The sequence below is a fragment of the Manacus candei genome, unplaced genomic scaffold (genome assembly GCF_025592945.1).
Source record: "Manacus candei isolate 608988 ecotype Guabito, Panama unplaced genomic scaffold, ASM2559294v1 h1tg000028l, whole genome shotgun sequence".
Taxonomy (NCBI): domain Eukaryota; kingdom Metazoa; phylum Chordata; class Aves; order Passeriformes; family Pipridae; genus Manacus; species Manacus candei.
The window spans coordinates 25,988,862-26,060,950 of NW_026138076.1; the positions used below are offsets into that span (position 1 = coordinate 25,988,862).

Here is a 72,089-nt window from a genome sequence, read left to right on the forward strand (position 1 = left end):
ACACTTACCAGATGCAAAGAGATCAAGGAAATACTCTCTGAGGCTATTGTTGTGGCCAAGTCTAATTTCCCAAGAGACTGCTTGAGAATTCAAATACTTATGTTTATAAAGGAAATGAGCTTGTGTGAACCTATTCCTAGTGGCTGCAGAATGTAACTGCTGTGCAACTCTCAACCACTCATACTACAAAAAAACTGTTTACTGTGTGGCCCTAATTTTCACCCTTAAAATAATATCTCAATTTTCCTGTGCCTATTTAAGTAAAAAAGAACATAATTTGGTTTATTTATGATGTATTAATTAAGAATAAAATGACTAGCGTTTTCTGAATGCTTACTTTACATATTTCAGAAGTCAAACAGGCTTTTCTTTGTAGTGAGATAAAAAACCAAGATGACAACAACAAAATCCCCATCACCCTCCAATTTTCAACCCTCCACTGGTGAGTTCCACACCAGTTCCATACACCAGCATTGACTCACAAACAACTGTTTAGCAAAATCTCATGCTCCAGCTTGGCTTAGGGCCAGTAGAGAATGATGTGCTAGTATCAGCACTGAAACGTGTCCTGTCCGAATAAAAAATAAGAAATAACCGAAGTTCTTGAGCTTTTGTAAGCCCCAAGCCATGGAAACAAGGAGATCAATGCATTAGCAACCTGACACCTGTCATGCTGTAATATGAACTAAAGAGACCAATTCTTCCCCTTTCAATTCAATCCACATTTTATTTCTTAGCTACACTGCTGTGGTTATTCTATCCAGATACCTTCAAACTGTTCTATTTCAGTACAGAATTATTTTACACTGGATAATAAAGCAGATTTCCTAACTTTCATCGAACAGAGAAAATTATACACTACAATGATTATCCAGGACTCCCACCACAGAGGACTAGCCACTGAATAACAAACCAGCACTTTCCTACTGTAGCCTTTCAGCTTCTCAGCATGCTTGTTTATAATAGCAATTGGCAGACAAAGAGTTTTATTCTGTGCAGATTTGATAATGGAAATTTCATTTTAGGTTTGTACCAGTGGATAAAATGCAGCAGTCTGGATTTATGGGAGAAAATAGTGACAGCACACCTAGTTGTAAAATTACTGAGGGGTTTTGTGCCCACTGCACACAGAGAATATTTTCCTAGAGAGTAAAGAGTGATGATGAATACTGATATACTCGTATACTGAATGACCATTAAAAAGGAGTAAGCAGTGGCCTAAAGATAAGAACCTGATTTTTCCAGGAAAAAAAATACGGCTTTCACTTGTCCTACATGATGTGGCTTACATAACGAATATGCACACAATTAGATCAAGTGTTATTCGTGGATACCCGCATTGTCCTGACCTGTACAAAGACTTTACTGATCAAATATTTTGAGGAAATTTTTCATTTGAAGGAATAAATAATGAACATTAATTGCTTACTTTTGAATTGCATTTTTGCCTTCTCAGCAAACCAGGAGAAGAATGAAAATATACTAATCCACAGACAGATCAGAATAAAATCACACTTTACCATTGAAACAAAGATGCCTTTCGCAACTATTCAAAAATCTCAGAGCCTGGGTTCAACAAAGCAAAGGTAAGCAAAAGGAAAAAACCATTCTGAAAGGCACAAACATTTCTGCATGAACAGCTAGGTAAGAGTTTAAAGGAACAGAAATAATACAGAGACCCTAAAGAGTCCAAAATCTCATAACTTCTGAGTAAATTGAGGAGATTCTGCAATAAATACAGACATGACATATAAGCGATACATTAAACCTACTCAACCTGCAGATTCTGTAAAAGAGTTAGGATGTTTGAACTCCAGAACTCCAAACACTGTAACAAATGGAAATGTTCCCTGCAATCACATCCACCTGCAAGCATACCAAAGGAAATCGGGCACTGTGGATGATTTCTAGAATAATGGTACTAATGGTAACATTACTCTGTGTAAGACAATGCCCAGCATAATAATAGACTGTCCCTATTCTAGTAAATTTATTGTAAGAAGAAGGATACACAGATTAGAAGTAATTTAGTAAGGTACGAAGCAGCATCATAAGTTATATCCTTTTTTCTCTTTAACTTTGCTTCCCAAGGAATGGCAATCTATCCCACATTTCAGTATAAATTTGAGTCTCTCTAGTCACAGAAAATTTTTTACATTTACTTGGAAAAAGAAGTCAAGCAATCAGCAAATACAGTTCTGACAGAACTGCAGAAGCATCCGAGACTCCAGCTACACTAGCCCAGCAGTCAACCTTTATTCATCAAGATAATGCTATCTCCACAGGTCAGTCCTTCAGGAGACCACCTCTTTCTCATACAGTTCAAACCTAGACATCAGAAGCTTTGCAAGCAGCTCATTGGGCATTTCTTGTTCTCATGCCTGTATCTTCAGGAAGGCAGTTGTTGCACTATATTCTTGAGGTTTGGCCTAAGAACTTCCCTTTATGGATCAAAAACCATTGATCCAGCTTGCTAGTTTTTCATTCCAGTGTTGATCCTTCCTTACCTGTTATTTTGCAAACAACTGTTGCCAGAAGTTATTCCTAAACCAACAACCCCCCACCCCTTTCTCTGGCAAGTAGAATTTTATTTACAGGTGCCAAGACAGTCATGCTTTGTGGCACCAAATGCTCTAAAGCCTCAGATCTCAACTTATCTCCCTGTCCAGGTTTCTTTTCTTTCTTCCCAAAGAAAAAGTATGCCTACCAGTATTGGTTGCACCTCCCCCCCCCCCCCATTTTATTCCCTTTTCCTCCAAACACACTTTTAGATTTGAGATACCCACTGCAACACTTAAAAAGCTTCCACCACTGCTTCCAACTTTGTTATCTTGCCTAATACTTGAGACACAACTATCACTTTTCTAAAGGTCACTCTTAGAAGAAATACACATTGCATTGTAATCATATCTAGCTTATGTAGGAAAGTACAAAAATACTGCCCATAAAAATTTTATAGGAAAGTATAAAGATACTGTTACAGAAAGAATTTTTTTCTATATCACAAAACAGCTCTAGGCAGAAATAATTTCCAGTGACTGTATAGAAGTGACCACAGAAAAGTAGTTCATATAAAAAAAAATACGAGTCCTCATATTTTTAGACCATTCTTCCTGCAATTTAAAAATGGTGGCTAGAGATTTGTTTTATTTTTTCCTTTTAAGTCAGATAAATTCTTTCAGCAGAGCAATAACAAACCAATTACTTCTGAAAAGTGAATTAGACTGCACATTGCATTGGCATGAAGCTCTAAACCCGAGTAAGACAAGTTTAGGTGGCCTAAAGTTAGGGAGGGATTAGATGGAAGTTCAGCCTCTGGAACACAATCTCTGAGCTCCATCAAGAGAATTTACTGCCATCTTTGAAGATAAGCAGGCTGTAAACTGAAGTCTAAGGCTAAGTGAATAGGACAAGTTTCTGGCTGGAGGAGCAAACACACTCCACCACAAGGGCAGGAGCTGTTGCATAAGTGGTTGATAAACAGCACATTGCCACAAGTATGAATTCTGAGGAATTATCACTGTGTGCCCTGACATAGCTAATCATCACACTGTCCTATGGCAGCCCCCTGCAATCACAGAGGCAGAGTATGACAAACCTATTTCTCTTCACTTCTACGCTTCCAAGAGTGTTCTTAGACTCATAATTAAATCACACAGCTTCCATCTCCAACAAATAGCACCAGAACAAGCCTTTCCACATGAGATGCTCAAGTACCTGCAAAGATCATTGCGTGACATGAAAGAAACAGTGAAGAGTTTGAAAAGAATCTCACCCAACAAACAAAAAGTATTCAATTCTAAGATATGACTGTAACACTGGGTAATTACCAACAAAGGTGGGGTAACATAATAATTAGCCAAAACCATTACTTAATAACCAAGTCCAATCATAATCAGCAGTCTGTACACAAGGCAAAGCCTCAGCTACAGCCAAGGTGTACAGTGTAAAGTTCCAGACAAGGACTCCAGACACAGCCGCCACGAGGGAACTGTCCCTAGGAGAGGCATCCCTAGGGAAGGTGAGTTGTAGTTATCCTACAGGTTTCCCATAGGTCTAAAAGTTAATTGAATAGAAATTACCATCCAATTGTAATAGTATTACTTTTATCACAAAAAAGGCTAGGTTTAAAAAGTAGTATTAAATTATCTTAGAAAGTACTCATTGACCATTTGACTTGACACCACACCTGTTCTGCTTTTGGGATCTCATTACTTGGGTACATAACAAAACATACTCCAGCCTAGCACACACCTGCAAACCTAAAACAAACATGGTAAACAAACATGGTGAACATACGTCAATGACAGATCTATCAACGCAACTTAATAAAATTGACACAACACATACCAGGGATAATAAAATTAAAAAACAATCTACAGCTCTAAATTCCTGCACAGAATATCTTCAGCCATTGTTAACTGGAGAGAAGATGAAGTGTCAACACCTGCAAGATCTTCATTTATAATGCACTAGTGTTCACAGCTTTGCATGAAGGAGCTGTTTTCTCTTCCAGACAAGTGTCTCTTCTGTATCCTCCTTTGGTCTGGAGTATTAGAGTGGTACATTCTTTTTATCAGAAGCTTTTACGAAGTGATGCTAGTAACCCTGTCTGTAAACACCATTTAATTGCACAGGGGCTATACGTTTTAAATTTACACTGAATTCCAGGAATCTATGACTGGCTATGTACAGCCCTTTTCTAACCCTACCTTGAAGTATAAGTTCAAAGTCGCAAAAGGAAGAGAGTAATAATAAAAAAAAAAAAATTACAATTTACATCTATGAACTGTTAGTTTACATGTAGATTTTAAAATGTTTCACTTAAGACTCTTACACAAAAATTCCAATTAAGAGTTATGCTTCTGAAATACAATTAGAATCTGAAATGTTACCACAAAGATTTTTTTTTTCCTTTTTGGATGATAACTCCCTAAGAGATAAAATAAATATTTCATACTTGTGGGCTGCTTTGCAATGGAAAAATAAGATATGTTTACAGTCATGTGAATATCTTCTCACTTGCCCGGCAGCATCTTTGTGAGATTTCATATGGGAACTCTTTTTTATACTTAGTGCCTTTAATTTTGGGTAAGAGAAGTAAATTTTTTCTAAAATTCATCAAAGCAGAAGCTTCAGTTCTAAAGTATGCTGTGCAAGTGGAGGTAGGGGAAGGGAGATAATTTGAAAACTTCTGTTTTGTACCTGTACCTCCTCCTAAGACAGTAGAGTATTATTATACTTTTTATTTTCTTCAAGCAGAGAGAAAAATACAGTTGTTTTGCTTACAAGTGAGAAAGAAAAAAGGGCAAACACAAAAAGTCATACACTTTTGCATATAAGCAGAAGCCTTGATCCTGAAAATGTAAACAGTACCCTAGCCCCAATTAAAGAAGGTTGAGATATAGGCAGTGTAGAACCAGTGATCACTAATAACCCATTACAGGACACTCACATCAATCTTTTGTGTGCTATAGCTGTGACTCACTGTATTTCTTTATCAACCCTCTACATGATCAAACTTGAATGACAAAAAGGATTTCAAACAGCAGGGCATAAAAATGATACCAATATCCCAGTCTCTTTTTTTATATCATCTAACAGACAGTTTTCTGTAACCATTTCTATTTCTAGATTTCATTTCTTACAGTGCTTCACATCTCTGAACTTCAAGTCTCCTGCTCCATAGTCTATGGAAAACCAGGTCCTTGCACTGCTGAGCTCTGTTGTCAGGCAGCACAAAGTTCATATGCAGCAGGTGACTTCTCCCACCAAAAACACAACATGGAGGCCACAACTGTGGGTACATTCAGTGCTCTGTACAGGTACTGTGGAGTATGTGCACACTTAGCCAGGCTGTGTATAATGTGGGCACCAGAGCAAAGATAATGGGTGCAACAAAGGCCTTTGGAAAGCTCCAGGGGCCTGAAGCTCCAAGCATTCACTGACACCTCTGAAGATGCAGAAGTGAGCATTTTGAATTAATTCAACTACTCCCCCAGTACTTGAGTTATGAAAAAGTAAAATATTTAAAAATTTATTAATATTAAAAAATTTATCTCAGAGCTTGAAAGGTTAGGTGAAATAAGCAAAATGGAGCAGAGACGATGAATAGCAAAGGATATACAAGATATCAGCGATATTACTTTTTAATAATAAATAGGTTTAACAACCTCTTTTATAATAGCCTCTCTCCTAGATCAAATTTAGACAAAGGAATGCAAATCAAAGAATATTCTTAATCAGTGCTTTAACTACAAGATTAATGATTTATTTTAAAAAAAAGTCTACTCTAATGAAAGAAAATCTCATTACTTTAAAAAGCTGCCTTATTCTAATTGATTACTCCATCTAAAAAGAAAGTAAATTAAATTTAAAAAATATAAAACCCATTTTTACATTAAAAATTGTTTTATAAGTTGTTGTTGAGTAAACTTCTAGTAATGAAACAGCTACACAGTTAAAAAATCAGTTAAAAATCAGCAGCAAGTTGTTTCACAACATAAAAGATAACAAAAACATAGCTTGCATATCAAATGCATCTTTTCAGTAAAATACACAAGTATTAAAATACTGGCCAGGGTTACAATGCTGGATTAAAACCTCACTAGTCATAAGAGAGGCCATTTCATTTTATCACTGCCTCATGTCTAATGAATACCCTAGTGCAACAAGAAACATCAGTGTTTTCCCTTGAACAGTGACTTTTTGCACATATGAATATGCTTTTGCCAATGCAGATAATATTTCAGAGGGAAAGGAAATTGCATGCTTAATGGTGTTACCATCACAAAACTTTCAGTTAAGTACAAAGCAAGCTGGGGAGTCAATTGAAGGTCAAGCCAGTTAGAGGTCAAGTTCCTTGAAAGAACAGAGTTCTGAAATTTAATCATTTTCAGGGAGAAGTCTGCTAATAGTTCAATAGCTTGAGCTTTATAGTAGACAATATTCATGGAGAGAAATAACTTTGAAGGTTGAAATAACTATGGACCACTGAACAAGAAGACTGAAAATAAAAAGCAACTATACAAGTCATGACATATTTAAGCTCACCACTTAGAACCTTTTTTAAAAATGCGACTTGCATGACTGATAAGTAAAGCAGTCGAATGCACCTCAGTCTCAAAAACTGTTGAAATACAAACCAAAAATGCAATGTTTTACAAGAGAATATAGAAATGTTTGAAGAAATATTGACAGTAACAGTAATCTAAATATTCAACTTCATCCCACTGGTAGAATGACTACAGATTCCTCTGCCCCTTCAAATCAACATTGTAATGGGCCGGACAAGGTATCTGGATTATAAAATATTCACTGATCCGTGCTTTTCTCACACAAACTGCTGTTGGGTCTCATCTCCATTGTACTTAAATCTCCCTTCTTACTAACTCCAAAGCCTATAATACTTCACAGACTTTCAAAGATGCCTAACTATAGGGAATAAAGAAATACCAATTTTCCCCAAATACAAAAAATATGTTACAGTGCATAAAAACATAGAACTTGGCCTTTCTTCCACCGTAAAAGTTGACTGAGTTCTTTATATGGTTCTAAAACTTGTTCTTAAGATCATATAAAATTGCTTGGATATTTTAATAGATAATAGAATGGCTTGGGTTCAAAGGGACTTTAAAGACCACCTAATTCCCAAAACCCTTTGGCATGGGAAGGGACACCTTTTACTAGATCAGATTGCTCGGAGTCCCATTCAACCTGGTCTTGATATTTCTATAGATATTCCTGTCTCTATAATTCAGGACTCAAGGAATTTTAGTTTGGACATTTTAATCAGAGCTGAACTCTCCAGTGGTAAGCAAAGGGTAATCAAGGTGTTGCTAATAACTTACATTACAAGGAATCAGTACATTTTCCAAGAATCTTACTCTTTTGGACCTGTGTACCTTACATAACAGCTGCTCTACATACTTAAATATGGAAATAGAAAGAGCTTTCAGGATACTTGTTATGTTAAAAGATTGAACATGTACAGCACAACGAAGTACCCTTTGGAAAAGGTGGCTTGCTGTTCAGCTGCAATTTACCAGTTCAACTATTAACACAGAATTAAAAATGAGGAGAAAGACAGGAAAACAGCAACTGGAATCAGTAGTTTTGTTTGAAGATGGATTTCAGACTCACCCATACAGGTTCTTTAACTGCTAACAAAACTGACAGCAATTAGGAAGCAAGAATCAATTACGGTGTTATAATCTCAATGATCTATGGAATATGCAAGACCATGTGGGCACTTTCACATTGTGTCTACACAAACTTTTCCTTTCCCCAGGAAAAGTGAAAGACTGAGAAATGGGAAATGCACTTTGAAAGTACTCTGAAAGTACTGAAAGTACTTATTCCATTCACTTGTTCCTCAGTAAGTGATAAGACTTATATCACTCTTGTAGTTAAAGTTTAAAAAAAAAAATTGGGATACAGAGTTGGAGTCAGTCCACAGTCAATTTTTACTTTCTCAAGAATATATCTTCCACATGTGAATAAATTAGCAAGTGCTAATGAAAAAAACCTTGCTTCCTCCACTTTCATAATCACAGGATTATTAATAACTTTTCACTCCAACTCAAGCTCCCAATCTGCAGCTTCACAGCCCTTGATTGAATTCACAAGGTACTATTTGTGTATTCAGATCAGAAATCTGATCATCATCTGTATGCACTGATTAGTTAGTGATCAAATAAGGTGCAAAATAGATTCAAGTATGCAAATCAACTCTTTGCCTAAACACTGAAGGCTTAATTAAGCATGGCCACCTGAAATGTGCTCTTTACACTCTACAGTTCAGATGGCTTTTGCATTAGTTTTCATCATCATCTCAGGGAATTGCTTGACTTACTATTGCAATGTTACTACACTGATGTTGGACAAACACTGCACTAGTTTTGATGGAACCTAACAAGGACTGTTATTAGGACAATGAGACATTTTACCTGGCTTAGATTTCTTATATGTTGGTTTGCATGCAACAGTCTGGAGAGACAGAGGATAGTCTTAAATTACATCCTTTTCACAGAGACAGAAAACTGCAGCAGAGAGAAATTCAGCAAATAAGTAAACCCAGGAAAGAAATTAACGCTGAAGTCAAGAAAAATGGACTGCATGTACCCTCTACTTGACTTCTAGACCTGATGCTACAAAAATCAGGCAAACCTCACTGCTGAAACCACACAACGGTTTGGTTATGTGAGAAAATGTATTTGTGAGAACTGAGAGGGACTTAAAACAGGCAAAGAGTCTATTCTCTGCATTATGGACTTTACAACACCAAGATGACTTTTTTCTCAGGGATTTCTAGAAAGATCTGACTTAGCCCCCTCTGTTTGAAAACACAAAGTATCTACAAGCATGAAATGTGACTGTGTATCAACAGAAGTCATGCAAGGCAGCCTCCTGCCAGGACTTCTGTGCAGTTAGCGGAGAAAGCATTAAAAGTCGTACCTATATACATCCTTGACCTTTCCTACTCCTTTAAACTAAGCAAAATTTTTTTCTACCACAAAGTGGATATACAAATAAAAACAAAACTTTATGCATAGAAGCACAGCATTTGATCCATTATTTTCTCCCTTTTCCTCCTTTGGTGCCAGTACTAACAGAGAGTCAGAAATTCTTCAGTGGGTTAGTTTTAGGAAAACATTTATTAATCGATCATTTCATTTTTTTTTAACCTTCATCTGTTGTTTTGAGAAATTCCATACAAATCTATGTAATATTATATATAATCCCAAATGAAATTAACTGAAAGCAATTCACAATGTGAAATGTCAATTTTTAATTATTGTCGTTTGTAAGCATACAACTAATACTGATTTTGGTGTAAAATAAGTAAAAACCAGCAAGGCTGAAAATGGTCTAAGTTTCTTAATTGTGGTACAGTCACAGAGCTCAAGACAATTCATCAAGGTATTATTTTTTTAGTAAGTGCATACATGTTTGTACAGTTCCCTCCTTTTAGTCTAATATATCTTCAGCAAGAAAGAGGCAGAGCTTTAAGGAGATATCATATATATAATGTATATATATCTTCATATTTTTTCTTGTTAATTACTTCATCACAGGGAGAAAGCGAACTATTCCTCTGAACAAATATTTCCTCCCCTTGTGTGCTGGCTCTGGCTGGGATGGAGTTAACCCTGTACAGCTCATATCGTGCTGTATTTTGGATTTGAGATTAAATCAGTGCTATTAGTACACCAGTGTTGTGGCTTTTACAGCATCGTGGTTTTCTTTTTATTAGTCTGCCCACCTTGGCAAGTAGGCCAGAGGTGTGCCAGAGTTGAAAAGGGACACAGTTGGGACAGTGGACCCAAACTGACCAAAGGGACATTCCCTACAATATGGCATTGTGCTCTGTAATAAAAGTTCATGGAAAAGAGGAGGATGGGGCTTGTGGTTATGGCTCTCATGTTCCCAAGTAACCATTATGCATGTCGAGGCCTTCCTTTTCATGAATTGGATGGATATTTGCCTGCCAACAGAGTGGTTAAATTTCTGGTTTTACTGTCTGCTCACACACGCAGCTTTGCTGCTTCATCTAAATCCATGAGTTCTCAGCTTTTGCTCTTCTAATTCTCTTCTCTGTCCCACTGGGAGGGGGAGAGAATTAGTGGTTGGGTGGGTGCTTAGTTGCTGGCTAAAGTCAACCCATTACACCTAGGCACACCCAAATACACTGTTTTCACAATTACACTAATTTCTTTTTACATTTGGGAACTTTGAATAAAAAGACAGATTGTGACATTTTATTTTCTTTTTATCTAACATACTCATTGCAGTTTAAAGGGCATGGATGAAGATACAATTTAGAATCAGAAAAAACAGATAAATATCTCAAGAAACCATGAAACATTCATAACGCCTCCTCTCAGCTACTTTAAAAAGTCAACACTGTAAAGTCATCATGCCCAACAACTGACTAAGATAGCTGATGAAAATTATCTAGTGCAGATAGTATGAATAGCTCTGAAGTATATAGTGCTTCATACACTATGAAACCTTTAGAATTTAACTGAATTATTAATAAACCACTGAGAAAAAATAAATGTAGATACATGAAAAGTTACAAAACTGGGCCTAAGACTGTGAAGCTGTGATCTAAAGCCTCCTACTTGTGTTTGATGAATACTGGAGAAAATACTAAAATAAAAGTAATTACTGTTATGTGAAAAATATTATGAGATCTATATTTATTGGCCAGAAGTGATCTACGTTTTTATACTCCTTTCACATAAGTTAATCTTGAAAGCCAAAATCTTCTTTAGTGTCCCTGTATTTGCACAAATTGTAGCACAACATGAATTTGGTTCATAACCGTTCTACAACATTATGAACTAAATGCAAGCATACTTTGAACAATGTTACATTTCTAAATAAATCAATATAGCCAGGGGCATGATTTGGTAAAAAGACCTCTTTTGCAATTTTGTTTGCAACAGAAGAGACTGAAGTTCTGGGAAACAACACATTCTTAGTTTAATAACCACAAAAATAGATATTTATAATATGCAAGCGAATTAAAATGTTTAGAAACAAAGGCACCAAGAATTTTAAGAGCATTTCAGTCAAAAATATATAAACAAACTGTTTGCCATCCCTTGTTAAACTAAGAGTAATCTGTTAGCTACCAAGTACAAAAATAACTCTTTGTGAAAATATGCAAGCAAACAAACAAATGAAATGGGGGCTGGAATCACCAGAATGACATACACTTCACATACAACAACACTAAAGCTCTCCAAACAGCTCAAACTAAGAAGTTCCCCCTTAATTACAGTTACCTTCTCTTTTCTGCTTAAAACAAATAAGGACAGACAGAATATAGTATTAGTATTCACCTTGGTTACATGACAAATTGTTCATTACATCAGATGATACTGTGATAACCTGTTCACTAACACAGTAAGTTATTCTGCTAAGGTAGGCTAATGAATTTTGTCCCTTTTCACATTTAGTTTTTCTCATCTTTATTAGATCTCCCACGTACAAATGATGTGGACATGACTGTCATCTCTGACATGAACACCACTACCTTCAACTCTCTTTAGAAAAATGTGTTAGCAAATAGTTAGGAAAACCAAAAGCCCATACCAGAAAACAGGTATCTTTCTTTTAGCTATTCCCTGCCCTGATTTTAACTGTTGTGAAAAATAGTAACTGAAATCTCAGATGTGCCTATGAATGGTAAATAAACAATTCAGAAGGTTTAACCTTTGTAGCCTTAAACAACAAATTAAATAATCCTGTTATTGTCCAAATGTACAAAGATTATTATTAGGTGAACATTAAAAAGTATTATGTTGACTTTGTATGCAAGAAATTAATTACTTTGTAAGATAGAAACCTGGTAATCTTTTCATTGAGACTGAAGTCTTCACAAAAGAGGTACCAGCACAAAAGCTCTCCTTTCCTGTGAGAAGAAGCAGTAAACAAGAGGAGAAGCTTCTGATGGGCTGAAGCACAGTATCAAGTTGCATAACAGTTTTTGCCATCAGCCTATGGGTATTATGTACCTATTGGAGCATAACTACTGAATAATGTTATGGGATTTTCTTCTGTCCTTGCCAGTCTGAAAAGGACAAATAACCCACATATTCCAATTCAAACCCCATGTTTTAATCCATAACATGGAAAAAGGTTTAAAGAACTCTACAGATTTAAGTGCTTGTTACATTGTTACAAAAACAAACAGACAAACAAACAAACAAAACCACAAAACAAAACAAAAACACTAGCAACAGAGTATCTTGTTTGATAGAAGAGACCATCACAAATTTTAAGGGAAAACATAGTAATAAAGTCCAACTGGTCTGTTGTACTACCAGGTCGACTTCAACACAAGAGTAAGTGAACTCACCTACTTTCTGGGGAAAGCCAAAGAAGTTTGAAGGGATACACTGAGACATGTAGCAGACCTCCTGAATTTATCTAGTGTTAGAAGGTCATTTTCCCTCTCATGGCTATCTGGAAAGAAATGGAGCTATTGGCTCAAACAACAGTGACTGAACATTTTTTTCACTCTAGTGTGCTCTGATAAATAAAGGATACATTTTATTGAGGTAGGAATGAGCTTCCACAATCAGTACCTCAGATTGCCTTGAAATATCTCAAGGCAAACCTTTTGCAGAATAGTATCTATGAGTAAAATTTTCTACCACATCTGGTAGACTACAAAATAAGAATCAGAGGTTAATACAGATCGAAAAGCACTCAGGAGATCAAGTTTGACTAGCTGAGGTGGTCTCCTCAAGTTCAGAATATCTCTGAAGATGGAGATTACAAAACTGCTCTCAGATTTAATGTCTAATCACCCTCAAGGTAAAACAGTTTTTTTACTATTTAATTGGATTTACCTCATTCTGACTTCTCTCTGATGCCTCTTGTTCTGTCACCATTCACCTACTAGAAAAGTCTGGCTTCATCTTCTCTGTAACTACCCATCAGACAATTGAGGACAGCAACAGGATCTTCCCTTCTTGAGGCTAAACAAATCCAGCTCTCTCAGCCTCTGTTTGTATGTAGTTTGTTCCAATGACCTTTCTCAGGACTCACTCCAATATAACTCTGCATCCCTTGTACTGGGGAGCCCAAAACTGAACACTTTTTTCAGATGCTGCCTCACAAGCACCAAACAGAGGGAAATAATAATAAACTTCCCTCCACTTGCTCTCTATCCCCTTGCTATTAGTCTAGTATGCAGCTGGCCTTCTTTACCGAGAGGATACATCATTTTCACGTGTTCAGCTTGTCTACAGGGGCACCTAAATTATTTTGTGCAGTTCCAGGTCTCCAGACTGCACAGTTGTAGTTTGATTCTTGTAGACAGTAAACTCATCTTCATTGTATATGTTTTTAAGAGCATCTGGGCTACAGTATCTCATACTTGAGCACTTCACACTGTCATAACTCTTCACAGTGAACCAGGCGAGATCTGTTTATTGCTCTACTCTAGCATAAAATAGAAGCACAAAAGGCCAACCAAACCTTTTCATTAGCCAAGGAACAACTTTGATTTTCAAGCAAGGCCAAGATAGTTCTGGCAGAAAACAAGGTTACTGTGTATCACCTCATAAATCCTAGACTCTTGTTCACGCTGGTAGGAAGCTAGGAAAAGATTGCTATGAGTCACCTCTCAAATGCTCTAAGGTTACACTAACCTGAACAATATTGTAACATCACCTTTCAGCCACAAAATAAGCATTTGAGACTTTTTTTTGAACACACTATAATTTACTTCCTCTTTTGATTTTTCTGGTCCTTTGATATGTGCTGTACAGAAAGTAATATTTTTTTAATCTTCATTTGGCTCAGAAAAACAATTTCTTCCATGCCCTTGAGTGTCTGACCACTAAATTAAGTCGCATTATTCTGTGGAAGAAAGAGTTAGAAGTACTGCTTTATTATGAGCAGACACCAAATCTTCATCTCATTTGCTTTGCACTGTTCACCTCAATATAAATATCAATGTATCTGTAAGCAACAGTTGGAATGATATACAACATAATACACTGGAAAATTTGTTTTGGAAAAATAATGTAAGCTGCAAAGCATTTGATACTGTAATTTCCTGAGATAGCTAAACAGGAGTAGAATGATGTTACCAGCCCAGTATCAGAACCTAATGCCTAATTCTTTGCTCCTTTACAGCCTATGTTGCTATACATCTGTAAACAATGGGAGAGAAACACTATCATTTTAGCAAGATATGTTTCCTGGTTTTATCAAAGACAGAAATCTATCAGTTATCCCAGGAAGAGTCTCCCAAGATCTTGACTCAATTTGTTGCAAACACTAGTCTTGAAACTGTTTTTTAGTGCTAAAACACAACTTTTTGTGACCACAGTTGAGCTTCTACGAGCTTCTATGAGCTTAGTAAAACAATTCTAAGGCAGCACTGGGGAATAATTGCAACAATAAACTATGGACACATGAACTATCAAAAGACAACAGAATGGTCACACAATGCTGACTTCTACTTCTTTTTACCTCCTCTTAAAAAGGAAAAAAACATATCACTCTCTTGCCATCTTATATGTAACTGTGTGATTCAATATAAGTTCTGCATTAACTATGATTTGTTACAGAGGCACAAACAAGACAACATAAAATCTCTGCACTGAGTACTCTGAAATGTATTACAGACTGGTGATAATATATAAGGATTTGAGAAGATAAAAGTTCCAGGAGAAAATTCACAGAACTATAGAATATCCATAGAATGTATGCGAATGGGACCCACAAGGATCGTCAAGTCTAACTCCTGAATCCACACAGGACAACCTGAAAGTTAAACCTTATATCCAAGAGCATTATCCAAACACTTTTTTAACAGCAACAGACTTGGGGCCATGATCATTGCCCAGGGGATCTTATTTCAATGCTTGACCAACCCCTCAGTAAAGAACTTTTTCCTAATACCCAGTCTGAATTTACCCTATCACAGCTTTAAGTCATTTCCTCGCCTACAACTTTTATCACACACACTATTTTATATATTATGTAACACCTACCTAATGTCTGTTGTTTCTGTTTCAATATCTGCTCTAGCTAACAAGGTTCTACAGACAATCACGTTTCAAGGAAGTAGAATAGTAATAAACTCCATAGTTTTCTTGTTACTTTCATCTTCTGTTAATTGCTTATCTATTTCAGAACACTCTAAATTTTCATAACACTCTATATTTCTATTCCAACACCAAGAAAAGTTAATGAGATTGTGGCAGTGGTTAAGGCACTTATAATTATGGTGCTGACTTAATAAAACAAATCCATTTTAAGAACTGCAGCACTGTAAAGAACATGCAAAACATCTTTTTTCTGGCAGACACTGCAGTACTGCCAGCCTGAGACAGTTGCTTTTGTGAGTAGGAACCCTACTCACAGCCTCATTAGAACAACAGCAGAACAACACTGAGTGAAACAGGGGAATATGGAAAGGGATAACAGGGCAGCATCTGAGATGTGGTACTACAGGCTGTTGAACCAGGAGAGTCTTCAGAGTCCTAACCCACACAGAACTCTGTGCATCAGCAGGCAGCACAGGTAATAACAAAAGTGGAAGTCACAGTTGATAGCTCTTGGGACATGGCATTTTAAGAGCTACATAGTCAGATAAATCTCTCCAGTAGTCATACTAATCTGTGAGACTGAAGAAGTACAACTAGAAATAGTGCCTTCTGGCCATTCTTAGTCTGTACATATTTGTAGATGCATCAGTCTCTTTGAAATCTATACCTATTTCACCGGGAGGAAACTGAAGATGGAAATTTGAGTTGCCACCCTTAAGGTTTTTCTTCTTGAAGCAGGTACAATATAGATCTAGGATAGAAAAAAACAAGTCAATTTTAGTTAAATCTGAAGTTCCGATATGAAGCTTGACACAATATAAGAAACACTGCCACAAAGCTCACTTGCTGATCACAGAAACTGGGTATAATCAACTTTTGGAGGACTTCAAGGGCAAAAAGAGCTAACTGCACAAGATCAGAATCAAAAATAAAAAAAACTTGAGGGTTTAGTGTGCTTGGGGTTTTTTGTTGCTTTTTCTTTTTTCTGCTTGATCAAGCAAGGCTTTTAAAGCAGAGACATTCTCAGTACATATAGGGGGCCTGCGAGAGAGCTGGAGAGGTAGTGGTTACAAGGGCATGTAGGGATAGGAAAAGGAAGAATGGTTTCAAACTGAAAGAGGGTTGGTTTTGACTGAAAATAAGGCACACAAATCCCCTGACAGCTTTAGCTCTCCAGTTAGGTAGCTGTTTTCAGGAAAGTTAACATGTAACAGCACAAGAATAATAAAACCTTTTTGCTGTTGTTTTTTCAGTTACCCATTGAAACGCCCCCTTAAACAGTTACATTCTTACATGGTACAGCAGATTTTGACTGAAGAAAAATTACTGGAAGATAAGATTAGGATATCCTACCATTATTCCTTGATATTAAGTTACATTTGAATGCAACTAATTCACTGGCAGAACAGTTACACAGAAATCTATTTGAAGGAGCACCTCTATGTATATACAGTATTCTACAACACCTCAGTGTCTCCATAAAACCCAAGATACTATACTGTTAGCTAGGGTACTTCAGTTTTCCTTTAGATAATGGTTCATGAGAATTAGCTGACAGTTGATGAAATTATATACTATTCCAGTACTTTTGTAAAACCTTACTTTTGATCCTCATGGGCTTATAGTTAATTTATAGTACATTAACTCCATAGTAAACCATTTGGTAAGTTTTGTGTTTAGAAGAGATGCAAGAGGCCTCAGGACTAGAATTTGGTGAGACAGAGGTTCTCCACAGGCTTTAAATCATGATTTTCAAAAGTTCCACTCAAACAACTAAGTCTGAAGACTCTTTAAGGTCAAATTTTGTCATTCAGTCCCAATCTTTATGTTCCACTCAAAAGAACAATTTTTTAATTTCTTATGTAATTTAACTCTTTAACACAATGAAGCTATTACAGTGCTTTAAATTCCTCTGTGGGAATGACTATTGCTAGGTATGTGCAGTGCAGAAAAGTAAAACTGCTTATAGTATTTTCAAAGGTAGTAATAGAAATACTACATACAGTTCATTAAATATCTTTTAATCAGATTAAAGCTATTCAGCAAAGGAATGTCTTTTGTCCATAATTCATTGACTCATATGCATTAATTGTTTGTCTGCCTGAAATAATATTAGGTAAAAGTTGAACTTAATTCTTGAACAAAGCACTCAAAGAGTGAGATGAAGATAAATAATTTACAAACAGCATTTATAAAACCAGTCCCAGTGAGGCTTCTTTGTTTATTGAAAGACTGTTAGAAAATGCATTACTAACTTTAAATTTGATAAAATGTACTTATCCAAAATAAATTAAAATCATTTCTAGAGCATCACAATTCTAGAGTATCACTCATTACATGTGAAGAAATTCTTCATTGCCCCTACAGTAATTTATTTAAAATGAAAGTGAAAAGAATTCAAAAATTAATCATCCTTTTCAGTTATTTCTTTCCTAAAGTCGTGGGACCACTAATCTTCAAGATTTTTTTCTTACTAGTAGAACATGAGATTGCTCAGTGAAACTCATTGAGTACCCTATTTAGTACTGCATTTTGGTTAGTGATACAGCTTCTGTCCTGATATTTTCAGTCTTCAGAATGGTTACAAAATCAAAGAGAATCGGGCAAGGACTAAATTGTGAAGTCAAAACTTGAGTCATCTCTGATGACTAATCAGTATTCAAGTGTTAAGATTGTATTCAAACCGTTTCATCTTCTTTACAATTATTGAAAACAACTTCAACAATCTGTCATTTGTTGCTCAATGAACCAAGTAGGGATATTTCACTTGGCAAGCCATGGAAAAATTTTTAGATTTTTATCATGTTTTTAGACTCTCTTCCTAGACCCCAGAGGTGGTAATTCAATAACTGTAGGATTAGTCCTGAAAAAAAAGCAGTCAGAGGCTAAAACCCACTTGAGAGCTTTCCAATGAATTTAAGGAAGGCTAATCAGGCATGCCAGAGAGGTGTGCAACTTATCAATGACTTATCAAATTTTCACATGCAGTATATCCTGCAATTCTAGTTAGGCTTTATATCCACACTTTAGAAGAGAGCTATGCTTGGATTTATAGCAAACAGAGAAGATGTTTTCTTTCTTATTGTGACTTGCAAGAGGCTGGAAAACAAAATCATCCCTTTCCAAGATGACTAGAATAAAAAGGTGATCAAAACACTAGTCTTATGTAATATTCTTCTAATTAACAAGGAAAACAGCACAGTGCATACTTGGCTTTCAAATGAGATGTCATTAAGCTTAACTTTGTGGTCCTTAAAATGTCAACACCTTTATCAAAAGGAAAATCTATTACAGAAATGAGAAAAGTATGAGCCTTTTGTCCCAACAACCAAATAAAACAACTAATATCTCCATTTTTGTCTGCATGTCACCTGATATCTCTTGAGCACAGTATGGCTGCACCAGCTGCTCAACAGGGACATGGGTGGCTGCCAAGTCCACTGTCAGCCCTAGTTGCTGCAGCATGTAACTAGGAATCTTGAAGGGGAGATCCTTTCTGGAAAGGCAGAAATCACTCCCTCTCCAATGTATTTGACTCCATGAAGAATGTATTTTTTTTAACGCTATAAAGGTATAAAGTCACCCCACTCTGGTGGGTTCACTTCCTTTTGTGCAATGCACTGGAAATACAGCCAGGACACGTCTACATGGAAATCATGGCTTTCTGGCCATTTCCCTGGCTATGCTTTCCTGCATTGTCTCCCTGTCTGTCCCTGCCCAGCTGGCTACCTCTTCTGCTCCCCATCTGCTGCAGGACCCAAAGGACACCTTTGACTACGCAGAATCACACTCAGCAAAACAGAAGAATAAGAATTACTAAATTCCCTTTAATAAAGTTCAAACAAAGGAGCAGAATTAACCCAAACCCATGCAGATTCAAAATTAAGGATCTCTGAATAAAGTTCTCCCACAGCTGTAAGACCAGTCTTAAGGAAAATTGCACTCAACATTTGCTTTGCTGATAAGCACACTATTTCTGCTTCATAGGCTGCCTATCACATGGCAAAGACAAGTTCACAGGGTACAACTAGAGCAGTGTGGTTGCAGATTCCAAACTAATATACTCTTTATAAAGTGGTAATTCAAACTCAGCTCTGAACCCTACCCAGTACTATTTAAGGCAGACTGACTGTATAATGAGCAGAGTGCAAAATGGCAAGGGGAAAATGAGTTCTTGAAAGCTCTTGAAGCTGGGCTTAGGTAAGCACCTCTTGCCACAGCAGTTAGCTTCTATTTTAATTGCACACAGTTCACCATAACATTGACTCCAAATCACAAGAAATTGTTAAGGCAAGTAACATCTCAACCATTTAATTTCTAGGGCCAGTCTGCACTTTAAACAGATGACATTTCAGGTAGTGTGTATTCTTCCAAAAACTAGACCAAAAAGGTATATAATAAAAAACTTTTAAGTGCTCATCAGTGTTCATTTCCTTCTGCAGCCTACGGGTGTGAAATAAAATTCAGGAGGACTTAATACTCTCTTTGCATTCATTTTGGCTGGGAATAAATGGTGGTTTTAACTGAAAACATCCTCTCTTCTTAAAATCAAAATGAAGTATAATGGGCTAAGAATCATAGTCCAAACATCTGCAGTTTTCCTCAGCTCAAATTGTACATTATTTAATTTCCCTAAGTTCTCAGTCATCTCAAATACTTAAGCATGACTAACTCAATGAGACAAACTGTTTATGTTTTGAGCACAGAAAATATTAACCTTGTTGTATGCTCATGGTCAACCAAAAGAAGCAGCATGCCTGGTGTTGGTTCTAGGTAACCTGGTAACTACAACTACTTTACCCACCCCAGAAAGAAATCCTGTTAAGTTCAAAAGAAGGATAAGCATCTCAGCCGCAAAATAAAAATGCTATGTACATAGTAACACACATGCTAAGTACACGGTAACCTGTCACACCATGAACAAACAGCAGAACTTGTTGCTTCTCTTAGAGAAGCCAGAGCACGTACTGATCTCAGCCACACATTCACATCTGCCCATGAATATCATGTCTATGTGCTTCAGAAATGACCACACAAAGACAAAAAAACATAGTTAAGACACCATGTTTCACCAGCAGTATTAAAATTCAGTGACATACTGGTAACTCAAACATCTAGATGGGACTGACAGGCTCAAAGTATAAAAAGTTTTTACACAGTTTTAGCTTGAGCATCTTCTATATAAATATTTATTTCTTCAGACAATATACTCCCTTAAGAAATACCTCAATCTATTTAACAACTGTAGTTAAAACAAAAAAAATTACTTAATGCTGTTAATTTTAACTGAAACTTAAATGTAGGTGTAATATTAGATGTTCAACCCTTTACATGTAATATTAAATATGTGTTACTTTCCTTCAAATTCTACCACACTGTGTTTTCATAATCTTTGGATACTCAGCTATGGCAGCAAACAAAGTGTACGTGCTGTGCACATGGTTAGCCTGGTAATCAAAACACATTCAAAAATAAAACTTATGAGAAAAATGATAATGTCAAAGGCTTTTTGTAAAAGCAGAATGTACTTCTTGAGTCGTTTTTAAAGGATGACGCCTTCAATGATCTCTAGATTGAAAAAGCTCTCAATATTCCGAGGAAAAACTGAGAAATAAGAAAGTTTTCCTTTTTAGAGGGTAACATGTAACAGTTGCCATGATCAGGATTTTCAAAAGAAATTGCCTCTCTAATTCTCCTTTGTGCTCAGCTATACATGAGAAGCTATAGGTATAGAACAGAGAATGCTAACCACACCATTAAGAAACTATCTTACATGACATATATAGTTTCTACTTCCTGGGAAAATTAGAAGAGAAGCTCAGTGTCCTCATGAAACAAAACAAGTCAGACCTTAAGACCCAAAGACTTGGCACGACCCTTTTAAAACCAGGATTAACTTCTGCTAACAGAGAAAGAGTGAAGTAAACTCTCATTATGTTTTAAATTGCACCAAATACAATAAATACTCGAGTAATTAATGGAACTTTTTTCTTTGTGCAACAGTTCCTGACATCATCTAATTTTTTCAAAACAGCGTAATTTAATCGTCTGGGAAACTCTACTTGCACTGCCATGTATGGCCTCACACAGGAGGCCGACAGTACTGGTTTGTAAGAAGAAAGCTAGAAGCGGCAACAGGATTTCTCCCTTTCCCCTGACAAGCTGTAGAAACAAGTTCAAAGTCCATAACTAAGATAAATATACAAGGCTCAGCTGTGCTCACCACAGCATTAATTTCGCATCACTATAATTCCACACTCAAACGGAGCTCCTCCTGGTTTACATCATCTACATCCACCACTGGGACTACAGTGAACCTATACTTTTGTTTACTTAAAACAAGCATGAGCTTAATTAACAATCAACATTTATCTGAAATTATGTTAAAATAACAATATAAGTCCAAAAGTCACATAGACAACTACAGCCCCAGTACTGAGTTCCTTACAGACATAATTTATTATCCTGTGAATTCCTAACTTCAAAATACATTCAAATTCCAATTTATAAGATGATTACATTAACCTAAGTGAAAGGCAACCTTTATGACCCCTAAAGCATTTTGCCTTTCTGCATAACAAAATAATTTTTACCTTTTCCTTGTCTCCAAACTTTTATCAGAAGGTAGGTACATATGATACATTACTACTGCACTTTTTTCTTTCTAAATAGAAAAGTCAATTCTTATAACTGAACAGCAAATAGCTCAGAATAAGGAAGGGTTTCTAGTGGAAAAAGAATCATTGAGTGACAGAAATAAAGCCAAACACCCTAATCTGTCATCCAGTTAATTTCACTTGCTAAGAGGCAAGGAACTTTTTCCAGCATATAATTAATTAATATCCAGGGGGTATTTCTTCATTAGCAAATCCATGCTTTAAGTGCCTTCTATCTTAACTCAAAACATTTATAAAGTCTTCGATATTGATTAATATTTACTGTCTGATTCAAACATGTTCATCTGTTCAAATGCACATCCACATCTTAACCAAAGCCTGCAGACAGCTTCATAACCAAAACAATATCAAGAAGCAAACTGATATTGGAATATACAATAAAAGTTAAAATGGATAGAAGTAAAATGGATTAAAAATGGAATAGTTCAAGCATTGTTCTTCTAGTCAGACACAGCATACACAGGCAAAATGGAATGAAGCATACATAGAAATTCCTTAGGTACATTTGCACCACCACTCAAAAACAGAGGATTTCAGCAATGTTTTTAACACTGTGTCCCATGATATCCTCATAGGCAAGCTCAGGCAGTGCAGGCTGGACAAGTGCATACTGCAGCGGACTGAGAACTGGTTGAATGGCAGGTCTCAGGGGGTTGTGATCCGTGGTATGGAGTTTAGTTTGAGGCTTGTAACTAGTCGTGTCCCACAAGGGTTGATACGAGGTCCAGTATTCTTTAACTTACCCATCAATGACTTGGATGAAGGGGTAGAGGCCTCCTCAGCAACTTTGCTGGCAACACAAAGCTGGGAGGAGTGGCCAATACCCCAGAGCACTGTGCAACCCTTCAGAAAGATGTCCACAGGCCGGAGGGATGAGCAGAGGAGAACCATTTGAAGTTCAACAAAGGCAAAGGCAGGGCTACAGCAACGCCACCTATCGCCACCTATTTACCCTTAAATTGGTTTGAGCAGGAACAGATTTCATCCCAAGATTGCAATTCTCATTTGCTTTGCTTACATTTAAAATTTCTTACCAGTGCAACTATATTAGGAAACAAGATCTCTGCCAGGTCTTAAAATAAGCAAATCCTTGGACTTATCCTGAAATATTTTTTTCCAACAAATCTTTTTAAGAAAAGGTGCTCAGCTCCATCTGGTGGATTGAGATTATTCCTCTCTGAGGCTGAGGACTGCACAATACAAATAGATTTATTTTCCATGTGTTAAACATCATGTATGCATGCAAAAGGCACAAGTCCAAACTGCTGCTATGTAGATACCAACTAAAGCACTATAAAGTTATCCCTCCTACCCAAAGGTCCATTAACACATCTTGTTACTGCCCTTAGCAGCAGCAGCAGCCATCCTCAGCAGACCTGTCTTCAACTCAGAAGTAATTTATTGTATTTTGCCATGTTCGCTACGATAATTATAAACAGAGAGGCCAAAGAGCACTGAAGCTAGGCTGTCTAACAAGACTCAATTAACTATTTCAAACAGTTATGCAAAAATCACTGGAGGAAAAAAAAAAAAGCCTGACTAGTAAATATTAACATGCTCTTTCAATCTGACCCTGTAATACTATAAAAATTCTCCCACTAATTACACTGCTATATTATGACAAATTTTAGAAATAGGTGTTTTGCAACTGATGAGAAGCAAATTCTCTTAAGAAAGGAATATCTTCATTTAAAGAAAATATCTTAAAATGAGTTTAGAGGTTCCTAAATGTATGTTCATTATTGTTTCTTCCTTTAGCATGCATTCTTTCAGCTTATCAAATACTTCTAATGAATAGCCAGAGTGGTTATTAGAGATACATAAAATTTCTTAAAATATATTTTAAAATAAGCATTGACAATTATAAAATTCTAAATCAGAGTTTCTGAGAAAAAAACCCAAAACAAACAAACAAACAAACAAACCAAAGCAAAACAAAACAAAAACAAAACAACAATAATAAAAAAAAAAGCACAAAAAGATTTTCATCACCTGTCTGGTGTGACTAGTGTCACTAATATATGGCTTAACTGTCTCAATGAAGCAATAAGAGCTATATCTATAAAGCCTTTAAGAAACCCCAACCAAACAAAAAACCCAGAGCAAACAAACAAAAGAAAAGCTAACACCTTTGTACTCTATTTATTTTACAGGTCTGAATCTGGTATTATTTTTACAAGTGTATTTTCTTTTATCTTAAGGAAGCATAGCTAAATTTACACTGGAGTAATTCAAAACAGAGCAAGGACTGCATGCCTACAGACACAGCTCTCTATGTACTTTGGTGTGATTTTGTTCATCTAAGTACAAAGTGCTTTAATAGCACGGTAGTTCACTGGAAAAATAAAGCCTTCTGAAACACTTTGGCTGTCAGTCACCTACTGGTTGTTCATTACACTTTATTCTCCCTGAACCAATCATCAGACAAGACGCTGACTTTTCTAACACTCTCTCCTCTTCAACAAAATAAACTGACACATCTACTTAGTAGGGCAAATCCAGGAGAAAGACACCTTTTCCTCTTGCTATGCTGTACAGAATTTTTAATCCAAATCCATCTGAGATATATCTGTTTTCCCAAAATAGGGTAGGGGGTTTTTGCTCATTTGTTTGAGATTTATTTAATTAAAATAAAAATGAAAGCTGCATAGTTTGCAACTTTGCAGAAGTCCTTTGCTGCCCTCATGTGTTCCACAGGAAAAGTAACCCCTGAAATCTACATACAAAATAAAACAGCTTCTCCAATCAAGACAACTTCTCCTTTTATTAACAGAGCATAGTCTATGGAAATAATAACTGAAAAATAACTGAAAGCTTATCTCGTTGCTCTATTAAAGCTAAGTTGACTGGTTTGAAATGTAATGACTATATATTAAACATAAGAAAATTCATCTTGAGATAATCATAATTCCCAAGCAATAGATTTCAAGGCCAGCAGGCCAATTTAGTAAAAGTTGATCATGATACCCTGGTGGAAAAGTGAAAACTTTAATGAAAAGCATGTTTTGAAATAAAACATAATTTCAGTATCTTTCTGCTGCTTATACTAACTGTTAAAGTAACTTCTTTCCTATTCCATTATACTATACCATAGAGAATAAAATCATGCAACTGTTGCATTAAGGCTGCTGTTACTTTCACAATCAATACATCCAAAGTTATGGTGACCATATCAAGCTTTCTTTTGACACTACTGCCAGCCACTATCCTACACTTCTCCCAAGGGTCTCAGCACTCAGAGTTACAGTTTGATGGATTTGGTTTCAGAATTTGGCTGCTGAAGTCCAGACCATCCTCAGAAAGGTTTCACAATTCATTTCTTATGCTACTGTTTTCATCCTATCTGGTCCCTATGCTGATCCCAGACTTCATTATGTCAATATGAGTTTGTAATAAATTGTAATAACATCTCCTATACCAATCCTGGGTTTACAGTGATAAACTATAACAGAATAATCAATAAAATCTGCTATGTTAACAAGCTCTCATACTCTGGCTATAAGACACAAATAGGCCTCCCTATACCAAAATGGGCAGCAGTTCAGACAGCTCCCCAACAGCCATTACATGGGAAGGGGGAAGGCAAAGGCAGAGCTGCATCACGATCTCTGCAGGTTTGTTCAACCCTGGACACAAGCTATTTGGTGGAATCAAATCATAAACTTTTATTTAGTCAAGAGGTTCCTGAGCTGCCATGGCTGTTTTATCATTAATCTACTGGCCACCATACGAGTGGTGCTAAACATTAAATTCTCTCTTGACTACAGAAATAAGTAGAATTCCAGGTACAAAGCAGAATAATGATTTTTTTTCTTTTCCTCATAAAGAAAAGGTACCTGCATGATAAGTGTTCTGCAAACAAACACAAGTTCTCCTTTATCAATGGAGTAGACCGAAAGACATTGTCCTCATCTCATGACTAAAGTGCTGGGTTTTATTCTCCCTTCCCCTAACAGAAAACAACTCTGGTACTGTAATCTTACTGCAGAAAAGTAAGTGGTTTTGGGGTTTGGGTTTTTGGGGGGTTTTGGGTGTTTTTTTTTTTTGGTAAAATTCCTGTTTAGTTGCTCATTTTAAAGAAAAATAGCAAATGCAGCACAGTTATTTACATACTTCTTCAGTCACCATTGGGGGAGATACCAGACATCAGTCAAGTACTCAAATTGCTGAAGTACCCCCTCAAAGAGGAGTTACTATCCCAGAAAGGAATTAGAAACTAAAGATACACAGATCTCTTGTGTTTCATACAGTATAACTTCTCTTTCATACCAAGATTATTGAATGCTACATGCTGAAAAAAATGAAAGAACATGTATTGGCACAATTCTACACCTCACCCTTTGCAAACTCCAACAAAAGTTTGCTGTTACACAAGATAGGGCAGCAGCAAAAATTTGCACCCTGACTCTTAAAATTTCACCCTGAGAAAAGTCTTGTGTTTCCAAGCACAGCACTGCCAGGTTGGCTACTGGCACCACAGGAGAAGGCACCTGTGCATTCATGCTTCGTTTACAAGCTGATGCAGGGTGGAAAAGCAACAGAGGGAGATGAAACATAGAGCAGATTTAAACATATAAATATCCTACTGATACTGTGTAAAAGTACCTGGTGATGGAAATTAAGAGATGACTATGTTAACTCATACTGGCCTAATGAAGTCTTTAAATACCAAACACTGACCTGCTTGCTCAAGTATCAGCACGACTAGTCTCCAAGGAAAGCAATGAGCCACCATAAGCAGACACAGGTTTTTCTCCTTGTTTTCTTTTAGCATAACCTGATTCATATCTGGAACCCAGATGCTGGGGGCACTGGCTGTGCAGCTCTTCTCTCCCCACCCGTACCTTCCCTTGCTGAAGCCTGTAAATTTTATTCCTGCCGTCCCAAAGAGGCAGTAGCTACGCCTTCCCCTTCTTACTGGCAGCCCAGTTTGCAGGTACCAACTAACTTTCGGTGAAGGATTTGCATGAACTTTTAACCAGCAGCTGACTGAACGCTCAGCACCCTCCGTCTGCAGCCCTGCAAGCCTCGCGCGCGTCTCCCCCGCGGAAAAAAACCATGGCTGAATACACGAGCTTTGGAAGCGGCCGCTCAGTCCGAGCCGCCCACGCGGCACCCGGTACTACCCCTGCCGTGTCGGGCGGGCGCTACTCCATGCCCCGCCTCGTCCCGCCCCGCCGCGCGGTGCAGCCCCGGGGGGCGGCCCCCGCGCTGGCCTGGGAGCGGGGCGCACCCTCCGGGCACCGGCTGGGAAGAAGGGAGGGTTCACCCCTTTTTCCCCCACGGAAACCGACGGGCCGCAGACCCCGCGGGGTGGCGGTGCGCCCGCCGAGTCGCACCCCGCCATGACATGGCGGTCCGTAGGGCTGCTGGCGCTCTTCTGCTGCCAGCTGCGGGCGGGCAGTGCCGCCCTCCCGGCGCCTGCACCCACCCGGCCCGGGGAGGAGGGCGGCGGCGGCGGCGGTCGGGGCCGCCCTCCGTGGGACAGAGGCGGCCGGGAGCAAGAGGCGGTGGCGGCGGCCCTCCGGGTAGGTGTCCCAGCCCGCTCTTCCACTCGCCATCCGCGCTGCGGGACCGCTGCCGCCGGGCTCCGCCGCAGGAGGAGGAGGGGCGGCGAGTGCCGCTCAGCCGCTGCTGGCCGGGAGGCGGAGGAAGGCGGACCGGCAGGTTCCTCGGCCCGCACTGCCGGAACCCCCCACCCCCCGCAGGCCTTCGGTGCATCCCCCAGATCCGCGTCTCCCCAGATCGCTGGCACTGGGGCCGCTGCCGTTCTCGCCTTCCCCATGTCGGACGGCAGGTGCGAGCCGGGCCACGCGTGCCCGGATGCCAACGGGGGTCACCCCTCCGGCTGCACGGAGCGTGCTGCTAGAGCTGTTTCCCAGGGATATGGGGCGACCGGAGAAGGGGGAAAAGGCAGGCAGGCCGTGCCTGCTCTAGTGCCCCCCTTTTGCCCATCGTTCCAGGCGGGAGCCGGTCTTACAGGGCAGGGGATGGTCACCAGGCTGAGGTACCAGCCCGATCTGGCTCCCGCCCCGGGTGGTGGCTGCCAGTGTGGTGGGATCGAAGGTGATGCTGCCCAGGATGCACTAGCAGACCACTATTGCCATTGAGGGAGTGCGATGGAGTCGTCATGGAAAACGCAGAAGGTGGCATGAAATTTTACATATTTCATGGTGAACTTTGTCAGCAGAAGTTGAAGAGGGTCAGATTGTCCTGTTTTCATAGTTCAAAACCCTGTTTTTCAGAGATCCAGGATTCCCAATAGTATAAAGTTTAGGGAGTTTAATGTCTTTAGACCGTTATGCTCTTCTTTTGCTTTATAAAGACATGAAGCATGGTGGGGTTAATTCTTATCTGAAGGCATTTTTACATCTCTAAACCACAAGGTTTGTTGTGCTGTGAAGGAAAGACATCAGATGAGTTTAACCCAAATTGTTCTCAGCTTGCCTGTTTTGTCTGCTTCATATCAATTCCTTGCACTTAACAAGTGCTTTTTTTGATCTTTCTTGGAGTTGAAATTAGTCTAATGGCTTTTATGTTGGTTTGCTAGGAATACACAGCGAATCTGAGGTATACAGCTGTCTTGTTATCTAAGTTCGTGCTTACTGTTGCTAACCTTTTCTTTTTCTGCTCTTATGGTTTTGTCACTACTGCTAACTTAAAAATGCCCACAATTATTTTTTTTTTCCTTCAGGAAAGCGCTAAAAGAATTAGATTACTGAATTCATCATCAAAAGATAATACGACTGCTTTCTATGGAATAAATCAGTTTTCTCACCTGTTTCCTGAAGAGTTCAAAGGTACATTTTCTGATTGCTGCTAATGCCTTTTCTGTTATTTTTGTTATTCTTTCCCAGAACCTTCTGTCTTTCACATTTACAGATTCTCCCCATGCTGATAGTCAGCTAATTTACAATGCCTGGTACCCACATCAGTACTTCTGAAGGATGCAACAATCCTCTTCATGTTCTCCAGTATTGCAATGTTGAATTGCTCACAACCTGAATATGTTTTAGTATACAGGCAGTTCCGTCTTTCCTTCTTTCTTCTCACTGTGCCCTAAAGCCTTCTTCAGTTGCATCAGTTTTAAAAGTGGAAGATACACAAGGTTCTTGAGTAAGTTCCTATTGCCTATCCCAAGACAAAACTGGCTACAGCCCAAACAGTGCTTGGAGGTCCATGGTTGTACAATCACAGCTATGACTTTCCAGAGCAATATAACGTGCTTTATTTTTTTCCTAGAAAATTTATCTGATGTCTAACCTAATCTTCCCTTCTTGCTGTTCAAGTCTATTACTACATTTTCTATTTATCAGAGGATTTAACTCCTTTTTAAATTTTAAATAATTCAGCAACTTTTTTAGTGAAAAACCAACAGTTAGCGGGTGTTTCAGAATCTTTACCTTATTCTGCTCTTACTTTCCCCTTGTACCTGACTAAAATAAAATAGTATTTTTTAAGTCAGTAAAATGTGAAAATTTTCAAACAAAACTTGTTTTATGGAGTGGTTATTGTTCAACTTTAGAAAATATACACATTTCCTACCCGCATTCTCTATATAGAATATTCCTTTTCTTTCTGGAACTATAGGGATATTTACATTCATTGTGGAGTATAATGATTATATTAAAACACATGAATTTTCTCTGGATTTGAAAATGAGATCTAAACTCATGATTCTACCTACAGATCAAGGTTACCTCTGTGACTTCTAGTAAAATAGTGGTTTGTGGATTTTTTTTTTGTTAGTAGATTTATAGATGTTTGTATTCTGTGTTTAGCTATTTACTTAAGAAGCATACCTCACAACCTTCCCAGATATGCAAAAGTGCCAAAGGGAAAGGAAATACCTTTGCCAAAGAAGTTTGACTGGAGGGACAAGAAAGTCATTGCAGAAGTGAGAAATCAGCAAACAGTAAGTCCTCGTGTTTTCCTTTCCTGGTTCTCAAGCACTACTCAGACACAGTTTCAGTGTGCAGTGTGCAGTGTGCAGAGCACAGTGAAGGTTTTGGAAAGGACCAGCACTGCCTCAAGACTCATTGGAGAGCTGGCACAAGTATGACCAGGTGAACATATACAAAGTCACATAGCATTTTATGTGAGGTGGGATTAGACTTAAAAGGATGAGGTGTAAAAATGGTGCTTTTAGGAACTGTTTATTTATAAACTGTGCATAATACATTTTTTGATTTAGTTAACCAAATCTGCAAGTATTTTGCATCATGTGTGCCTTGTATTTTTCTGGAGGGACCAAGGTAAGTTAATACCTGATCTCATCCCCCTCAGTTTACCTGGATGAGTACAGATCCTTTCCTATTGTTTGTTCCCATGATCAAATGCCCTTGGCTAGTCAACACCCATATCTTTACCACTGAACACCTCAGGGGATGCATTCATGATAGGAAGGTGACCAGACCCCACACGACTACAGTTTATCCCAAGATACAAGCTGTTAAATCCCCAGTGTCTTTCCCATCTGTGCTTCACATTGTGTAACCTGGACCCTGTGAGGAATAAATTCTGCTTCCTATTTAAAGGCCTCAGTTTTAAGAGCCTAGAACTGCAGTATAGATTCTGTGATTGTCTAAGAGTTTTTCTATTATGTTTAATTTGAGTTTACCATTTCTTAAACTGTAATCTAATACAGTTCTATAAAATTCTACAAAAACTTACTAATGTGGTTAAAAAATAATTTCATCCTGAGTCCCAATCTTTCTTTAAGAAAATAGATATCTCACAGTAAAAAGCATCCTCAGACCTATCTTAAAGGACAAAAATCATCAGGAGGGATTCCTTAATGTAAGACAACCACAATGTCAGAATCCTTAAAATAAGACATCCATAATGCATTTCTGGCTTTCAGAGAGCAGTATAGGAGAAAAAACAGTTCAGTATTTTAAATGGATGATTAAGTTTCTTTATTATTGCCTTAAAATCAAAGTTCAAGGATGGTGTAGTAAATGAAGAGCATTAGACGACTCTTTTGACTCTTTTTTGCTTTTCATATCAGGCTTCAAAGACAAAAGTGACTTTTTCTTTCTCCTGTTTCCCTTTCTATCAGTGTGGAGGCTGCTGGGCTTTCAGCGTTGTGGGTGGTATAGAGTCCGCCTATGCAATTAAAAGAAACAACCTGGAAGAGCTCAGTGTGCAGCAAGTTATTGACTGCTCATACAATAATTACGGCTGCAATGGGGGATCCACTGTTAGTGCTCTGAGCTGGCTGAACCAGGTTTGGAACTTTTTATAAATCTCAAACCCTTCATTAGCTTTCATATCACCATTCTTATTTACTGGGAAAAAGTGGTGGGGAAGACGAAGTGTGGAGCTCACCTGATGTGTGTGTACCTTTATATGTGCATATACGTATGTGTGCGTGTGTATATGTATGCATATTTATTTAGTGTGGAACTAAGAGAGAATTTGTTTAAGCAGAATTAAAATTTGGTTGGAACTTTATGGTCCGTATATGTTCTTGTGAATATAACAAATCAGCCCTCAGGGGCTGAAAATAATGTTCCTGAATTCAGCTGGAATTGCAGACATACAGAACCAGTGTAGATGGAGCCATTTATCCATATGTCATTTTGTGGATTTGAGGCACCAGCATCTAGGAAGGATGTTGACATTTTCTGCTTTCAAATTTCTATGGTTTCTGTTGCAAACACTGCAAAATTATGAATAAGTGTGGAGAACCTTAGAATAAAATGGATTGTGTTTACCTTTGTTTCACTTGCAACCCAAAACATTGAAAATGGAGACACAGTTTCTACTTCAGTTGTAGCTAACACATTTCATTCATGAAAAACAAAAAATGTGTGTTAATAACATGTAAACAGAAACATTTTTATATCTTTGAAATAAAAAGTACTCTCTCAGATTGAATTATAAGAATATGAAAAGAATTCCTTCTTTTTTTGAAGTTTAAAAAACCCCTGGTTTTTCCTTTTTAAGAAACTGTAATTCCTGAAGATTCATATAACCATTGCTAATAACCGTCTAGATAACTTGTCTAAATTTCTATTTCAAGAACAACAGAGGATACTCATCTTGATTCCTCTGAAGCAAAATTCTGTCTTGCTTGGCAACAGAGGGACCACAAATGATTTAGGCTGGAGAAGTCACTGTCATAAATGTACTGTACTGCAGAAGACAAGGAAAGCATAAAAGGCTGATACAACAGCTTTGTTTCTGGACTTTAAACCATTATATAAATGTAATATGTTAGTATGAGGATTTGAAGCTAGTAACAGAATCAGACTTTTCAGTATTTTATATAGCTTCTTGGGATATTTGTGCTTCTTGAACTGTTCCAAGGAGAGAATAATTTTGTTTGTGGAAGTCATTTGAAGAGAATGAATAGTCATTCATCGAATGAGTATCTCTCTATCTTGAAATTGATGAGATTGCTTATGAGGCTAGTTTAAATCTGAGATGCTTTTTAAATTTTATTCATTATTTAAAGACTTCTGGATCCCTTCTGAAGCTTTCTCAGTGAAAAAGAAAACTAGAGATAGTAAATACCTATTTCACAATATGACACATTTCTAATCTCACCCAGAGCACACTGAATTTTGAGTGGGTTATGTGGCCAATTTCAATATGTTTTGAGCTGCATAGTGATAAAATCAAATGCATTAAATTCTTATTCATTTATCTTCTTGCAGACAAGAGTGAAACTTGTGAGAGATTCAGAATACACTTTTAAAGCTCAAACAGGACTGTGCCATTATTTTGATCGCTCAGATTTCGGAGTTTCAATAACAGGATTTGCTGCGTATGACTTCAGGTAGCTATTATTGACTCTTTTTATTTGCTATACTTTTCCTTCTGTGTTCAGCAATTGTGGAGTAATCTAGAGTGAATAGTGCATTGACCAGGCAAAGGTTATGAGATTGATTGCACCAGTTCTGTAGCTGTGTGCTGGAGAAGGATTAATGTGTTAACATTTTTGAGTTAAGACTTGCCATTACAAATCCACTCAACACTGCCATCACTAAGCCTACTCAAATGAGAAAGCTTAAGTCTGTGGCTTGAAATTAGTTCTTTTAAATTGGCTGTGTATAAACTGGAGTGTTGAGGCAGTTACAGTTTCTCATGTATGTTTACTGAACATTATACTGCTTTATTATTAGAAACAGTAAATCTTACCTGTAGTAATTGGAATTTGTTGAAAAAATTAGGAAATATTCAGTTATTTCAGTATTCCTCCATTTACATACCCACCCACATCTTCTCCAGCCCATGACTTTAGAAACAGTATTGTCAACTGAATTGTGTGAAGACTTTAGCTTTTTAGGTTTCTGTGTAAAAAACCTGTGTTTCTAATCTTTATCAGTACAGTATAACTGCATACTGAAATTAAAGACAAGAACTGTGATTTTGACTAGGAATTGGGTTACTGCTGTATTTGTAGTGCTCACCATTGCCCACTGACTTGACCCAGAAACTTGCTGCTTTTTAATAGCATTATATCTTTGGATCTGCACTTTTCCTATTGTTTCTGTGTCCTATATTTGTATTACTGTGTTGTGGTATATGAAATATATAATTACTAATGTATTTTACATGGCATGTAGAACTCAAGAGGGAACAGTTTCATTATTTGATTTTTAATTCATACTTAACAAGGAGATTACCATCTCTCAAATCACTTTAGTGTGCTAACTAAAGTAACTTGGCATTATCCCTCATTCCTTTCACAGCGGTCAAGAAGAAGAAATGATGAGAATGCTTGTTAACTGGGGCCCTTTGGCAGTAACAGTAGATGCAGTTAGCTGGCAGGATTATCTTGGTGGAATCATACAGTATCACTGCTCCAGTGGAAGAGCAAATCATGCTGTTCTTGTGACTGGTTTTGACAGAACAGGTGCGTTTCCATCAACTGAACTTCAACCCAGTAGGTTTTACATGTTTTTCTCTTACTTGCAGCTCTGCCTTCTGTGGGACAAGTGATTAAAATCTAGAACGAGTTGTTCTGTTGAAAGCTGTTTGGTCTGATGTCACATCAGTTCTGGAAATGCAGCCTGATCCCAGTGACTTTGCCACTGCTACTTTAGTTCTATGGGACTTTGTCCTTGTAAAGTCAAGAACATGGCTATATGTGTCTTTACACTAGAAGAGCCCATATCCAGTCTTTCGATACTGGAATATTAGTTCTGTTCTCTGTTTGAATAACTGGTTTCACTGGCCTGTATCATCAAACCATTGCAAATTATGACATAATAAAATGCTAATTTGCTCTGTAGAGTGTTAGGGGTCTTTTAAGCTTCCCAGATCTCATGTTGTCTCTAGTTCATGAAATGTCTCTTCCAGGTAGTGTCCCATACTGGATTGTACAGAACTCTTGGGGGCCTACGTGGGGAATAGATGGCTATGTTCGTGTTAAGATGGGCGGCAATGTCTGTGGTAAGTCTGGCAAAAAATAATTAAGTGGTAAAGGCCACACACTGGGATGTATCTCTCCATGTAGGTAAGGCTATAATAATATAATAATATAATAGTAATATAGTATATATTATGTATATATATTATATAATAATATAATGTCATAGTAAAGATATATTGGGATCCTCAGAGAGGCAATACAAATCATTGCTATGCTTTAACAGAGGTTAAATGAGTCCAGATGGGAAAATAAGTAAAGTGTTGCTAGTTCAACCAAGCCAGGTATTTAAATGATTGAAAAGCACTATGTAGAGGTAAAAATATATAAAGCATAACGAACAGTTAGATTACTATTGTACCTTACCACATAGAGGTAATGGCATTGTAAAGTATGCAGTCATGTGTCATGGTTCTAGGTTAGTGCCATTGCTGTACTCCCTGTAGTAAAACAGCTGCTGTCCTTGTCTGGTGGATGCAATTATCTCTGGGCTCAGTTTAGCAAACAAATACAAAAATTGAATCTACCTATGCTTGGGAAATGTGTCCTGCTTGTGGTTTTTGTTGTAGGACAGAGGTATATCCTTTAAATGCTAGTTCCATCTCCTGCCCTGGTGTTAGCTTATCTTAATCTTCTGCAAATAAAAACAGATAATATTCAGTTTGCCTGCACTCAGTAAAGATCAGAACAATGTATTCAGCTTTTTCATGTTGCTGAATCTTTTGTTCTTACTGGTTTTGTGTAAAGAAACAATTTTGAAAGGGAAATTTAGAAATAGTGGTAAAGCAAGTCAATTGTAGAGGGGGCAGGGAGAATAGATGTATTATTTTCAAAATCTGTTCTCTCAAAAAGCAGAATCTTTCACATTTTTTGCAGTGTACCACACAAGAACAATCTGGCAAAGGACAGTAGTTGCTTATTTCCCCCACAGATGTCCTCTGACACCACTTCTAAGGGTAGAAGAGCCATTACCATTTGATACCTTCACTGTCTATAGTCAAACTTTGCTTCTAGTGTAGGAATGATTACAAATGGAGTTTGTGATCTCCAGTTTCTTAGTGAGCTTTCAAAGTTGCATAGCTTCACGTTGTCTATATATTGCCAATGCAGGATATCAAGGTTTAGATTGCTTTTCAGCACACAGATTGCACCAATGCTGAGTCCTCAAAAAGGATCTAAAATTTTGAACACACAGTGTCAGGCAAGCAAGAAATAAAAGGGCTACAGATGATTCCATGTACCCCCTCCCCCCCAGCAATTCACCTGCTGTTGTGGCATGGCGGAGAGATGGCATTATATGAATAGGAATTCTGGGAAGTCTCCACTTCTAGTATTTTTTAAAAAAAATTGTAATTCCTTTGCAGGTATCGCAGATACAGTTTCATCAGTTTTTGTTTGACACTTCTCTGGGCCAAAGAACACAAATATCGTTTGGACACACACTGTATATGAAGATGTATTTCAAAACAACATTTTCTAAAATAAGAAATTGCTATAAGGGCAATTCCTGCTTCTAGGCAGTAGATGGCTGCAGTTTTTAAAAACATTTTTATGTTGGATTTGTGTTGCGTGTCAAATTTCTCACGGAATAAGAAGACTCAGAATCAACTGCAGGGTTACTAAGATGGACTGAAACCTCAAATGTGAACTCTATCCAGAGTTGAATACTATTCCATAGAAAAATCTTAAAAGGAAAGCAGTAGTGGCAAATGAGAAGGAATTTGGATCAAAAAATCAATAGTATAACAGTGTATTTTGAATTATTTGAATATAAAAAGAACCATGAGTAACAATTTAGAAAGTCAGCAATTACAGAATACATCAAATCAATTGAGTGTTGGATTTCCTGCGTTAATTGAATTCAGAGGTGAGACTTCCTGGGAATCAAAAAGGGGTTCCAGCTTTGCTGACATGTGAAACTGCAGCTGCAGGCAAATGTAACTAGAACTCACAACCAAACGTGTAATTCTAAAATGCTCTGAGTCTTCCATCTGCAGTGCTTTACCTGTGTCTTTTAAGAAGCCCTACTTTGAAAAGTATTGAAGCAATTTTGTAATTTTTGCACTCAATTACTGTACCATGTTAATAGTTTTTTATAAACTTTTTATGAAAAATGCAATGAGTGTTTATATTTGTCTGTTGTAAGTATTACTGTTTTAGTCCTTCTAATTGTTAATTTTTTTAATTAAAGGAAGACCAAGTGGATTAGCCATGTTTCACTAATTCAGGTTCTGCTACTTACTGATTTTACTTGGCTGAAAACTTCAGATTAACAAAATGAAAAGTCTTCTGTACTGTCAGAGTGTTGTGTAGTATGTCCTTCTCTGAGTGGTTTACAAACAACAAACAGCACACTTCCATAACTGGAAAACAATTGCTATGGTACAGAGAACACACCAGAAATTTAGGCCTACGGTGTGTGTCTTTCCAAATGAAGCATTTAAAAAGACAAGAGTCCATTTACTGAGAAGACCACACAGCTTTATTGATATTCTATGACCAAACTTGCCTTTATTATGTATCAGTTTTATCCTTTTTTCAATGATAGTTTGCATAAAAGCCACTTTAAATGTCTGTCATACTGTTGTTTGAACTTTATGGTTGCTTTAGAAGAAGACTTAACAAAAGATGAGCTTTAATACTGCTTTATTTGAAGTGCAAACTAAGTAGTTATATCTGCTATTCTTAACAGTAAGTATTTCTACAGAAGGGATTTACATTCACATGTAACCCATACGTAGCAACATGATTGTTGATGTATGTATATAAGTTCAGGATGCTGCAGTTCCTATAGATTCTGGACTTACTTTTTAAATACAGGTTTTGAAACTCCTAGCCCAAAATTCCTTTTGAAATTGCAGTAGAGCTCAGAAACTGATATTCCTCTGAAGATGATGAGACTGATTATATCCTCAACCAGACATAAATTAGTAACAGCCATTAGGCAAACAAATACAAAAATATGTACAAATAAGTCAGGATCATTATAATTCCATATAATTTGCTCCCTCTCTCTAGGTGTAGGTTTTAAGAAGCCAACTAAGAGTTAAATTGGTCATTGAGTTGGGTTGGGGTATCATTTTAGTCTTAGTATAGGCTAACTCAATACAAATTATTTTTTCTACAAACAGTTAAATTTCTTCCACAAGCCGATCATACTATTCACATAGCTGTCACACATAAATACATATTTACTCTCCTACACTCCATGAGAATAGCTGTTGTTCGAGGGGCAGCACCACTCAAGGTGAAAGTCATGAAGTTCTTTACAGGAACTAGTCTAGAAAAGCAGTCTAGTCAGAGTCGTCGCTGCTGAAATAGGAACTATCACAATATTCTGCCATGTAAAGGAATTTATGAATGGTTGGGTTCATCTTTGGTATCCAGTGTCTTGGCACTAGAAATGTTGAAAGATTGAACAAATCCACAAATACTTTGTATCTGTCACTGAAAAAGACAATTGGAATAATAAATACATCAGCATAAGAAGGCCATAATTTCTAAATCCTCAGCAATCATTCCATCTCATTAATTTATTAAGGTTTCTGCACTAACCCTCCTGAATATTGCAGAGCAAGAATACAAACCTAACTGTTTCTGGGGTATAGCAGATTAGGCTTAAAAAGGGAGTGGGGTTGCTATAGTCATGTCTTTCTTCTGAAATAGCAGAGTACATAGGGTATAATCTCCAGACCTGCACTCTTGTGGTAGATACGTAGTAGTATTTATCTAGGAACAGTGTTAACCTGAAATTAAGGAAGACTGGGAAGGCTTTCTAAAAAATACAGTGGACCTTCAATCCTCAAATTCAGTTCAACCATCTGCTTTCTACTCTACCCTGTGTTACAATGGTGGTGATGGTGATTGTTGCCCGCAGCCATACATAGTAGTCGGCGACTATGTACAGTTTCTTTTTGAAAACAAACCTCAAGATCCTCTTATAAAGAGGTCTAAATATCCTTGTGCTTTTTTACATAATGTTTTTCAGGACTGTCAGAACAATTGCATCTAGAAGGCTTGAATTTTGTGTACAGAAAGTTCTACTCATTCAGAGAGTTTTGTCCTCAGACCACAACCATCCCTTTTAAGTTTCTGCTTCATCCAACAGAAGGAAACATGTTTCTGATCATTGCCTACACAGCCTGAGAGTAGTAATTACTATTGGCTAAGATTATATTCAATCCCAAATTGAAGTACCTCAGGTTGTGCAATTAGTGGTCACACTAAGGAATAAAGAAACTCATCAGTTGCACAGTAGACGGGACTCATTTCCAGCCTGTGTCACCTCATTAACTTGTGCTATGTGGCACACAAACTAGATAAGACAGGGTTAATACTATTTGCTATCACAGTAACGTCTGGATCCCTTGACTGAGAATTATACATAGCACTTTGCATGAGTGATCAAAAGGTTTTTTTGCCCCAGAAGGCTTGGAATTTATATATGGCAACCTGATAAGTAAACGGATAACGACCAGGAGGCGATGCTAGAGTCCCAAATGAGAAGCAGCAGCCCTTTGGCCTCCAGTGAACTGTCTGAAATATGTCTCCTAGCATTAGAGGTTTTATGAACTGTGTTGTTGCAGGTAGCAGGGGAAACACATTATTCTTACCTCACTGTTGAGCGCAAATAGTGGTAGCCTGATGAGCCTCCAGTGCCAGCCTTGCTGCCAATCATTCTGTGCACCAAGCAGACATGGTTATCTGAGTGATACAAAAGAAGAAAATGTCATGTATCTAAACCCTGAATTTATGTTCAGTGTTTAGATAGAACCAAAGAGTCATGACAAGATGCGTCCCTGAAATATTAAAGGGCACACAGAGGTCTTTACAGAGATACAGAACTACTAGGTTTTGAGAAATTTAGGAGTTAAATCTGCCATTCATCAGTCAACTAATACAAAATTATTGTTAATTCAGAATGAACACTCTAATTTTTATACATTATTATGCCCTGATTATACAGAATTAATACATTCACTTATGTGTTTCTAGATAGGGAAGGAGCAGAAGGAATGTTTTCATATTAAGAGACATCATGATGACATTTGGAAAATATATACCTGTCCCTTAAATAAAAGAATTCACCTAACTTATAGCAGGTCATAGAAATGACAGCTATACCTATGTATCTATCACAGAAGCAGCTCTTAATCTTTCCTTTTGGCTGAAGTACAAACAAAAAAAATCATGCATAAAGCATTAACTCCAAAGCTCGATTCTAAGAATGGGTGTAACTCAGAGACAGAAAAATTTACTTGCACCTAAAAGAAGGAGTGTCACAGTCAAAAATTGAAACTTACATCTCCATTTGGTCAGGAGTACATCGAGATCCATAAGGGAGGTAAGAAGCTGAAAGGGAACCTGGAAACGAGGCTCCTCTCTTGGAAAATGAAAGAGAAGAACGTGAGACCTCTTGGCCTATACTGTATTTTTCAAAGAAGCACTTCACTGGTGCTTAGTGACTTTGCATATATTTTTCCTAAATTAGTATTGAAATGTTAATGGATGTTTTAACAAATGCTTCTGCCACCTACGACTTAATCCACACCTTTTCCCTCCTACTTGGAAAAGTACTCCAAATCTTTCTAGGACAGGTAGAACAGTTTAAACAAGGCATTTCCTAGTTACCGTCTGAGGAGCACCATCTGGTCAGACACAAACCAGACACCCAGAGGGGCCATGTAACCTCCATCCATGAAGACATTCAAAACTCAGCTGGACACGGCCCTGAGCAGCCTGATCTGACTTTCTAGTTGTGTCTAACTAATTAGGGTTTCTGTGGAGGGTTGGATTAGATTACTTTCCAAGGCCTGTTCCAACCTATATAAATCTGTGCTGCTGTTCTTAATCTTCCCTTCTCCTCCTGCCTAAAAGCATTAAAGATACATCTTCCAACATTACCTGTAGAAGTAGATCATTAAGGCCCCTTTCAGTGCTTTGTAAGATAGTCGTCTTTCTCCTGCAAAATACAAATGTCCTTAGTTTGTTATTGATTCTCCTGCAAATTTATTGCTATTATGTGATTATATATATCATGTATAAAACTTACAAATTTACATAAAATATTACAATCTACCTTTACTGAGGAGATGTTCATGGCGTTTTTCATCAAATAATGCAAGTAATACATCTCTCTGTTTTTGGAATTCGCACAATAAGTCATCCTTTTCTTCTGATTCTGCTTTGGCCTTTGATATTTAAAACAAAAACAGGTTTTAGAATTCAGTAGGGAAAATTAAGCACTTGAACGACTCATTATGCAACTTTTACTTTCATCATAAAAATACTCTGAAGTTGGCATCTTAGATGTAAGAACTGTATTTTCAAACAAGATACATGAGTCACTGACCTTTAAGAAGTGCAATTACCACAAAATATACAATTAAAAAGATGCCAACACAATTCAGATGAATGAATGTCCAAACAAACTTGTATCACATTAATTTTGGTCTAGAGGCCTTAAAAACATTTAATCTTAATTTTTTTGAAGTCTGATTTATTTTGTTTTCAAGGTAAAACGTAGACATCCTTGCACAGCGTTGGGTAAGAAAAGTGTATATAAAAAAGTTTAGGTAAATTAGAAAGTTATAAACAGATATTCTCAGGAAATTGATTAGTTCTTATGATTTTTTTTCTCATTAAAAATGTGCTTAAAGCTAAAGGTCATAAAATATTCAGGGATTTTCTGGTACTTATGTGCCAGTGTAATTCAAATGATCATAGCAGCCAATTGCCCAAGAAATGGGCTGTTTATAGTGACATTCCATACTCACAGCTAAGGGGCCCAAACTTTGTGTATAGTCTGGACTGTAGATGCAAGTACTAACTAAAGGTGAAGTTGTAGTTTCAGTAAAATCAACTCCGGCCCTTCCATTGATACTAACTCATCTCTTTTGCAATCAAAATAATCCATGTATCTCATGCTTTAAATGGTCTTAGATGTCAAATTACAAAACTATTTCAATTTCCTGAAGAATTTGCAATTTTTTTCTGCTTCTTGCAGACAGAGACTGATGAAGATTAAATGAAGTGAGAGAGAGACTGTAAGTGGGCCAAAAATCAAATTTATGATGTAATGTTATTTTGCCAGCTGTCTTTGCTTATAGCTAGTTCAATAGTACACATATGCCATATACCTGTATCAAGGCAAATTCCTCTTCTAGACCTTTTAAAACATTCATTTCGAATTGTCCCCAGAAATCAAATCCTTCTGCTTCAAGTCCCGGAGTTCTTTCCAGCCATGCCTTTCATAATAATAATAACAGTAAAAATTATGATAATGGTGTGTTTTAACAATAACAATGCAAGCTCATTACCCTAGAATTACAAGTTATACCAACATAAATTTTACTTCTTCAGTTGTTCCAGTTTCATATCCTTTAGAAGTGCTTATTGCTGGAGTAGGCACGTATGATGCCTTATACCTGCATAATGGTGCCGTACACAATCCCCCACAGGTTCCAGATTAAATGACCAGTGTTAGAAGACAAAAGTTGTCTCATTCTGAGGGTATATTTGAAAAAAAACTCCCATGTACATACAGGAAAACAATCTTATTCCTCATATATATAGGATAATTGTAATGAAAAATCTCAGAAGGAAGATATAAAACCACCTGTAGAACCAGTTTTTATCATGTCAGATAGGCTGAATACTGATCAAGCCGTCTGTCATTAACCTTAACCACAATATGTGGTGATACAGTCTAGAAATTTACTTGACAGTTTGCAAAGCTTTCTCTTTGGTTACTTTTTAATAATGGAAATTAAATTAGGAAGGAAAAATAGGAATCCTTATTGTCGAATTCCCTTTAGAGACCACTTAATTTTCCTCCTTCTCATCTGAAAGATACAAGAGCATGACATCTAAGTTAATGAAGAAAAGATAAAGAAATTTAAATGTTCTATATCAGGTATTACTAGACAGACAGGGCTAATAAAGTGGATGATGGTTTTTGAGGTTTATACTGCATTTTTCTTTAAAAAGTTATCATAGAATCATAGAATCATTAAGGTTGGAAAAGACCCATAAGATCATCTAGTACAGCTATTACCTACCACTGCCATTTTTACCACTAAAACCATGTCCCGAAAGTGCCACATCTACACATCTTTTTAAATACCTCCAAAGATGGTGACTCAACCACTTCCCCAGGAAGCCTATTCTAGTTCTTGAAAACCCTTTGGTGGAGAAGTGTTTCCTAATATCCAGTTTAAACCTCCCCTGGCACAACTTGAGGTCGTTTCCTCTTGTCCTGTTGCTTGTTACCTGGGAGAAGAGATCAACCCCCATCTTGCTACAATCTCCTTTCAGGCAGTTGTAGAGATTGATAAGATCCTCTCTGAGCCTCCTTTTCTCTGGGTTAAACAACTCCAGCTCCTTCAGCTGCTTCTCATAAGAGTTGTACTCCAGACCCTTCACTAACCTTGTTGCCCTTCTCTGGACATGCTCCAGAACGTCAATGTCTTTCCTGTCGTGAGGGACCCAAAACTGAACACAGAATTCAAGCTGTGACCTCACCAGTGCCGAGTACAGAGATCACTGCTCTGGTCCTTCTGGCCACACTATTGCTGATACAAGCCAGGATGCCATTGGCCCTCTTGGCCACCGGTATGTGAATTTTGTGTATGAAGATGACAAGGGAGTTGGAGAAATTACTGTGAGTCATTTGTAACTCTGAGACCAAGTCGTTAAATCATGATTTTAACCTCTTTAATAGCCAGCACTAACAGTGGAAATATTTTTAGAGTTTTTTTCTCAAAAGGTCTTACAGTCGTGAAAAACAATGCAAATGAAACAATATATTTACATTCTTAGTTTACATTTCCACAGTGCAATTTACAAGTTTAGCGGTCAGAATTTTCAGATGAAAGGAAATGCTGTGAAAAGTCAGTTGTTTTACTAATGACTAACTCTCATACAAATATTGATAAGAATCCAAAACACAAATGATAGGGAAATTGCCAGTATGCTTTCTTCTCTTAAGAAGAATTTGGCACTGACACCAATGAAGGACATTCTTAGGAGATGGGGGAAAATGAAGCAAGGTCTAAGACAGAGATTGTTACCTCCACAAGTTGCAGTAGTGTTGGTTCTTGTTCTGATTTAAGCAGTAATTCATAATCCTGTCCCTTGAAGTTATCACGATAATGCCTTCTGTTATAAGGGACTCTCAGACTCTGGGGAACTCCAATTTTGTTCTCTAGCAAGCGAAACTGCAGGCTCTGAAAACCTGAGGCTGGGCTTAGGTGGTATCTTTGGGAACAGAAGAAAAGAAGATACAAAAATGGAGTATATAATTTGACAGTGATGGGTTTCTCTTCTCAAAAAACCAAAACCAACCACAAGCCAACAAAAAAAGCCCCAAACCAACCATATTTCATATTTAAAGAACATCAAACAGCTATATGAACATTTTTTATATGACTGCAATTAAGAAAAGGAAAAAGCTATTTTAATGCAACGACAAGGTACATATAACTTAATCACATTTTCTAGTTATATATTGTTTGTGCATACAGAGGTACATTCACACACTTATGTTTACATTGTGTTTTAAAGTGGCAGCTTTGTGCATGTGATGTACAGGAGGAAACATTAGTAAATATCATTCTCTTTCCAAACAGAATAAGCAGCTTCACCCCAAATAGGTATTACAAAAACTTCCACAGCAATATCTGAACAATGAATGCATTTTAAATAGGCTTGTTACTCAGGATAATTCCTATATATGGGTATATATAATATATATGCGCAATATTATATTTCGCCTTATTCTATACAATAGAATTAGTGGGTTTTGTTTGAGGGATTAATTAAGAGCATTCTCTCAGAGTTAAATTGTCTGTGTTGAAAAAAATTACTAATAAAAGTAACTTGAAATCCCACATTGCTAGATAATTGTAAAGCATTTTTAACAGCTAGACAATTACAGATGTTGCAAACTTCCAAGAGAAGCAAAATTTTAGTTTTCTGGTTATTTTAATTTGGGAACATTAAAAGACAGAAAGGAAAGGGTACTAAAACAGTGTAGAAGTGAATGGGATGCTGGATGGCACTGAGGTCACAAGTCAGACAGGTCAGCGACAGAAGCAGAAGAACAGGAAAGCAAACAGTGGATGAAGCTGTCACACATGGTAGTGTGGTGGAAGGACCCAGATGAAGTGAGGGAAGAGACAGAAATGCCATGGGAGCAATGAGATGAGCCAAAGGATCCCAAAGAAAGCCTGGGCAGAAAGCAGAAGAGCTACAACCATCCAGCCCTGCAAGATTGGGCAGCAGAAGTTATTAGGGAAAAAGGAGAAGGAACAGCAAAGCTTTCTTCAGCCTTCAGCCACTTGAAGCTTCCAGCTCTGCAGACCCACTGAAAACATGAAGGAAGGAAACAGTATGCAAACCAAGACATCTGAAAAACCTGTTTTATAATCTATAGAGAGTGCATTTCTCTCACCCAAGCACTTCTGTGATTTACCATAGAAAAAGATTGCAACTGTGTAGCACCAAGTTTCAAGTAAATTGTTAACAGAACCATGAGCTATGTTCGAACTTTTGACTCTGAAACCATTCAGCAGCATCCTACACATAAGCATCAACTATTCACTTGTAATCCTTTGCAGAACGTGTTGGACTCACGTTCGATTTCTTAATTGACCTTAATTGACACTTTAAGGTCATGTTTGTCCCTCTAAGGTATGCTCCCACCTTGCTGAATGATGATGCTGTCAGCACACATCCAAAATTCACAATCAGTTCTAAAGATAGGAATTACCAGCTAGTGGATTACTGTGGAAGAATAGTAAGTATTTACCTGAAATCAAAGAAGTCCAGTGGAGTCATAGTTTCTAAAACTGCGAATTGTTCCACAAGTAATTTCAGAATCAATGAAATTCTATTCATTCTAGTAATAACCTTCAGCATGTTCCTCTCATCTCTTACCTGTAGAAAAAAGAAAGATCATAACCAGACAGAATGGTGTTCTCTCTAGGTCCTACCAAGTTATTTCACATCTTTTCACTGTTGTACATCACTTTAGTTCCCAAGTCCTTCCCACATGAAATCCATAGCTGCAGAATCTCATGTAGAATAAAGCACTCTGTTTTTAACTGAAATTGAAACTACAATTTTCAGAGTGAAATCTTTGAATTTTTTTCTGACAGATGATACAAGTAGGCCAAACATAAAAGAATTTTTTCTTTTCTATGTTTTTGACTGAAATAGAAGTAAAAGAATTTAAATTCTAGACCAAAATAATATCATTATAATTTCCAATAACTACAATATTAATATGATATAATATGATAATTATATTACACTTTCTGTTATAATTACTTTCATAATAATTTCTATTATTGTGAAGGAACAAGTCATAAATCAGGTGTGGAAATTACTTAAAAGTTGAGAAGCAGAAAAAACTGAGAGGTACATCAGGAGAGCACATCTAAAACATGTTTATCAGAAATGTGCAGTAGCAAGCAGAGAAGAACAGAGAAGAACTACATCTGGTGGGAAATACAAAATACTAAATGGAAAACACAGAACGTTTTTGGCTAAGTTGAATACTTTGCCTGCAGAAGAGTCTGCTAAAATATCTTTTAGTTTCAGTGGGATTAAACTTCTCTCTAACACCTGAGTATGCAACCAGGAAATATCAAACTACAAAAATGGCAAATGATAATAATTTCCCTAATCGCCTGGCTGTGTACTTGACCTTAACACTGACATTTCAAATTCTGATTAGAAGCAAGATTTCATTTTTCCCAAAACTAAATAACAAAAAATTGTTCTATTTAAGAACTGATTTGAACCAGTTATAATTTGATATTATGTTAAACTAAAAAGCCAACAAAATAATGAATGCGGAGGACAACAAAGATAATTTTCTTCTTTCAACCTGGTCTAATTTGTAGACACATGCTCATGAGATACTCAAGGTATTTCTCAAATTGCATGCAGTCAGCCTTTTTCTGTAGATGTAGTATCAAATCAAGAGTTTTCCATTGTTACCTATTGTTATAAGCTTAAGTGTTCAGCTTTAGACAAATGTTTAGAGATGTTCAAAATATTACTGTTATATTTGTCATTTTCAGAAATTCTCACACAATGTGATTTTCTTCTTGCTTTTCTGTTGTATTTAATATTACACAACTACCAAAGGAGTTTTCTTTCCCACAGCAGATATTGGACAGAAGGATACTATATGTAAACTTGAAAAACTGAGCAAAGGCAGATGCGATTTTTCGTCATAAAAATACCTGTGAGCCCTCTGGTTTTCAGTTTTGCCTTTGAGCCTGGTTTTTCTGCAGTAGAGTATTTCCAAGTTAAGTTTCTCCTGTTGCCCAGTACTAGTAGGAGAGCATTATGAGAGCATTTTGGCCAATGAAATTGCTCTTGGAGGGTGATCTATGCAAAAGGCATACTTCAGGGGGAAATAAGATTTTGCTGATCAAAAATCTCTACTATCCGGATATAAGAGCCACTCAGCCAAATTTCATTGGCATCATTTTTTGATGCTATTTTTGAAAAGAGAACATGAACATGGTGCTTTAGTAAACCCAAATATATCAGGCTGAAAGGCAGGAGGCAAGAGAAAGACTGGGCTGAATTTTCCCGAAATTAATATTTGCTTCTAACTTACATGGCCATTTTGAAAGATCACTCGCACAGAGTCCATTTCCCACAAAATCTGCTTAAACCAAAGTTCGTATGCTACAACAAGAAAGGCACCATTAGCATCAGCTTTGAGGCTACTTGTTTTTTCTTCCTAGCACTGAGAAACTGAAATTCTTATATTTTGATTTGAAATTAATAGCTTACACTTACCCTGCTAGCATACAAAAAAATGTTGACACACAAACTTATTACCTGTTACAGTATGCTGTCCTTTACTTGAAGTATTACACAAAATAATGTAGAGCCAAGAATGCTGACAGAATTTTTTAAAACATGTTTTACACATCAGATATTTGTTGTACAGAACGTTCATTACAAAAGGAGGAAAGAGAAAATCCAAATCTGGTACTCCAGTAAATCTAACTCCAGAGCTGCTTACAATCTACATGTTTCCTGTCAATAACAGGAAAATATCATCAGGCCAGGGCCTGCGAAACAGGTAGATATGAGCAGTTGGGGAGTCCCTAATCAGTATGTTGACTTCTAGACAGATTCTAGATGGTTAAAACTGGATTGAAGTTTCAGAGAAGGCACAAGATCACACAAAATTTGCCTACAATAAACTGCATAGCAAACAAACTGTGTATTGCATGTTTCAGCAACAAATAACTCCCTGTAGCAAAAATGTCACTAAACCCCCACTGAACTCCTCCCACTTACCTTGATGCGTCACAATGAAAAGATGCTCATCATGGATTTTTTTCCCTTTCTTCTCACTCTCAAGTTCTTGAGCATTCAATATCTTGTTCAGCTTAAAAATAATAATAAAAAAGATTGTTCTGTAAAACTCTTGATTCTGCTACAAGAAATGGTAGTCCTACTGTGTACAGATAATATTTAAGGATAATATTTTTAAAAACTATACCTGTGGACCTCACATTCTAGGTTATACGAGAAGCTAGACTAAATGGTCTCAGGTATGACTTTTACTTTTAAATTTAAAAAAAAAATCTTGCCTAAAATAGAACATTTAGGTACATCAAGTAATAAAGTTCGGAAAATCATTTTAAGGGTATTTTTAATTATTTAAAAAAAAAAACCAAAACAACAACAAAACAACAAAACCAGCACGTTTTCCAGATCTTACATGTATACTGTCATGTTCAATGAAAATGGAGTTTCTACAGTAAAATTTCATGTAAACATACAGGAATATCTGCATAAGAGTCTGATTTGAGGCTGTACTAGACATTTCAGTTCTGGTATTACTATTTTTTTTAACTGAGTCAAATTTACAATCCAATTATAGTTGTCTGAAAAGAAATCTTTGCAAGATTCCATACAGTAGAACAAATGTCAACAGATTAGTTAACAAGCACAGAGTAATTCCTCTCACTTCAGTTCATGCTGTCAGAAAAAGAAAAAAAATCTAGATTCTTTTATTGCCTATGACATTTTATTTTTACTTATTTCTTAATTACTTCTAGTTTTTGCAGGTCTCGGTTGGGTTTGGGTTTTTTTGTCCCCCTTGGTAATCATCCTATCCCCTAGATTTCTGGCATATATTTTTTCAGCCAGGTGTTCTGGGCTTTCATTAAATAATTCAAGGAAATTGCACAGAACCTGTTGACATGGAGAAATTGCCAGATAGTGATTGTCAGACCAAAGAAAGCATTTTGTGGTGCACCACTTTACAGTTTAGGTTTACCAATATGAATAACTCCCTACCAAACCGCTCAAAACACTCATCTTCCTCACAGTTTGAGAAGCCTTCCCACAGTCCATCTGCACCATTCCAGTTGAGACAGGCATCTGTGCCTGTTACTACACATGGAGAGCTCATGTAGATGAAGGGAACTTGGAGACCTGTCTTAGTGACTGGCTGACTGCTGGGAGAAGTGTCAATCACAGGTCCTGCCTCAAATCATAAGAGTAACCAGGACAACAAACAAGAAATCCTTAAACTTACTTGTAGGTATTCTCCATAAATAAGTCCACCTTTGCTGGCTTTATTTATTCCTTCTTGTGATTTGTCTTCATTTTCATCTTCCAAAGATAGTTTGTTAAAATTAAATCTAAGAGAAGAATTAAGTAAATATGTAATGTCATTTAATTAAAGAACTATTAATATACCTCCCTTTTTACTAACAGATGCATCTACAATTCAAACAATGCTTTATTTGAGAAACAGAACAAGTAAAGCAGGCTTTTGAGAAAAATAGTACACCTGAAATTCCTTGTCACGGTAACAGCCCGTAGCATTACATCTAGTTCATCAAATAACAAGTGCTCAGACAAGTCCTTGTATGATCTCTTTTCATTTAGCAAGAGCTACAACTGTCTATTTGCTGCTAATAAATAATTTCTTTCTGAGCTTTCATATTTTGCATTAATGCTGTATCATTAGAACTGAATTTTTGAAGCAAAACACAAAGAGGAAGGACTCACAGGTAATTCTTCCCCGCAAAGGGGCAACCACTCATGATTCCAGGATCCAAACACACTAAGCTGCACACCAGGGAATATACTCCGTTGGTATTCCCAAATCTGCTGCTGCTGCCTTATATGTAACCTTATCTCACTGCCTAGGCCAACCCCCAAATTCCCCTCCTTGGCCCTCAGCCCATCCCCACTATTCAATAATTACAGAAACAATCACAGCACAAAGGTCAATAAGTTCATGTGTTGTTGGCTCTCCAGGGTTGTGGGTTTTTTTCAACCAGTTAAAAAAGGAATGGCTGGCATGCTTGTTTTGTCCTATGGCACACACTTTTTACTGCAAGGTCTCCACCAGTTGCTTCTTTGGAAATTGGTGTAACGAGTAAGTCAATGAGACATCTGTGTGTGAGAAAAAGGCAGTATTTAATAAATACAGAAATTGTTAAAGAAGGTTTTTAACTTTCAGCCTCTTGTATCAAGATACTTTTAAGTTTAAAAAATGAAACTTATGGAGGATGATTTGAGGGGAAGAAGAATCATATTCTTAGGGCAGACTGCATAGTTCTTATTCGAAGAGGTTTCAAGTAATACACATACTTTCAAAAAATGCACACAGATTAAGTAAAAAAACAAAAAGTAATCACGTATATGTCATGCTGGTTTTTCAGTGGCTTAATTCATAACAATTTCTTGATTTTATCTCCTCATGCAAAAGTTTTGCTCTCATTTATTGACGAATGTTGCTCAATTCTATTTATTCATCAGCTTAACACACAATGAAGTAACATGTAACTAGTACGCACTTCTTTCCTGCCCACCAGCCCTTTCCAAAAAAAATGTTAATGGTCAGTTTCACTGCAAACAAAAACTACAGGGCTTCTGTGACCCTAGATCATTTGCTTTCTGCAAGACTTGCTCTGCTTAGTGGTGTCTGTGTGGTGGTTTCAGCTGTTCTGGTCACTTAAGAGTAGTTTGCTCATAAAAAAATTCATATGCAGTGCCTGGGTGATGGGATGTATACCCTGCTCAGCCATATGTCATTTGTCAGGCTTTACACATATTAGCTTAAAACTCAGCTGAGCCACAAGAAAAGTATTCAGAAAAGCCTTCACTGAGGCGACCCACCAAGCAAGGTCAAGGTGTTCTTCCTTCATGATGTTAAAACCTGACAGAGGAAAATAATCCTCTCCCCACACACATCTACACATCTGCTCAGCAATGCAGACAACTAGAGATGAAAGTGAAGACTTTGCACTGCCGTGTACATCAGAAATTAAATGTTGAAAACTGCTTTTCACATATTTGCCCTCAACAGCCTGATTTACAAATGTAAAAATCTTGCACATCCATAGATCTCAAAGGTGTGGAAAAGGAATTATTGTCTTGTCATACATATATATCTTCACCTGAAATATCCAGACTGAGGCTGTATAATGAAATCAAGCTTTCTGTTATCTTTTCTCATGTCAGAAGCAAAGAAAGAGTGTGAAACCAGTAAAAACAAGGACAGTTGAAAAATATTGAACCCTTAACCTCACGAAAGAAGTTAATGTCTGTTTTCTTGTGCAGTTTTATTTTTTTCTGTGGGGCACAGAGAATAATAAACTTCCAGAGCAATGATCTCTGACTTGCAGTCTTTGCATTGCCTTCACAGTAGATAAAGGACTTTGAAGTATTAGAGCCCTTTTACACTCTGTGCTTAACAAAACATTAACTCCCTATTTGGGAAGTAATACTACTGTTAATTCGTTCAGGGTTAGCAAACTCACCTGAAATCGAGCTGGGAATACTATCTAACCAAGCAGTATACAAACTGCTCTTCTGATTCAGCAACAGACAAGAGACAAGCTTCAGTCAATCAAATAAATCAGCCAGACTACAGCAATTGAGAAATTTATTTCCAGTGTTTCCAACATTTCAAACTCCTTCTTTAGGGACCTCATAGCTGATTGGTTCCAAAGCTCTAGACTGACCAATTCCTGAAAGGTAGGTAACATTATGGATAATATTATCCTTACATCCATTCATGTAAGAAAATTCAATCTCACGCTAGCTGAGTTCAGCTTTCTAACCATTCTAACTACAACAGATCTCTAACTGTCCAAGATCAGTGGAAAAAGAGGTCTTATTGAGGACTTGAAAACCTCTGAAATAAAAGCATACACAATACAGAACTGTCAGTCATTCATCTTGCTGGCTGCCTTCATCTGATCCCAGTAAGGCTTCAAAGTGTGTAACAAACCTGGTAGTAAATTAATTTTTTTAGTGACTTTTACTACCTGATTATGAAACTGTCTGTTGGCAGTGTAGATGACAGGACAAGAGGTTACAAGAGACCACAGGTTTGGATCAGCTCAGAGCCTTGAACTCTGGCATGGCTGCAGACACCTTAGAAATAAATGTGCTTCTGTCATGCTGCTCAGATTTGAGGCTCACTGTAGGGACCTGATTTTTATTTGAGTGGTTTGAGTGGCCTTTATGTCCTGACAGAGATTTTACAGCTACTTTGTCATTTCTTTCTACTAGCATGATCATAAACAAGTCTTGATGAAAAAAGCTCCTTGATGTGAATATATCTGAAAGCAAAACATACCTTAATTTTAAATGATGGTGTTGCTTTTTCCACAAAATGTACCATCAGTTCCCTTTTTCATGCTGAATAATCAGAACTACAAAGAAGTAGATGTAACCACACACATAACTTGCTGTTCATGCTGTGGATGACTGAGCAAGGCTGTAAAAACCAAGAGTGTGTGTGCCCTTGAGCTTTTATTTAGTATTCGTTTATTTACTTTTAAAGCATGAAAGTCAGATAAAAAGACTTCATCACATCTAACCTTCAGTAGACAGTGAGAATGTTCTGTTTTGTGACTGAGCTGAACACAAGACAAACAGTTAAACACAGCAGAAAAAAACCCTCACAGCTTCTCAGAACTGCTCTTTGTGACCTTCAAATGAACTGTCACAGCCTTCATGACCAAGCATGGGAATTGTTAAGCACCCTTTTTAATCCACCTTTGTCCCCTTTCTGTTCACCTCTGCTTCCCCAGGTGGATGTGAAGTGGCTGTGCTGACTGCAATAGGGTTGTAGACCAGAGACAAACTGAACTTACTTGGACTGAGAGAAGTGATTCATATGGGCAAAAGGGGAGCCTCTCTCTAGCCTGGCCAAGGGGAGGTTTGATGTAAGGCAAAGGTGGCCTGTAGCATGATTTACAGACACAGCTGAAGCCAGGCATCTGCATGTTCTTACTGTGTGGGGCTCTCTGTCTAGAACATTAGTCTGATGAGGACGGGTAAGTAAGAATGACCTCCTATAAATTGTCATGAATCCAACAAGATTGTGCATTAGAAGTGACCTGTTGACCCTACCCAGATCTCAAGTTCTCCTACATGAAATCACTTATGGAGAAGAAAAAATGCACACACAAGTGTTTGGACTGTGTCACCCATTCTGCTGTTCAAACTGTCATTCTGATTACAAAATCATCACAGATCAATTTGTTTTCCTAATGTTTGTTAACTTGAAGAAAGAGCTCAGAGAACTCCTGGCTGCAAACAAGTGACGCTTGAAGCTTCCCAACACTGTTATCCCATAATTGCAGACTAGGAGTCACCCAGCACACTTGGCTTCTACCTATGTAACAGTGGTTGCAGTGAGTCAAAGATCCAAATAAGTCGTGTCATACCGAAAGGTTTCTACTAAAAAGTAAAAGAAGTCTTGGGAAGAGATATTAAAACAAAAGAAACAAACATTTTAAAATAAAAAAAAATTCAACAAAACCCCCCCAACCAAACAAAAAACCCAACAAACTGAAAAGCAAGCTTACAGTGAGATAATTTCCCCAGTATATTTATCTAACTTTCCAGTGTTGATAGCCTAGGACTTCCTAAGATATCTGTGACCTTGCCTTTTATAACCCTTCTGTGAATCCACAGCCTGCAGCAATGAGTTCTGTAACTGAAGTTCATATCATGTGAAAGAGTATTTCCCTGTATTAGTTTAAAACTTCCTGCCAAATAATCAAGTAATTTTCATTTCCATTTGGTACTAAGTCACAGCTAATGAGAAGTAAGTGTACTATACCTTTTCAGTCCCAGACACTCTGTTTTACACTTGTGTAGGTTCTATTGTGACCACTGTGAGATGAAGTAATCAAATGGAAAATACCTTTTCTATGTATAGATGCTGCATTGTTAATTCCATAGAATTATAGTGATAAAAGAATTTGCCTCTTGGACAACAAACACACAACTACAATAGTGAAATGCAATACAGCAGCTGCTGGTACGTTTTGGTTGACAAGGTAGAACTCAAATTGCATAGGTGAAGCCCCCAGTAGCCTAAGCCAGAACTTCACTGTGCTGGCTGCTATGCAAACACTGAACAAAAATCTCTTCCTCACTCAATTTAATAATATAATAAGAGGAAGACAGGTGAATTAAGACACATAAAAGGAAGGTGAAGGGGAGAAAATAAACTTGGCACCAAAACATGTGAAGGGGAGAAAATAAACTTGGCACCAAAACATGTCCTCTACTGAAATGAGTGTTTTGTGATTTTCAAAACAAGACTTGCTATTTAACTAGCGTTTGAAATTTACAGTTGGTTTTAAGAAAACTAAAATTTAGTGACTCTGAGCTAAAACAAACAAGCTTAAAGTTGATGCAATATTAATAATCCAATCAGACATTTGTACCTGGGGGAGGAACAGAGCTCAAGGTCTTGCAAACTACAAACAAAGAGACGAGATAGTGCTGGAAAGACTATTTCTTTTTTTTTTTTTAGATATTGCATTTGCTCAACTTCTTAAACACAAATAACTGTGCCATCACTTCCCAGCATGCTTTTAACTTCCATTTGTGTTTCACACATTCCCCAGCACAACCTCACCCCTGCTGTCTCTCATTTGTGGCTCAGCAGAATGCAGCAGTATTTCTTTCACATTGCACAGTATCTGACTCTGTTAATGCTAGTAGCAAATCTCCTGCCTGATCCAAGCTGTGCTTAAAAAGAACCTCTTCTAAGATTACCACTGGTTCATCCTACACCTGTATTTTCTAAATATACAGCACTCATGCTGATTATGCTTTCACAGATTGCCTGAGAGCTGTACTCCAACAGTGAAGCAGCCAGCTCTCAGAATTGTCCCAGAGGAACCATTTATCTTCCTCATGTTCTGACTGATAGCTATTCCCCAAGTATGAAGAAAATGATCTTTCACTGCTATTGCCAAAACACCATCCTTTCATCAGTGAAATCCATCAATATCAGCCAGAACTATAAGCTTAGGAAAAACAACATATCTTGAATACATGCCACAGAGTTGTCCCAATGCAAACTATCCTCTGTCAATGCCTTGCAGCCACACATTGCAGGATGCAATTCTTTAGTACAGAATGGCTGAATTCTGATTACCAGTCAGCTATTGTGAAGCCCAAACCTGGAGCCATAAGCTACTCCCAATGTCTCCACGTGGCTCAATTTATGCTGCTGTTTACTCCATGGCACATGGCTGTCAAGTGCAAAGGGCTAGTTCAGGACAAATGCTGATAAAAATTTGCTAATCTCATCCAATTCAGTATTATCATTAATGGCTGGGATGGTGGAATAGGTTGTACATTTCTTAAACTGACAACAGAGAACAGCCTGGAAGGTGTAATAGCATGCTGGTTGATGGGAGCTAGAATTCACACTTACCTTAATGTTTTGAAATTAATAATGTGCATCTTCAATAATGCAAAGAGCAGTACTTTTGAATTTCAGCTGTGATAACCAAACTAGCAAGTAAGAAATTGTTTAGAAATTAGCTTCATGTTTCAGTTACTAAAACATAACATGTTAACCAACAAAAGGCAAAGCTGTGAAAAGAGAAAATTTTATACCAGCATTTTTAAATGGAAAGTTTCTACATTGCATGGAATCCCTCCTTTCCATTCAGCATCAGAAAGAATTTGTCTGTTATATTATATCCTGGGAATCACTCTTCAAGATAGATGAAGACCTCTTGGCAAGGGTTCAGAAGAGGATGGCAAGAACAATGAATGTTTGATGTAGAAAATATGGCCTGTTAAGAGAAATGGAAAGAATTGACCTGTATAACTAAGAGAAGATTGTGAGGGAAAAGTGATAAATACCTTTCTTTCAAAAGGAAGAGTAATGAGCAATTTTCAACATACAAGGGGATGGGAAAAGGAGCAACCAGTTTAAATTATGGCAAGATAACACAGACATGAGAAAACAAAAAGTAAAGAAACTTGTAGTATCTGTAAGCACTAGAAAACAATGAGAGGTCACAATTTCTCCAGTCATAGCTGATTCTTCCTTGATGCAGAAAGACTCAATGAGTCCTCACACCCTCTTTGAGGTCCTTCTTTTGCAGACCCCTCCACCTCCCTGCCCCCCCTTTGCTGAATCCAATGGGAGTACATGCTTTGAAGGAAGGAGCAAGACAGATGCTTGCATATACAGTTAGTTACTAGCATTTGCCATAAAACGGCAATGACAATACATTATAACAACTCAGATGGTGATCATTTTATTCTCTGTTTCCCCTTTTTTTTTTGCTAATACTGTTTGTATGAATTAAGTAAAAGTAGTCACAGTCTGCTATATTACCAAATGCATTACTTCTTCTGTCTTAAAAATGGATAATATTTGAGATGTTTCTATCAAAAAAGAGAGCTAAGCAAAACATCAGAAGCATTAATGTTGAGAAAGCACTTACAGAGAGTCTCATGCAATGAAACAGGAGTTGGAAAGAAACACTTCAACATTTTCTGAAAAAAAAATTGTCCAATGAAAGCTAAATATACACCAAATACCTACTTGTGTGTGCATGTATTTTCTCTCAGCAGCAGATAAGAATTCTTAGAAGACATTTTGCTGCAACCAGGCTATAAAGTATTAACTTTATCAGTAACACATTATCTATTTGTTTTAGGAAATAGCTATGTAGTTATGCTGGGTGCAGCATTATTTTTTAATTTAGCACCATAAGAGAAGACCTGAACAGCACTGACTTCAAATAACAGTTTGAGTACAGAATTCATGGTATGTGTGAATACAAAAAATGGCAATCACCTTTGTCATCAGCTAGTTTTCCTAATCTTTAGTGCATTAAGTACCAGGGAACGTGTGGTTTAGATAACCAGATACATACTGCTAGGAGTGAGTGGACAGACCACACTGCCTGTGATCAATTTACAGCCTCAAAGCTATTTGTGCAAGCCATTTGGGAAGGATGAACAAACACAAGATTGTTGGTCTTCGCCCCCTAGTGTTTGCTTAAGAATTAATGTAAAACAACCATGAAAGAAAGAAAATTTTAAAAATTAATTTCTTATGTAAAACACAATAGGACAACACAAGCCTTGTTCATCTAAAGTATTATATAAGCATAAAAACTCTTTGTAAGACAGCAACGCAGGGTGTTTTTTTTTTAAAAAAAAGAAAACAGTAAAAGGAATAATTTGCTGTATAGAGAGCAACTAACTTACACTATGCTTCTTAATTCTGTGCACATAGCAGTATAAAAGATAGACATAATTTTTTTTAAGAATTCAAGCAACTCAGGTTTGGGTTTTGTGAATTAGAGTGGTTGCTATTAATAGGACTCAATGGATCTGCAGCGCTTGGCAACTGCTCAGCAGAGCATTAGTTGTGGTTGAGTTACATACAGATGTTGAAAATCAGTTTATTGTTAAGCACTTCGCTGCTTGAGTGAACATATGTATGGTGCAAAGTTTTCCCCAGCAGCAGTGACAGACAGAGCTGGGAATTCCAAGAAGCCCAATACAGAAATCTTGTCACACAGGAATAACTAAATGGAATTCAGTGCTTTACCTTGCTTCTTGTAGCATTAACAACACAGCCAGAAAACAGTAAGCAAACAACTAGACAGTGGGGCACCAAGGCGCCAAGCTAATACACCTCATAACCCAAGAACAGTGTAGGTGATCAAGTGGATTATTACTAACAGAGAGAATGAAATAAGCAGATCAGATAGGGAATGTGAAGTGGCGTTTCTTTATTGTTTCCTAAAGCATTGATCAAGTGTATCCCAAGTCTGAATTTTCTAATACTTTTATTCTCTTTTACTAGATATTCAGTTCTTTTCTTGAAACAAATTTCAAACAAGATCATACTGTGCATCTAGCACAAAAGCAGGAGTTGCTGGAATGATTGACTTTGCATGTATTTTCATCCTTGCCCACAGGTTTAGTTCTCAGGAATAACAGCTCTTTTTCACCAAGTCCACAAGAACATGAACTCTGTAGCTGGTTATGAAGACAGCTGTTCAAAGCTGCATGTTGAACTCCATCCTGCCACTGGTGGGAACTTTATGGTAGGCATTTATTGCCCTCCAGAGCAGGAAGAGCTCCTTATCTACTTCAAGAGAAGCTATTCAGTTCTGAACAGCCCAGTATTTTAGTGAAGATAATTGGTCTTTCTAAAGCAAAAGGGAAAAATATGAAAGAAATTTGCAAAGTGATGCAATACACAAGACAAGCCTGCACTTGTACTATTATTAGCATATTATGTATTTGAAATGTATATAAATGTGTACATCTGATCCTGTAATAAAAATAATCTTTTCTTTACATTGCAGACCATGTTAATGAAAGGTAAAACATAGCAACCCTGGCTGGTAAATTGCCCAGTCTTATGTGTCATCGAGTATCACCTCCCATTTAATTTTCTATAAAAGCCATTACCTACCAGTGGTCACAGTGATAAGGCAACTTGTTATCCATTCCTTCCTTACTGAAATAAGCACGGCCACATGGACCAGCTTGGGAGATTCATTCAATCAGATGCTAAAGGTAAGTGACTAGGCATACTAGAGCGCTTTACAAAGACCTTCTCTATTTGTAATCTTGTCCAAAAGTAGCAGTGGTGTACCTTTTCAAGATATGAAGAAGAAGGGAGAGATGAAAAAAGCTTGCCAAAAAAGATTTGTAGACTTACCTAAGAAATGAAAAAAATCTTTAGCTATTGGTCCTTTATGTATTTAGAATAAAGCTAATTCAGTTTTAACTAAGCCATTGCTTCTCTTAATGATACCACACTAGAATGATTTTTAGATCAAGGCAAAGAGGAAATCAGATATCTACCTGATAGACTGACTAACCCTTGTACAGAAGCCACATACAACCTTCCTGAAATAACTCTTCTCAGGTAAGAGCTCTGGCTGAAGATAAGTGACCTTTTAAAAAGCCATTCTTTTTTAATATATTAATTAATGAAAATCCAATCACAATTAAATATTGAGAATACAAAAACAAAAATGCTGTACCTTATTTCTGTTAGAACTTAACTTCCAGTTTTTCCCACTCAGTCCTGTCACATCTTTTTCCCCACTAGATCAAAGAGCCTATTCCCATTATCTATCAGTGACCTGTACAAGTAGTTACAGATGGTGACCAGTTGCCTGCTGACTGAAGTTTTAAAAAAACTTTAAATCCAATTTATAGTTTTAAAATTAAAGATACTGTGAATTGCTGAGGGGTGAATTTCTCTATACCCATATAACTATGTGAATTTCTATTTCTATTTGAATTTCTATAAGCCTAAAATAGTATGTCCCTGTATCCCTGTATACATGCAGGGAAGTAATTTTTTCTTTAACAGTATTGACTGGAAAATCAAGTTTTCTGACTAACCATGGTGGTTCTCAGGGTTTTTCCAGTAATCAGTGTTTCCTGAGGCAAAGTATCCGGAGCCCATCCTGAACATATGAGCTACCTTACTAGTTCTTATATCCATGTTCTATATTTGGCTCCAAACTTGTGGTTTGCTCCTGGACCTGGATTCCTCTATTCCTCTCATTTGGTTACCTCCTTGCTTTTTTACTTATCCATACCATTTGAATCTTCTATAAATATTGGGTTTATCCATATATTTTACAATTATTTTTGCAGTACCTATATTAAATTTACTTTCTATTGTTACTAAAAGAACCTTATTGTCTATGTGTCTAAGGTCATGCAAGACTTTACTGTCTATCTAGCAGCAGCTTGGAAACTCTAACCCACTTACAGCTAGTTCAGCTGTGTTAGTTACACAACCTTAGTCCAGACACACACTGCTTAAGTTTTGCACAGCATAGGATGTGATGACCCACCCTTAAGGGGAAGGAAAGGTTAATAATTTATAATCTCACACTCATCCATTATTGTGGTGTATTATTTTACTATTCACTAACAGACACCTGGAATAACCATTCTATTCTTAATTATATGTCACTGGAATGTACCTATTCCTCATAAATGGACCAAATCCCAAATAAATGGCTAGTCCCAACTTACACATTTGATACCATTTTCCAGTCCACACTATGTGCGAAATTTCACACCAAAAGTCTACCATTTGACCCTACTTGGAGTAGTTAAAAATAATTTTTCTTTCCTTATTTTTTTTTAATTATAGCATTTGCTAAAGAAATCTGAAAGTAGAATAAGGATTCTTTATGACACACAGCAGTGCTAATTCCTGTTGTGAAACTAATGAAAGCAGCAGTATGCCATTAGATAATCTTAAGCATTAAAAGCAAAACTTTTGCAATCAGCTACAACATCATTTCTACTTTCTACTACTTACTGTAGTAGCTATGCACAAGAGCTGAAATACAGTTTAGTTACATATTTGCATAGATTCAAAGTTACACATCTGATTAAGCTAACTAGTGTTTTTTTGATGGCGATGGACTTTTATGTAGGGATATTGTATCATGCTCTTACCTAGCACAGTGCATATAAGAGGAATAAACACAACACTGTCCCTGGAGAAAAGGGTCTGACTTGCCTGTGGTTTCTTGTTGGAGTCTACAGGCAGCAGATGCAGATATATGTTAGGAATGTACTTCCCTCTGCTCTTATTCAGGGAACACGCAAAGAGCTCATCCCACTGCACATATCTGGTGAGAGAGAAGCCTAGAGCTAAACCAGAAATCCACTCCATTCCAGCACGATGTACAAACCCATGGCTGAATGGATTTGCAATAGAGTCTAATAGTCACTAGAGCTAGGAGAGAAACTTTTGAACGGTTTTCTAGCAGAAAACTGTTTGATGATGAAACTGGGTCACAGTTAATTATGTGATATTAATCAAAGTTCTTACACAGATCTTAAAAGAACAACATAAAGAAAATACTTTCCCTCCAGAAACATTTTGAAATCCAGCACTGTGTGGGATTTCATTATCACAGTCTAGAAGCTGTGGACCAAAGCAACACCGTTGAATACTGATGTGGTGACGATGTGGCTGATGTGGCTTTGGCAGATGACTTTTACATCCCTTTGTTCCTTTGCTCAGCTGTAATACCCTCAAGTAAATCAGTCTTATAAAGGATATATTCTCTTCCTACCACACACACGCACTATTAAACCTATTTTTTTGTTAAAAACAGAATTAGGGAAGCATTTAATTGTTGTTAAACACCGATCTAAATAATATATTTCCAGATGCTATTTATTATTGTCTCACAAACTTTCTTTAATTTACTGTTCTTATGGACAATGTCAAAATAAAGTAGTGGATAACAACCTGTAAATGAAGCCTTTTGCAAACAGACTGGTCCAATTATAATAAGATACAAGAAAGGTTTCATTAAGTTTCCCTCATTTGGATATTTTGGGAGAGAAAATGAAGTTTAAATCCATGTCCAAAAGATTATTCAGCATCAAACATAAGAAAATTACTGCAGTTCCAGGTATTGATTACATTCATTATTGTTATAGCTCCTAAACTTAGATTTAAAAACAGTTTGGCTTGTTCGGGTTTTTTTTTTTTTAACATCAGTTTGTAGGAAACTTGGGGTAAATCAAAACTAAACCCATTCCTGTTTCAAAGTTATGGAATCAGACAAGTATGAACCTAAGAAAATGACATTAGTTATTCTTCTGAACCTGTACCCTTCCAAGGCTTATCCTAAAACTTTTAATAGTGAAAAAGTGAAATTCCCTTTCAGGTCATTCCATGTAATTCCTTTTTTTTACCTTATTTCTCAGATCATGTGTGAAGGACCAGTCCTTTAGTGGGTGGTTACTGTAAAAGTCAGATGCTTAATTTTCACAGTAAGTTCACAGCAACCCATGGGTTTAGATCACTGAGGTATGACAAAATCCAATCTTCTTCCAAGAAATGGAACTACTCTTTTATTTTAAAGTGCTTAAACATTTGTGTGCTTGAAATATTGCAAGATATAGTCTGTACTCGGGACAGTACCGAGCTCATGTCTTAGCACACATCCTTGCAAGCAAGTAAAGAGAGAATTTATAATTAAAGGGAAATTTTACATCTGCTTTTCCTTTCTTAAGTGATGGTTAAATGCTAATTTTAGAAAAGTGTTTTCACTTTGTTCCATATTCAGGAATATTGGAAAAGATACGGTTGTGTTTAATAAAGAAGCTGATGCCACATTTCGAAGACAGAAGGAAGTATCATCATGAGTTTGCCTCATCCACTTCTTTTCACGGCGTGTATAATATTGTTAAAACACAGAGCAAGACTCGCAAAGTGCTCTGGCTGCTTGTGCTTGCAGGCTGTCTTGCTGTTGTTATTTGGCAAATCTGCAGTCGCTTCATCTACTACTTCAGCTGGCCAACCACAACTACAATGGTGGTTCAGTATGTGGAAGAAATCCAATTTCCTGCTGTGACTTTTTGCAACTTAAACAGGTAAAAGTTGTGTTTGTTGTTTGCTCTTGAGAGGTAACACATCTTTATCTGAAAGCAGTCAGATTGCACAACTCACTTGGACAAATCACATAAAATAAGGAAAATATGGCTCTGAGGGGCATGTCTTCCACACCAACACAGGAGATTTAAACAAAGATGAAAATATGAGACTTGATTAAGGAAGATTTTTTTTTATAATCTTCCCCTTTCTTCAGATGAAGAACTGCATGACAGATTTTTAAGTTTCAAAACAGAAGCTGGAGTAGAAAAATCCCTCTGGTGGGAGTCTCTATGTATGAGTGTTACTTCTACAGTGTAACTAAGGGACAATCATCAGCCACATCCAAGTTAACAATGAGAGACAAGATTTGCAAATAACTTGAAACAGAAACTTCATACAAAGGTAGAAATCTTAGGCAAAACAAATACTTTTTTTTCAGAGTTGCTCAGCCTTTAGAGTTCCAGCTGATGTCTGTGTTTTTTGCAGGAGGGAAGCATTTGGTTTGTTTGGAAGTCATGTATCTAAGTAGGAACTTCACTACAGATTTCTACATTTGAAGACAGTGGCCAAGATTGAGATGCAACCACTTTGAAAAGGCCTGATTTTTAGAGCAAATATGTAATTCAGTAACAGTTTTAGAAATACAGAAAGTTTACCCACATTTTTTCCTCAAAGATTGTAAGTTTTCTTTTCTTCTACCTTTTGCTGGCAGAATCAGATGAAAGTCCAAGCCTGAAATGCCTGGAGCTGTTCTGCCTCACTATCTCACCTTATCATTGCCCTGCATGAAGCAATCCTGGGTTATAACTGCACAACAGGCACTGCAGGTAGAAGTCCCTCTGATTGCAGTGTGCTGGCTGTTACAAAAGTGTATAATTACTTCTTGTAATTATAGTGGCAGCACATTGTAAACTGAGTATGGCAGTTTTCCATCTAAGCCACAGTTTGCTGCCATATCCATCTGCCATTCATGCTGTGCTTATCCTTCCCTCCTGTTTTCAGTTACCAGATTTTTTTGTTAGCAGGAAAAAGAGGCACAGGACTCTCTTTGTCTATATTTTTTGACTCAAATTCAGTTGTGAAGAGTTGTTCCTACTAATCCTCCTTAAGTTGGAACATCAAGATTCATTATACAAACATACTGATACATTTTTAAAAATAAGATTAGAAAACTGTCAGTTCTAAAGAACATGGCATTGTAGTCTCATTTGTGTTTATTTTGTTTTCAAACTTATAACTTCTGTAAACCCTTACTTTACTTAATAAAGAACTTCAATGCTGTACATCAGGAAAGCACCTACAATGCCTCATCATGTTTTTGAGATTTTTCACGTGGATTCAAGGAGTAAGGATCACCCTTGGTTTATACCACTGTGTCACCAGCCACAGAGCTCATGGGAAGGTAGACTGTCTCTACACTGGGGTGTAGTGCCTCAGTAAAGCAGGTACAGGAGATTACTGCAGATGCACTTAGAATCCAATTTTCCAAATGAAAGAAGACACTCTTCTTTGAAAGGAATAGCTCCTCCCAGCTAGTTTCCCACATGTAAATGCAATTGTTCAGCTTGTCATCAGTTCTAAAAATGTGGTTGTTAGCTTATGCAAATGGCTAATCTATTTAGGGGGTTTGGGGTTTATTTTTTTTTTAATAAACAACCACGCACAACAGAAATGTTTCCAACATGACTGACCAGAATAGCCATGGGAAGGTGTCAATTTTCTGTTTCCAGATATGGAAGATACATTCCTAAAGATGGAGACTTATTCATGTTGTCGAGATCAAAGTGCAGCCCCGTGGGCAAGAATCACTTATAGTTTGCAAGCAGACAACAAATCACATCATAGTTTTGTCAAGAGCAGTCTAGAGATTAGTCCTGAAACTGCAGAACTCTAAGCAATTCTTTTTCCTTCTCACTGACAGGTTTCAAGCTCATGCAGTAAGCAACCTCAAAATAATTTTTTTTATTTGGAACATTGTGTCTGCGATTCTCCAAAAATTTGTTATGGAAGATAAATATTCTCAAGAGTTAAATGATTTCTTTGCTGAGCACCAGAACTTCAGCATCAAAGAATTTACAAGAAAAAATGGGTTTTATCTGAACAGCAGCACATTGCTAGAATGTGATTTTTTTGGAAAGCCATGTTACCCACAGGTAAATATACTTGTTTTATTAAAAGAGTAGCATGGAGGGGAAGGGGATATATTCTTACGGTCAACTTGGGACATCTAGCTTTGCCAGCTACTCCCCCTGTGTTCCCTTTACAGTCAAACAATGCAGAAAAAAAGTCCTGCTCTAAATTACCTGAGGGCTTCAGTTCTCATACTGACTGCAGAGGTAGCCTGATGGGCTCCCTGAGCTGTAACACGGAATTTCAGTTTCAATTGCTCTTTGCCCAGTGCCACTTCTGCACAAACAGCAGCCTTTGAAAGCTGTCATACCTCCAGGCTATAACTAACAGCCTTTCCCATCAATGGCCTATACTGAAGGACAGATTGAATGGACTATTTTGCATGACATGATTCTGTAGTTTTGTTCTTGAGGTCAAGAATATAGACAGCCAAGGTAACTATATGCAGAGTCCATAAGAATTTTAAATATTCACATGAAAGTAGCCCAACTTTGAGAATTTTGGACAACAGCCAAGAATATGATCATCCCATTTTTATGTTGATTCTTCTATAAAGCAATTTCTATATAATGTAACAGGTACTGAAAAACCACAGAACCTCATTAAATTATTCTGAGCAGCTCATATGTATTAATAAACAATGTGAAATTTCTCCTTTGAACTTCATTTTCTATAGAAAGAGGTGAAATATTTTTGAATATTTCCATCAATTACCACTTTTCTGATTGTAATACCAAGGACTGCCTTTGGGGGAAAAAAACATCAAAAAATCCCAACAACCCCAGTAGTCTTGAATTGTAATTCACTACGGAAACTTTGAGTGTTCTTTCCTTATTTCATTCTTCCCTATTTTCCTTTATTGAAGGATTTTGAACATGTTTTCACTGAATATGGAAACTGCTTTACTTTTAATCACAATGATCTTTCAGCAAGAAAAGTGAGTTTGTCTGGAAGAGGCTTACATTTGCTTTTTGATGTCCAACAGGTACAGCTATCCTAAAGATTATAAACAACAAATCATGTCATAACTTCTAAATTAATGGAGGGGTTTGCTTTTTTGTTTGTATGTTCATTTTGAGTTTGGTTTGGGGTTTTGGTTTAGTTGGTTTTATATAGACCTCCAGAATTTCGTGCACAAAATTCTATATCAAGACTATTTCCAAATGAGAGGGTATTTTAAAAGAAAGGCCCAAATACAGATTTAAAAAGTCAGAATTATTATTTACTCTGTCCCCAGCTAAGGGGTTCTGAAAGTTGTGAGTGAGCATATAAATGCACAAATCATCTACAACTGAAACATGACATCAGAGCAGTGATTTAATTTTATACAAGCAGTTTAGGATAACATCATTTTATATAATGGCCCAGTAGGTAAGGTCATATGATGCCAGTGTCTAAGTAGCACTGAATTTTAGTTGCAGCAGCAGCTGCAAGTGCTCAGTGCCAGGTAAGACCTGGTCTTTGCACTGTAAACAGTTTCTGACATGAGAATTGTCTTTGATCAACAAAAAGCAGAAAACAGGGAATATCACCTTGTGAGATCAGGGAAGAAGTCTAAAATATGGACTGATAAATGACTTAGACATTTGCTTTCGTTCTTTAGGAAGTATGAGTCAGGAGTGAAAGGTTCTGAAGAGAACAGTGGAAAGTCTGCTGAAATGTGACAGGTAGTTGCAAGTAAAGGGAATTAATATCCAAGATATGAGTAAATGCTCATCTATGCCTTCCAGCTTTTGAAATTAAGGGATGCCAAAAGGAATAAAAAACTTGAAAGTTTATAGTCACTGGAAGGAAACCCATAGAGGTAATGAACAAAGGAAATTCAAGTTAGTTTGCTTCCATACTTTCCTGTTAATTGCCAAAAATATGACTAGAGATACAAGACTTGATAGCTTAGTACCACATTAAGTATAGCTAAAGCTTCGGATAGTAAGCAAAGGCAAAACTACTTTAAATAATTCTTTTTGTATCAGGACCAATTCACTGATGAACCTGCTCTTGGTTATACTGATGCTGGAATAACTTTTGTTATCCATTCACCCCAAGAGTTTCCACGCTTTGATGGTTTAGGTTTATTAACACCGGTCGGCACACACACACAGGTTGCAATTCACCAACTGAAGGTAAGGACTTTGTCCATTATCTGGAAGTAGTGGTCTCTACTGCCTCTAATTCTCTTCTGAACCAATGACAATGTTGGAATGTAAAATATTTATCATGCCTAAGTGACTCCTAATAATATTTTCTCCAGACAAAAACAGATTACTGCTGTTTTGGGGAGGATGTCACTGGTCTTCCTAATTTGTCTCTATCAAAGTCAGCCTTTCTTTCCTATCACCTTACAGTCTCACTGACATTTAATGACACAAGGACATCACAGCATTTCCCCATCAACACATTCTGTTCCCACTAAGGGTGTCTCAGATTCCTAGTGGAATCCAAGTGGAATGGACCACCGTTTTGCACTAGGCTGTCTGATCAGGCCTTACTTTTGCTGTGACAGAGAGGAGACGATTTTTTTTAATCCCAAGAGCACAAACTGTAACTGCCTCCAATTAAATCACAATGTTACTGTTTATGTCTTCAACAGGCTTCCTTCAGCACTTTAAAATGTGAGAAAACAATATCTAAATTTAAAACAGAAACAAAAAAAAATTTCATCTTTTGTTATTATTACCCTACAGTCAATTATCCAAGAATACCCATGGGGAGAGTGCAAGCCTGATATAAAGCTGCAGTACCACAAGATTTATAGTACTAATGGATGTTTGCTGGAATGCAAAGCCCGGTACATACAGGACTGGTGTGGCTGCTTGCCATTCATTCTTCCAGGTATTTCTCAGGAGTATCATCATACCAGACACTGATCATCTTCCTAGGAGACCTCACATTTTATTGAACAGTGAAGGAGATGGAGCACATGTTTGGTGGATTCCTACAGCTGGATTAATTAAAATTCCAAGAAAAGACATTTGGTCAACTCTAGACCTAGCATCTGGGTCATTGTCTATTCTTAGGATACAGTCCAAACAACTGGAAGAAAATATTATGCCTCAGGAGTGTAAGACAAAGTCTATAGTCGTCAATATGACTTCCCAAAGAGCTGGAACTATATCCATAAGAAGTCATATATTTTCACATATAGCCAGAAAAATTATTTTACAGGTGTTTAGCAACAATAGCAGAACTGCTCTCTTGAAGACCGAATCTGAGGTCCTACACATGAACATGGAAATAGCCTGGCACCAGAATTGGGCTCTGCAAAAGCCAAAAGGCTGTGTGGAGCATTCTAATCAACCTCAAATGCAGGGTGTATGCTATAATACTCCTCTCAAGAATACAGGCACCTTAATCACTGCAGACATGTAAAGCAGTAACACTGAGCACACCTTTTCAGCATTAAATGTAATGATAATATTATCATCCCTCCTTAAAGCAAGAGCTAGATCACAAATCTCTGCTGTTGCAGATATTTTGTCAAAACTAGTGGAAAAGAAAGCCACTAGTTCATAAGAAAAGCCACAAGAAAGCCTGCACTTTCTGACTCAATGTATTTTTTAAATATGCTCAAGCAAGGTAGAATGCTTTTACTAAAGTAGACCCATTAATGCATAATCTTTAGCCTGCTTGTTTGAGAACCTTTTGGAAAGGTGGTTGGCAGTCTTCTGGAAAATGTCATGGAAAGGGTTTTGAGAAGGCAATTAAGCCTGGGGCTCCTATACCCAGGGTGAGAGCTGTACACAACAACAATTAGATAAAGGAGAGCAACACTGTGTGCTAAACTTCTACATAACATTTCCATGTGAGGGAAAAAATCGGGGTGAACCTGAGGACATCTGAAATCTGAAAACTTTGCTATTAGCTTAGGGTACTACCTTACCCATCCAAAAAACTCTTACATGAAGTTAAAAACTTCTGCAGAAACACATGGGATGTAATCATATATCAAATCTACCTCACTTGTTTTGGGGTTTTTTTTTATTTGCACTAGGAAAATCAGAAATTCATGTCTTTAGCAAGCTAACACAAAGAGTGAACCACAAGCTTAAAGGTAGTACTGGCTGGTACATATACTGAAGATGTTTGCTCCAACAGCAGCCTCCTGGCTTGGTCTGTTTTCTCTTTTCCCTGTGTACCCATTCTGGTGTTGGCAACTGCACTGTGCCCAGCTGAATTAATTTCTCAGTTGTGCAATCATTAATGTGAAGTGATGAACAGGCTCTGATGACATTACATTTCAGTTTAGCACAATTAGAGCTAAGGGTTAGATTGTTAATTTAGCTTCCTAAAGCTTGTTATTTATTTTTAGGAAATGGAACCGAATGTGACTTGTTGAAGTTTTACAAATGTGTTTATCCAGCAGTCTGTAAGTAATAACTTTATATTCATGTTTTCTAAGCCAATTCCAAACAGTAGACAATATCTATCAATTAAAACAAAATACTGAAAGTAATCTGAAATGGAGTACATCCCAGTTCATTTACTATTTTGAAAATAGAGACCAGACAGAGCATGATATATATGTCCATTAAAAAAAAACAAAAACAAAAACAAACCAAAAACAAACAAAAAACCCCAAACCAAAATCACAAAAAAACCCCTCCCAAAAATAACACCCCGCCCAACAAACAAATAGAAGAATTCCTTTTCAGCAATGAGAAATGGTTTAAAGTGGAAGAACGTTTAATTAATCTGTTTTCAGTTACCAAGCCTCTGGCTATCATTTTCACATCTTCGTAGTATCACCCTTCTAGATTCAATGTTGTATTCTTTGTGTAAGAAGAGTGAACAGCACAGTAATAAAAAGATTCCTAACTGATAAAAATATAAATCACTGGACTTGAAGGTTTTATCTTTTCAAAAGTAAAATCAATTATAAATTTTCAAAGCTCTTCAAATGCAATTCTTTTCCATAAACAAATGATCTGCACATAGTAGATATAAGATCTGTAAGTCACTAGAACAGATATTCTGGAAAATACTGAAAATGGTAACCTGACAAGTAACTTCTCATGAACTTGAGAAAGCTTCCTTTTTAATTATTTTGCTTTCTGCTGTGTAACATGACTCTCTCTTCCAAAAGGAATGAGTGATTAGTAGACTAACAAGTTGGGGTGGAAGGGGGAACTGTGCAGGGGTTTATTTCTGTTTTGATTAGGTGTGTGCAGCATTCAGGCAAGATCTACTACAGTGAACAATGATCATTTTTTCCTGTGGCTCTTTTGAAATAGATTTCAGTAAGTTCGCTCTCTTATATAACCTTGATCTTCAAAAGCCTGTCCTGTGGTTTATTATTTTACTTAACTGATATTTGATGACTGAATTTCAAAGAAACAACAGAGCAATAAACAAAAATTACCCCAAAGTCCTATCAAGGATTCAGAGCTGGACTCCAGAAGGAACTAGCATCAAAGTACTGTACATGGTGAACCTGGTTTGTAGGTTGTAGGTTGTAGGTGTATGGTCCCCAGGATCCCATTTTAGGGACTGACTCTCCCTTGACAGTGCTGGAGAGGTAAGACATCTGACAACAAAATCTAAAGTGACAGCACACTGATCCAGTATCTGCAGGACCTACTACCACTTTTATGAGCAGCCAGACCTGCAGAATTTCATTACTTTGTTTTCATATTTGAAGAAACAAAGCTTTCCCTAAGACTCCTAGCTGTCTTGAGCCCAACTATCAAATGGCAGGCAGGGGTTAAGGTAAAGTGAATTTAGCTTACCAAGGTTTTTATATAGTTATCAGATGATAGTAAACTACAACTGGAATTGCTTTGGAAGCCATTTCTGTGCATTGAAATGAGTTGGGCAGACATCAAGGCATCAAGACCAAGGATATACTCCTAACTATGTAATTAGAAAGCTAGCACAGAACATGGAAATGCTTCCGTTGTCCTATTGTTCAACTGAGGATGAGAAATAATAAGCACACAAAGCCCTGATAAAGGCAGAAAGACTTAAAGGTGCTAAAGTTCTTTGGAAAAAGTGAGCAAAATATCCCAACCCTCATTATTGGGCATCAGTTTCCCAAATGACAGTTATAAATACTTATTTGTTTCTTCAAAACTGGCAAGTATCTGTTTTTCTCAGGATAATTAACCCATATATTTATCAAAGCCAGTTAAAAGTCATTTAGTAAGTTTTTTCAAAAAATTTTTAAACTCTGTGCTTTTTTTAGAAATATTGTATAAATTTTTTCTCCTGAAATTTCAGATGATATAGAGATAAAAGGATTATGTACAGTAGGAACACACAATTCCACTTGCCCTGCCCCATGTGAAGAAACAGATTATCCCACCACTGTCACCTATTCAAGTTTTGGAGGAGAAAAAGCCATAAAATATTTTTCTGAGAAACTGAAGAAAAGCCCAGAATACATCAGGTAATCTTGCTTAACCCCTTGTCTAATAAAGAAATTATAAATTCCTTTTAACTGTTCTAACGGACAATACAATGAAAATATGAACATAAGAGATATTCTTATGTGGGGTATTAATAATGTTGTCTGTGAGATAATACAATGTCTTAGACAAAACTACTTAAGATTTATACATATATATATAATAGATACATCTAAGACTGTGGATAAGAAAGATATGATCTACTTGTCAAAGAGCATTTAACACAGTTTCATAGACTGAATTGCCTCTTGCTCACAGCTGTAGATCTCAGCAGTACAAAGTATTAAGGCAGGTGCTACATGAACTCATAGTATGTACAACATCAAAGTATGTTTATAAAAAACTGCAGAAAATTTGGTTAAGGAAATATTTATGAGTTTCATTGTCTCAGTGACTTCAGTCTTCTCACTTTTGAAGCCATCAGTCTCCAAATGCTTGCATATGTTTATACATGATCAGGAACTATACAAATCATAGAATAGTTTGGATTGGACGGGACCTTTAATGGTCAAGTAGTCCAAGCCCCTCCTGCAATGACCAAGGACATCTTCAACTGTATCAGGTTGCTCAAAGCTACATCCAACATGACCTTGAATGTTTCCAGGGATGGGGCATCTACCAACTCTCTGGTCCCCCTGTTCCAATGTTTCACCACCCTCATTGTAAAAAATGTCTTCCTTACACCTAGTCTGAATCTACTCTATTTTAGTTTAAAACCATTACCTCTTGTCTTATATCTACAGGCCCTACTAAAAAGTCTTTTCCCAATGAAGATTATGAAAATTGAACCTGTTGTTATACACAAAGGATATTAATCCTTTGAGGACATTTTATCTTTGTTGATTATTTTATTGTCTGTAAACATCATAAGTAATCCAGTAATTATTCAATTAAGCAAGTGAACATACAGGACATTTCCCTGTTACCAAGCTTTAACCAATAGGAATCCAGCCCATGCATTAATGAGTACATATTCCAAACTATAAAACATAGAGATCTATTTATTTCTGAAGATGCAAGAAGGGAAAAGTTAAATATTTATTGCATAGTTCTGCTAGCAACTCCATGACAATGGTACGAGTCTTATTAACAGAAGCTATGAGAATAAGATTATTTTTACTACTCAGTGCTACCTGAGTTTTAGAATTATCACCCAAAGAGACAGAAATTATTTTGTATATA

The 72,089-nt window shown here is 37.1% G+C and overlaps 3 protein-coding genes across 4 annotated transcripts in view; 2 read left to right on the forward strand and 1 right to left on the reverse strand.

The window, feature by feature from the left end:
• The first annotated feature begins 27,458 nt into the window (after positions 1-27,458).
• CTSO (cathepsin O) lies at positions 27,459-36,753 on the forward strand. Its single transcript, XM_051790635.1, has 8 exons — positions 27,459-27,786; positions 28,953-29,058; positions 30,040-30,173; positions 31,320-31,487; positions 32,923-33,044; positions 33,961-34,124; positions 34,571-34,663; positions 36,005-36,753. The coding sequence occupies exons 1-8, from the start codon at positions 27,604-27,606 to the stop codon at positions 36,037-36,039; spliced, it is 1,005 nt and encodes a 334-aa protein (XP_051646595.1). The 5' UTR covers positions 27,459-27,603; the 3' UTR covers positions 36,040-36,753.
• TDO2 (tryptophan 2,3-dioxygenase) lies at positions 31,981-49,845 on the reverse strand. 2 transcript variants are annotated; one of them, XM_051790632.1, is made up of 12 exons: positions 49,701-49,845; positions 49,222-49,327; positions 47,973-48,063; positions 47,278-47,348; positions 45,451-45,578; positions 43,712-43,898; positions 41,780-41,887; positions 40,720-40,831; positions 40,545-40,602; positions 39,944-40,023; positions 39,254-39,344; positions 31,981-32,039 (listed from the first exon to the last, which is right to left on the reverse strand). In XM_051790632.1, the coding sequence occupies exons 1-12, from the start codon at positions 49,733-49,735 to the stop codon at positions 32,030-32,032; spliced, it is 1,077 nt and encodes a 358-aa protein (XP_051646592.1). In that variant the 5' UTR covers positions 49,736-49,845; the 3' UTR covers positions 31,981-32,029. The 2 variants fall into 2 exon arrangements, with proteins under 2 accessions (XP_051646592.1, XP_051646591.1); XM_051790631.1 differs by lacking the exon at positions 31,981-32,039 and adding an exon at positions 37,270-38,087.
• Positions 49,846-58,443: 8,598 nt separating this feature from the next.
• Positions 58,444-72,089, forward strand: part of ASIC5 (acid sensing ion channel subunit family member 5) — a 19,029-nt gene continuing 5,383 nt past the window's right edge. The window contains exons 1-8 of the mRNA XM_051790638.1: positions 58,444-58,517; positions 62,066-62,372; positions 64,295-64,526; positions 65,369-65,488; positions 66,477-66,626; positions 67,188-67,335; positions 68,813-68,869; positions 70,720-70,888. Of these exons, the coding sequence (XP_051646598.1) occupies positions 58,478-58,517; positions 62,066-62,372; positions 64,295-64,526; positions 65,369-65,488; positions 66,477-66,626; positions 67,188-67,335; positions 68,813-68,869; positions 70,720-70,888 (1,223 nt within the window). The 5' untranslated portion in view covers positions 58,444-58,477. The remainder of the gene's footprint in view (positions 58,518-62,065; positions 62,373-64,294; positions 64,527-65,368; positions 65,489-66,476; positions 66,627-67,187; positions 67,336-68,812; positions 68,870-70,719; positions 70,889-72,089) is intronic.

Excerpts from the sequence above, each read along its gene's own strand:
- CTSO (XM_051790635.1), top strand. The coding sequence starts at position 27,604 with ATGACATGGCGGTCCGTAGGGCTGCTGGCGCTCTTCTGCTGCCAGCTG. Across the intron at positions 27,787-28,952 it reads CGGTGGCGGCGGCCCTCCGG|GAAAGCGCTAAAAGAATTAG; the intron begins GTAGGTGTCCCA and ends TTTTTCCTTCAG. Across the intron at positions 30,174-31,319 it reads AAGTGAGAAATCAGCAAACA|TGTGGAGGCTGCTGGGCTTT; the intron begins GTAAGTCCTCGT and ends CCTTTCTATCAG.
- TDO2 (XM_051790631.1), bottom strand. The coding sequence starts at position 49,735 with ATGAGTGGTTGCCCCTTTGCGGGGAAGAATTACCT. Across the intron at positions 45,579-47,277 it reads TGATCTTTCAAAATGGCCAT|GTAAGAGATGAGAGGAACAT; the intron begins GTAAGTTAGAAG and ends TTTTTTCTACAG. Across the intron at positions 39,345-39,943 it reads ACTCCTGACCAAATGGAGAT|ATAACCATGTCTGCTTGGTG; the intron begins GTAAGTTTCAAT and ends TGTATCACTCAG.